This window comes from Phasianus colchicus, chromosome 1 (assembly GCF_987193195.1).
Source record: "Phasianus colchicus chromosome 1, bPhaCol1.hap1.1, whole genome shotgun sequence".
Lineage (NCBI taxonomy): Eukaryota > Metazoa > Chordata > Aves > Galliformes > Phasianidae > Phasianus > Phasianus colchicus.
In genome coordinates, this window is record NC_143436.1 from 126699719 (window position 1) to 126771807 (window position 72089).

Genomic DNA, 72089 nt, shown 5'->3' on the forward strand with positions numbered 1-72089 from the left:
TTTATTACTTTTTTCCCCATGTTAGGGAGTGCTATACATTTCCATGAGCTGTAACAAATGGTCCCATTTGCTATGGGATTTGCTCTCAGCTGGGACAGAGACTGTGCTATGTCTTCACTATCAAAAATATGTGTGTTTTAAAGCAGGGAAATCAATATGCATTGTTATTCTGCTCTAAATTCCCTGTAGTATCAAATAGAGCTTTTACTATACTTAGAGAGGACAGCACAAAACTTGACTATGAGACATAGCTTTGCTCATGCATTTTAGGATAAAGACAAGAGAGATTTGTTTCCTGGAGGATTTTAAGGGAAAAACCAACCAACCAACCAAAAAAACAAAACAAAAAACAAACCCAAATAAAAACCACAAACAAAACACAGAAAATCTCTCAATTGTCTTACAAAGCAATAGTGAAATTTAAGGTTGATCTGAAATAGAAGAAAAGATCTAAAGATCTCTCTGTTGTCTCGTGTTGTACACCATGACATCTTGGCTTTCACTCTGCACCCACTGAAGAATTCTGTTATTTTAGAATACAGCCAGCATTTCAACAAATGTACATCGCCATGAATCTCCTGCAGTCAGTGGTGTTATGGAACTTATAGTAGATGAAACCTTGACCTTTTATACTTTTGCATTTTTCATCAATATCATTGCCTTTCCCTTTTAAACTGTACGTGATTTTCCTAAGGGGATTAAATAATTATTGCTTTCATTGACATCTCCCAACAAAGCCTGAACACTCAAGATTAATTCACTCACATATAGGATTTATGAACCATCTAGAATTTCTTTATTTTATCATTAGGCCTTGATGGTGACTGGAACTTAGCCTAGGGGCCACCTGAAGCAATGCCTGTAAAATTAAAATGACAAATTCTGTAGATGGAGGCATTCCTCGTGTCACAGAAAAAGTTCTGTTTCAGTATATTTAAATCAGCTCTGCAAACCAATTTGTGTAGAAAAAAGGCATGAATTTTCCTAAAGTGACTGCATCTATATTTGGGTTTTGCTAGCTGTATCAGTTGAAGGTAAACTAGCAAGATATTTTAACATAGATTTGCCTTTTGCTTCCATCGTAAGACAAAGCCTACATGCAATTTTAAACCTGAATAAAAAGAAAGGAGACTGTAGTGATATTTGAGTTTGGTTGTCCTTATGTAAGGCAAGCAAAAATAAATTATGTCCACTCTGGGTAAACTGTGATTCAGATTGCTCACCTTTAAGTTGAAGAGCCTCTATCAGGAAATCAGTTCTGTTTTTAAGTAGAAGTGTGTGGGAGAATGACATTAACACCTTGTACTGAAGGAACTATTCTCTCAGTCCCTTTTCACAGCTGACTAAACATAAACGATATGGGTTTAACAAAGAGACACAGATGGCAGAACTGATTATAGTCCACACTGAATAAGGAGATTGATTCAACAAGGTAAATGAAGGTCAGATTAATCATGGATCACATTTCCCTTACCAACCAAATCCTTTACACTACATTATATGCTTGACTGTATTATATTTCTAACATTTTGGTCCAAAGCATGGGTTCCCCACCAGCCTCATTAGCCCTTGGAGCAGACTCTACTGTCTTTGAGGTTTCTACCAGTGTCACCTCTACTGTATGAGCGGTCAGCACAAAAATACATTAAAAGAGCAAGAGAAAAGCACAATTTTAAAGGTATCAGTATCTTTATCCAAGCTACACTGAAGAGACATATTATCCACAGCATGAAAGATTCCCATATTTAACTGGGCAGGTATGTACTTTAAAGGATCATTTATCAGTTACTTTTGCTAGATGTTCTAGCAGCTTAGATCACCTAATTTTGGCTCCAAGTTAGAGGTAAAGAATAGCATAAATTTCAAAGTTCCCTTCTCTAGTGTTGCTTTAAGATAACAGTTTTTGTTCTACTGAATTGTTTTTCAATTACTCTACAAAGTTTGACCACATTTCAGAAGACAGGGACCTCAGGAAAAACTACTGGCGTTTCAGACTTTTAGAAAAATATTTTTACTTCAGATTTTTTCTCACATCGTTAATATGAAGCATTATAACCATTTACAACGTGGCCAAGAAGACAGTGCTCAGTTACTGTTTCTGTAAGGTTGACAGGACTTCTGACTATTGTAATGATAGCATAACACTCTTCACTTAATTTTACATGGAAAAAAAATATGATGAGTGGCCACTCTGAACTCTAATTTGGGCCACTGTTTCCCAAATTCACCTGAAAATTCGTGGAAATCACAGAAATAGACTTGATAGCAAGATAAATAGTATGTATGCATTGCACAGTGCAGCATGCTGCAGGATCTCTCGCAGGGCTAAAAAGAATGACTGCTTCACAGCGATTCCTTCTGCTTCCAGAAGCCAAAATGAATTTGCATATCTTTGTATGACTCCACAGTGTTCACAGTAAATACATCTATAGGTTTTCTTGGAAGGCACTTTGTGTACATTGTGTACATTGTCCATTTAAGTCAGAATAGGAATTTAACTGCAGGGTGACTAACGCAGAGACAGTTTGAAGAAAAGTAGGTTAGAAGCCTCTAACAGGGAAATGCTTTAAAAGTATTTACTGGACTTCCTTTGGTTTGGCTTCAAACCATCCTAATTAAGTGTATCAAAAATAATCCAAGGATAACCACAATAAAGATTTATTTATTTGGAGGGGGGGGGAGGGGGAAGGGGGAGGGAAGAAAGAAAAGAAACATATAAATCTCAGGAATTCCAGTGTGCATTTTGGATCTGGTCTTTTGGAAGCATTTGCCTAGAAACAGGGGAAGGGAAGAGATAGAAGCCAGAGAAAGTGAAATATAGGGTAAACATGGCTACTTTGCAAATTAGGGTGGCTTGAGATGTATGAAGAAACAGAAGCCATGTTTGTAGCCAGGATGTTAATTACTTAAAAAATAAACTGCAGAACATAATAGCTCTCTCCAAAAGTGAATAGACAAAAAAGAGAAGGATTTGTCATAGATAAAAGCAATAGTTACAAGAAGGCTGCAAGACTGTTGTTTGGCAGAATATGCTTGGACAATTTTGATTTTCACACATCCTGTTAGTGGATGTAGGCATTTTCTGCTTTGGCTGTAGTTGACTCAGATGTGTAGTGGAAAGAGGAAAAGATATTCTTAGGATGTTAAATACAGTCTTTTGAAAAGTGTGAATAGAAGTATGCCTAAACCATGGGCAGCTTTTAAGGACCAATGGAAAACATATACATTCAGGAAATAGTATAAATTGCCTTAACTATATTTGATGGCAATATAGCCATTTACCTTTGGTAACATTTGGCTCTTTTTTGCTCATGCTGTGCTAAGACTTTTCATGCTGTCAGGGTGATTTTATTAACATAGTGTTAGCAATTTATTGAAACACACCTGGCCGGATTCAAATACTTATTCAGAGACTCTGAAAGTCCCAAGTTGACACTGCAAGTGCTGTACCATGAAGGCTTTCAGAACTGGCTGTTGCACGTTTGGCATCGTGGAAGACCAGATGCTTTGTGTTCATCTTAAATAGAATTGATGTCTTGCATTTTGTTTGATAGTTTCACATGCAATGATGTTGATGAAGTAGAGCGCAAGATTACTAATAAATTTTACGAAGAGCTGACAGTCCTAGAAGGCATTTGTGCAACAAGAGGACAGACACCTAGACTTCAGGGCAATGTAAATCTCCTTGGACAAGGACTACATTTTTCATTACTGTTTGACTAACACACTGTGTATTTAGACCTGGCTCTGTGGCAGGAACACTTACCCATTTTCACCATCTAAATAATACAGTGCAATGTGTAGGCATATATGAAAACTCTAGCCACGTTTTAAACCAGTATCTATCTTACAGCATGGAAGCAAATTCTAGTAAATGAACAGAAGTCATTTGTTTTTGAATACTGCCAAAGTAGACCCACTGAAGAAAGAGGTATTGCAAACACTCTGAGCTCTTTATTCTCAGATTGTTCCTGCAGACAGGGCATATACGGTGACAGGGATGAACACTGGAAAATCTCTATCTGTTGTTGAGACAGAACAGTCCTTCTGAGAGAAGAAACTGCAATGAGGTGGCCTCTGTCACCATAAGCCCCTGACTACACAGAGTCAATAGGAAAGTTAATTTCCCAGAGGACAAGGTTTTACCTGAGATTGCAGTATCAACTTAAAACCATATAATGATTTAAATAAAAAGCTTTTATGGCATGGAATTAATAGGGAAAAATTGAAACCTAGGTCACTTGCAGATACAAAATGGACTTATTATTAGGAACGCATAAAAAATGTCCAGCCTTGTCAATGGATTTCCTAGAGAGCAGTTCCACCTGATGGATGATCATTCCAGACACTGACAAAACATCTGTGCTAATAATGTGTGCAGATGACATAGAAATTGGCTGGGTAGTAAACAAGGAAAAAAGTTGTTGTGCTGTGCAAGCAGAATGACTCAATTAGCCTGTCACAATGAGCATTGTTCATTTTAATAAAACTAAATAGAAAAAAAAAACCACGATATGGAGCGAAATTGCAAGCTCTGGTTTGAGAATAGTAAACTGTCATGGCAAGTAGTTCCTTGGGAGTCATTTAGTAATCTGTGGTAAACACCTCAAGGTGAGGAGGAACTCCATTGGAAAGAAAGCAAACGTATCAGAGGCATCTGTGAACGTCTTGATCTTGGAGGCAAAAGATAGGGTACCAAGCAGAAAAGTGATTGTGCCAATATAGGTAACACCACATGTACAGTGCTCTGTCCAAGGGGGAGAGTTGCTCTTCAGGATGAATTCAGAAATATGAGAAAAAGATAAAAATGCATAAAGTAATGTAAAAACTGCAAGGAAATGCATTATATGCAAGAAATTAAACTTTAGAAAAGGACTATTGATAGACTTTTACACACTGAGCAGCTGTTTGATGGCTGAACCTTCTGACCTTTCCACAAAGGCATAATAAAATCCAATCGCTGTGAAGTGGAGTTTGAGAAATTGAGCTTCTGAATAAGGTATAATTAAAATGATTAACACCTAGTATGATCTTTGTACTGGATGTTCTTCTATTCTGCCGTCATGATTTAGCATCTCAAGAAAATATGAGACGTACATGTCCAGCCACAATTTCAAATTTGACTTCACTTTATGGGAGAAACTCTACATGTTCTTGTTAAACAAACACACATACATGCATACAGACAACACTTCCTACCCACCCCCCCAAAAAACAAGAAAATCAAAACAAAACATCAACAGAAATAGCTAAGGAAAATCTCTGTATGAATTAAATAGTTTTGGTTCTTATGTATTTATTGATAATGATCATACCAAACAGTGAATGTAAAGAGTCATGCAATGACAAGAATAAAAGCATTACTCTTCACATCTTTTTTTTCTTTAAAAGTGAACATAAGTGAAGCCTATAATAATATTTTACTACAAATCCATTACTGGTCTGTAGTAAAATATTCATTTAATCTTAATTTGATTAATTTAATTTTAACTTTGATGGTAAGGATGACAGAGCAGTAAACAGGTTGTGCAGAAAGGTTGTGGAGTCTCCTTCTATAGAGATTCTCAAGAACCATCTGGATGCCTACATGTGTGACCTGTTGTAGGAAACCTGCTTTAGCAAGGGGTTGGACTTGATGATTTCTTGAGGTCCCTTCTAAGCCTTATGATTCTATGATTCTGTAATTCTGTGTAATCTAATCACGTTAACTGTTTATTTTGGCTTTGTGTGTGTGTGTCTGTGTGTGTGTGTGTGTGTGTGTTAGAGCACCTCTCAAAGCACCAATGGATCCATCAGTGGTTTATATCAGATTATTCTGCCCCCTGGTTCTTTACTCACCTATAAAATCTGTTAGTCTATTATAATTTGAGGAAAAATAGATCATCGTAAATATCACATATAGTAGTGCAGACAAAACTTTTCTCATCGCTACGTGTCTTTGTTTCTTGCTGTTGAAGAGATCGTGGTTTTAGATGTATTGAAATTCCTAAAAAACCTTCAGGATGATGTCACATTGTATAAAACACTGAAATTTTGCCAGATAATTAATCTTCTTTGCTATTTAAAGGATTGACGCTCAGTAATGTTCAGAGTCACCCTTATTTCACAGCTGTATCATTACATATGAGTGTCACCATTTTGGAAGTTGTAGATTTTAAATTTAATAAACTGACAGTACAAAATTGCAGTTAACTCTGTCAAACACATAAAGGACAAGTTCATTTCATTTTATTTGCAATGTCAGTTTTTATGCCTTCCTCCTTGAGCAGGTACTCCTGAACAGAGCGGAGTCCCCCACTTTAAACAGCAGAGTGCAGGGCATGACAAACGCCTGTTCTTCTAAAAACCTCCCTAGAAATATATGAAGGATAGATTAACCTTTGTAATAGAGCTTGCAGATGCATATGAGGGTTTCTTCGTAAGGTATGACCCAGCTTGTAGGCTATTAACCCTTTTAGAAGAGCAGTCTTTGCAAAAAAAAATGTTGAGCTGATACGATAGATTCTAGTTAATGCTGTTAATTCATATGGCACAGAATGCAAGTTGTTCTTTAGCATTCACATACATCTAAGCCAGTGTGATACTTCACTCATTGCTGGGAATTGTGCTTTACTGACAGCAGCGTAGCAAATAAGTTGTACTGATGACAGCAGAGGGTTGCTTATTTCTCCATTTGTCACCCAACTCCCCTGCTAGATTTTCTCCCAATGGGAGAAGTAAGATCCACTGGGACCTAAAATCCTGCTTGTGAAATTAACGCTTCCAGAGAGAACCTTCAGCAAGACCTGAACAAAATTGGTTGACTCTTTCTCTAGCAAAATATTCCTTTAAAGTATTTGGACATTAACCTGAACTTCTACAGCTTTGGTCATGTCGCTACTGCACACCACAGGATGAGATCAGTGCCTTTGTGTGAGTTTAGCAGGGCATCACAGAGAACAGGAAACGAGATGAGGGTCCACGGAGTGACCAGCTAAGATGAAAATTACTTGAGTCAGTGATTGCTGTGCATGGCGTTATTATTATGGTTTCATAGTTGTTTTGTGTGTGTGAATGATAAAATCCTTGGAATCTGACAGAGTAAAATACCTTACAATCTGTCCCAGAAAGTTATGAATCATTAGACAAATTTAGCTTGGCAAAGAGAGTTAAAGAGAAACTAAACACCTCTGTGTGTATATGTGTGTCTGAGCATGTCTGCCTGTGTGACATGTGTGTTAGCTTTTCTAGTGGACGAGTATTTATCTAGTAAATCATAATCAGACAGATCTGGGATTTAAATGGGGCTGCGGCCAGAAGATGAGTGATCTGGACAGAAGCGTCAAATCTCAGTAAATTGCTCCAGCAAACAAATTCTAGAAGAATTTAGAATAAAAATAGGCACAATTTGTGTAGTGAGATTAATTAATCTCTGAACCTTCTTACTGATGTGTAATGGAGTTTTCAAAACTGTACATCATGATCAGAACCTACAGTGTTCTGTATGACGTATCATAGTTTAGATATGGATTATGTGCTTACAATAAAATGTATGGGGAGAGTTTGCTCTGCCTACGGGATGATCTTTTGGCCTTAAAAATGTCCAAAATAATTAAGAATGCTTTGAAATAATACTGGGCTTACTGATATATGGACCACGGCCAGTGCCTTTGCTGGGAAATGAGCGCTGCAATGCATGTATTCCCCTGACCAAACTCCGTGGACCCTCATCTCGTTTCCTGCTCTCTCTGACGCCCTGCTAAACTCACACAAAGGCACTGATCTCATCCTGTGATGTGCAGTAGCGACATGACCAAAGCTCCAGATGTTCCAGCTTAGGTCTTTTTGGAGAGGAAATTCTGCATTAGTTTCATCAAACGCATGCGTTGAGAAGGAAGAGGCTTGTTGGCGGTGCTTGCGTGAGTGGGAGGCAGGATCTGATGACCTCCATAGGTCCTTTCTTACCAACACTTTTATGATCCTCTGAGTTTCCTTGCTCAGCATCATTCAGTACATATGCTCTGTCAGGCCAGCCACTAAATCTGGGTTCAGACACTAAAGTGTGTTTTGGTTGCTTACAAAATCCATGAGTGTTGGTCCTATGAACTTACTGCTTTACACTACAATCACAAGTACGATAATTCAGACTGAGGACAAAGAGCAGCAAGTTTCCTCTACAGTTACGTGGAGATTAAAAATGGAGACTTAAAAAATTAATTTAAGTGCCTAATTCTGAACATTCAAATCATAAAATATTGATTTGAGGTGCCATGCTTGGCACTAGTTTTAAGTTTTCCTCATTAAAATTATTGTAAATGCGTTGTTGAAAACAAGAGCTAACTTTTCCTGGCTAGAAATTCAGTTATGAAAATAGGCAAAATGAATTTTTGCAATCCAAAAAGCTGGTGTAAATTTCAGTCCCTGCTTTTGCAGTGTTGTGCTCTGTACGCTCCCGGCTCAGGACAACAATGCAATGCAGTCCTTCTTTGATGGGTGCAAACAAAATGTAGGTTTTTTTTTTTTTTTTTTTAAATCACCATTGTTTAAAAAGCCACTTGTTGTAGAATGGATTAAATAACAAATCAAAGGAAAAACAGAATCTGTTGTCGCATGAAGAAACACACAGAGCATGAAGTTAGCTCTGCACAAAATAAAGACAGCCAGTCACACTTAAGAAAGAAATACAAACAGTAAGACTTTTCTGCAATTGTGAAAAAATATATATATTTTTAATATGTATGTGTATATTTAAAACTCTTGCTCTTTTAATATCTGTGAGAGAGCTGAAGGTGCCTGGGAAAATAAATCATGTGAGAATTTGAGTACTGGCTGCCTCTGAGCCCAGGGAAGGTTTGGACAATGCTTTGGAAAAGTGAAGTGTTGTGGAAAATATTACAGTGTTGTGGAAGAAGTAATAGTTTATTAAACATAAGGGCTGCAAAAATGAAATGATGTGAGGTCTGGCAAATGTTTTCTTTTTAAAGCTATGCGTCCCGCTCATCCAAAAATATGCTAGAAGAACCCAGAGCTGGTTGAGAACCGGCAGCTGTGCATGCCTGCTGAGCACACCAGTCAGAGGGAATTAGTGCAGAGCTGCCCTCAGCGCTTCCCTGATGCTGATTACAGCCATTTTTATCTGCAACAGCAGTGATAAGGAAAACATTTTCAGAGAGTTACTGTATATCTTTCAGTATTTCTTTTAGAAGCAGTTACCAGTGTTTACTTCTCTGCAAAAAGAAATTGAAACAATGTTCTTAAATGACAGCAGACATCACACCAGTGCTTTGTTTTATTACTTTGTTGCATGGTAACAGGCTGTGCCCAAACCTGGGTATATATGTGTTCTTGTTCATTGACCTCGTCTGTCTACCAGTGGGGCTGGGGCTAAAGATCCAAGGCAAAACCAGGCGCTGATGCCACTGTGAGTGACCTATGTGGCAGGCCTGGAGTACAAGCCTGCAGGAGCAGTATGTAAAGCATACCTATAGTTTTGGTTCAGCAGAGCTAGAGTGTAGCTAATTTGGGAGATAATAGATTGCAGCAGAAAAAGCAGGAAACATTCCCTATTCCTGTCATTCTTAATGAATCTGCATGACATTGGATCGCTTTGCAAGAGCTATTCTCATTTAAATACTAGTTGCTATGAATTAGTATTGGTTTGTTAAATTGAAACATTTTGTGTAATTCTCAGTTTATAATTGGATTAATTTTACCCTAAAATCCCATAAAGATAGAATGCGACTTTTTTGTTGTTTTGTTTTTAGATCTTGCAACAAGCCAGGCATTGGTTCATATGGTGTGGTAGGGCCAGGCAGTGGTCTGGGGCAACTGAATTTTGAACACATTAAGCAAATAGGAATGTGTGACAAAATGAAAGGAAAAACACATTTCTAGAGTCTAAATTTCAGAGCTAGAGCTCTTTAGGGTACCTCACCCCATAGAAAGGTAGATGTTTCTTACAGCTTGTCCTCTCCAACACTAATGGCTGTGGTAATAGCTTGAGATGAGAAAACGAGTGAGGGCAGGAGAGAACTCTTCAGTGGAAAAGCTGTTCTGCAGAATCTAGAGGAGAACCCTAAATAATTGACATAAATGGCCAATGTGTCTGAAGACAGCAGGTGTTGAGTGGGCTAGATATGTATCATTCCCTAAATAAAATGCATATCAAGAAACAAAATTAGACCCTCATCCTGGAGGTATATTCTACCACTGGTACTAAAAAGCCAGCTATATCTTTTCTGTTATCCAGATTTAATAAAAAATAGCTACATTCATGAGCAAAGTAATGATGAACACCCTAAACTTGTGGACAAACATCAACTTTATTTCTGCTTGGCAAATGCGAGTTGTTTCAAAGCTGCAGCTGTAAATGTCACGCCTGTGACTGCAGCTATGTCACTTAAATTAAGAAACATGGTAGCTGAACTGCAAATGTTAGATGTTTCTCCAGAAGTGGAAACTTTGTAAAGAAAGTGCATGTTTTTGGCATGGCTGCTGTCATTTGCTGCTGACTCCAGCTTAGGCCTGGCATTGCGAAACATCCTGAAAGAGCACAGCATTCCTTTATGGATTGCTTTGGAAAAGGAACTGCCTCTGTAGGAAGACAAAGAGAGGATTCAGCAATTTCCTTCTAGGCTTATTTCTCTCTATATCACAATAACTAATGAAGAGAGTTGAACAAAATCATCTCCAGCTGAAGTTTTGAGAGTGAAGAAAGAATGGCAAAAGCTTCTCTACACAATTTAAAAGCTTCATTTTGATTAAGTGATGCTTGAATAGCATCCACAGAACTCCAGAGGGTGGATATGCCCTCTCTATTAGCCATGGTGCTTGGTGGTCCCTGTAGGCAGCTCTGGCTGCATGCTGGACACTCCGCATGCTCACACAAGTACATGCAGCCAGCACTGTGGTGCTACTCCCTCAGGCATAGGGGTACCTCTGTGCAAAACTATCAGCACCACCTGAACCTGATACCACTATAGAATTCTGCACAGCAGTGACACCACTCCAAAACTTGTCTCTGTGGCTCCTCACAGAGGCCTCATGCTCCCGAGGCCCCTGAGGCCTGCCCCATGGCCCCCTGTGCACGGCAGGCCCAGGGCCAAGTGCAGATGACAGAAAACTTTCTTTTGCCCTTGAGTTCAGAGACATTTAAAAACTAAGCATAAGACATTCAAGTGTTGCAACAAGCAATTCTGCAATCATCAATCATTTCGGGAATGGCCTTCAAAACACAGCAAGAGGCATGTTTCAACACCAAATTATCACAACTGAGGCAAGGAAAAAGAAGGAATATGCCATGTTTCCATAAATTCCCAGTCACAGTGGTTTGGGTTATGGCCAGTTAATTCATTCAAGTATACTGTTAGAAGGATTTTTTTGGTCTCTTTTAGTGAAATTTTGATTTCCATGCATTATGAAAACATACTTTATTGTGGGACAGTGTCCTTCATTTGTCCGCTTTTCAGAGAGTTATAGTTCAGTGTATTATATCCAGCTATTCTCTGCCTTTATGATTTGTTATTTCCTGCAGTACTTTTTTTTTGTCCCAAACCTACGTGATTTGCAGTTAGTAATTAGTTAGATTTTATGTCATTTCTCTGCATTTGTACTGAGTCTTTCTTTCCATTTGCTCTACTGTGAAACAGTAAACATTTGTCATTTTACACCAATTTCAGATCTAATAAAAACAGGGAGCAACAAGGCTATTGTTATAGAATTAATGAAAAGAGATCTCCCTATAGATAGCAATGAAGTGGAAGAAATTAACATAAAACTGTTATGAAAAGAAGTACTTTACTGTATAAAACATCTATTTTACAACACCTACGATTGTAATAGCACTTCAGAGTACAAACCCAAAGAGTTTACTGTTCTATTTCAAATGCTGTGCAATTCAGAGCTTACTTCCAAGTGGAAAAGGGCTTTGAGGGATGCAGTAAGGGGATGCTCTACTCATCGATGTCCACCGGTCATCTTGCTGCAGTCAGGTTCTGTTGGAATAATTGAATTCTAGGTTGCCAATCTTTACACTGCTCTGGTACAGCAGCAGTAAAGTAGAGCACCTCAATAACATTTTGAGAGGTGAACCAGGAAACAGAGTAATGAGAAAGCAGAAATAAAAGATGAATTTTTCAGAGGTTGAGGAGAAGTTGAATATCAAATAGAAAAAGTTCCAATCCTTCAGGAGAGGAGTAGAATGGTGACATAGCAAGAACTGTACTACCAAGACCCTCTGTTCTTCTGGAAGAAATACAGCTTGAAAATAACTTTGCTAATCTCTGGACACCATGCTCCCAGACCTGCTCACAGTCACTAAAAAGAGTGGGGAGCTCATGGAGGGAGCTGTTAGGAGTGCATGACTAAGGTACAAAAATAAGGAGAGATTAGAGGGCAAACAGAGGACTGTTGGCTCAGTCAGCATTTCTGCTGATGACTAACCAGGGTTTTTGCCTATCTAAAGCTATCAGACTTCGGCCTAGTAATTTAGGGGGAAAAAAAAAGTGTAGATGAGCTCAGAATCCGCTTGCAGTTACACAGCAGTAAATTCAGACTAACTTCATTCACTGAGTTCACTGGAGTTGCTCTAGATTTATATCAACTTCAATGAGACCTTATAATGGTCTACTGAGAATTTAAACTTCGTGCTTGAATGTGCAAGAGTGAGAATTGGCTGAGCTACATAGGCTCAGCACAGACCATTGTATCCAAAGAGGAAGAGAAACTTTTTGCTGCCATCCTTATTGTGCTTCTTGCGCTATTAAATTCTTCTTCTGCTCCAAATGTAACTCTAAGAATGAAAAACTTGCAACTACAAATGGGCTACCAATTATTTATTGTTCCTGAGCTCATTCTTAGGATAATATCCAAGGACCCATAGTTATTAATTCCGCATATTGCACGAATGGGTTAGGTGACCCATTAGGCTCCTCAGTTGTCACTTTGCTCATTCCTAGAATCTATTATAGCACAGGTACAGCATATTCCTTAATTTATTATCATAACAGATTGTACTGGTGCATTAAATACCTCTTTAATAATGAGTGGGCACACCACCTCTGCTCCCATGCTTGAATATAAACCTTCCATTAGTAAGCTTCTGAAAACAAGGCTCTCTGAAGAAGAGAAGCAATGTGAGCAACCTATTTGGAATCACCTATGTTCTTCAGCCAAATGCCAGCTGAGGATGCCAGGAATTCAAAATCAAGTCCATTATTTCTGGATGTTCACATGCATGCCTGCCGCATGAGCTTTGAGCCAAGAAAGGATCATCTCGTGAGGTAGCCTTGTGAAATAAGATAGCTCCTATCTCTATAACATGTGCCTGATTTCCATATGCCTATTTTTTTCTTGTTATCTCTGATATGTAGAGGCAGCTGTAAACTGTCAAACCAGTCATCTAGAAGAAAAGTTTTTTTTGTTTCAGGCACTCCTATTTGTGCCGTAGTAAAGGTTATCCTGTAATGAAACCCCCATGGACACGAGCATTTGCTAGCTTATGACCCTCAGAATATTACTGTTACATCATATGCCAAATTTACATCTACACTTATGTATTTATTTTTGATAGGCAAGGCACCTAACAAGACAATTCAGTCAAAAGAAGTTAGGCACGGCGCCGACTGAGGCTTCCTTCTGAACTTCACTAAGCACATGTGTACCTTAAGCAATGCTGCAAATCCTTTCCCTGAACTGATCTTAGCCATTAAGGGAAAGTATGTTTACCCTAAGGAACTTAAAGGCTGTATTAATGTTCATTCCTGAAAAGGGAGAAAACGGTTGAGATTCCTTTCTACAAAGTCACTAAAATTAAGTGTGGGGCAGGGAGGAAATTCAAAGAAGTATCTTCTTATTTGATCTCTTTTTTTCCACTGTGGCTGAGCAGTTGACTTGGTTTCCCTAGTCAGCTCTGCTACAGTTACCAGCTTGCATGATATGGTATAGGCTGGCTTTAATTTTTAATAAATATTTTCTTTGAGAAAAAAACTCTTGGCTAAAGTTCTAGTCCTTTGCATTTTGAAGCAGCAATTAAGCAATTAAATTAAAGCCTGTAAAATAGCAACAGTTTCCATTATAAAACCACCAGCATCTCCACCTCTTTGAGAAGCAGTGATAAAAATGCCTCAGAAATTCTTTGAAATCAGATATCTTGCAAGTATCTGATCTTCATCTTTAAGATAGTGGAAAGAACAGAGGTTATGCAAAATCCAAGTATTCCTTCCAAACCAGAAGTGTTCCAGTTTCCCAGCTTCTTAATTACCTTTGCAATATCTTTTTAGCCTTACAGTACTTAAAGCATTGCTGATACTCCGATACTTCAGTGCTATAGACTCAGGGTTTGATCACTCAGAGAAGATAAATGTTAATTTTTCTTGTTTCATCCCATCTACTTTGTGGTCTTTGCTATCTCTTTCATTATATTCCAGATATAAGCAGATTCTAGCTACACAACTTCTCTTCTTTCAGTTTGACTTTTTTTTTTTCAAAACAGCAGTGTTTTTGGCATCAAGATGAGGATAATTACCATGTGGTCTCCATTTGCTTGTAGGTTGAAGACCCCCACCCTAGATCAAAAACAATTTCAGTTGACTGAAACAGCATTTCCCAGCAAATGGAAATGATGCATTTCTGGCAACTTTTCAGTGTAAAATGAGTCATCAAATCATACTGAGTTAAGTGTCTTCACCCTTTCTTCCCCCAGCTCTTAATTCAATAACGGGTAGGCATAGAACAAAGCTTCATCTTCAGAATGTGCACAGAATACACAGGGCCGCAAAGATAAACACTTGATTGCTAGGCAGCTATATCACAAAAAAGCATATAATTTGAGTCAGATTGGGTTGAAACTAAAATTGCAGCAAACTATTTACCACAGACTCAAACTGTGGAGAGAAAATGTACTCTTTTCCTAGTTTTTCATATTCTCTCTCCCCTTCCTTTCACTTAGTGTAGGAGTTCAGCATTGCTATTTTTTTATTTGGCTTCTAATAAGAAACAAAGTATTGAAAAGATCCACTGCCACTCATACTTCAAATTAAAAGTGAAGTTTAGAAAAGAAAATGCTGTTGATGTTACTCTAAAAATCTCAGTGGTGTAATAGAATCTGCTCTAAGCACAGAAGTCAGAGGTGGCTGTGTATCTGTGAAGTAATATTTGTGGTAATATGTGGAATCATATGGAAGGGAAGGGAAGGGAAGGGAAGGGAAGGGAAGGGAAGGGAAGGGAAGGGAAGGGAAGGGAAGGGAAGGGAAGGGAAGGGAAGGGAAGGGAAGGGAAGGGAAGGGAAGGGAAGGGAAGGGAAGGGAAGGGAAGGGAAGGGAAGGGAAGGGAAGGGAAAGGAAGGGAAGGGAAGGGAAGGGAAGGGAAGGGAAGGGAAGGGAAGGGAAGGGAAGGGAAGGGAAGGGAAGGGAAGGGAAGGGAAGGGAAGGGAAGGGAAGGGAAGGGAAGGGAAGGGAAGGGAAGGGAAGGGAAGGGAAGGGAAGGGAAGGGAAGGGAAGGGAAGGGAAGGGAAGGGAAGGGAAGGGAAGGGAAGGGAAGGGAAGGGAAGGGAAGGGAAGGGAAGGGAAGGGAAGGGAAGGGAAGGGCTGCAATGAATGCAGTAAGGGAGGAGAGCTGTTTGTCCTGGCTGATCCTTAGATCTACCAACCACAGTTACACCTATGCTCTGTTTGACTGGTGAACATGTTTTTTAAAAAACAGTTTGCAATGTCCACATCCACTTTGCATCAGAAGATTTGTGCACTGCCTTATTCCATGACTATATGAACCCATACCAGTGCCTTACGAAGGCTCAGCTGTGGAGTTTTGAGCATGTGGCGTTTTATTTTTTCTTTATATTTGACTTTTAGTATTTGACCAACATAGTAGTACAACTTACTACAATTTTGTGATAACTGTGGAAAGCAGGAGAAAGATACTACTGTATAATTTGGTCTCTGCCTTACAGCACATTGGCAAGTGTGGGTAAACTATTCATTAACAAATAGACCTTGGTATGCCACACACGTGTACATACTTCAGTATTGAACAGTGTCCACAACAGAATATGCCCAGACACCTGTGTTCATGGACAAAGGTGACCAACCAGGCTCCAGTCACTGCTATTCCATCCCCAGCATCTCCATTGGCTGCAGATCAAGGGATGCTTCTGGAGCAAGAAGTATCTGTGCAGAAGCAGCAGCAGCACAGTGCCAGCCTCAGGCTAATGCACTTGCACAGAGCCTCTTGGTGAGATCTTCAGATGGTGCTGCTGGATTGGTGCCACCTGAGGCAATGGAGCAACGCCAGCCAGAAGAGCTGGGGCCATGCCTTGAATTTTTAATGTGGTAATTTGTTTAGACCATGAGATAGGAGCTGATGATCAGCTAAATTGAGAAGCTGAGAATTTTAAAAGATGCAAGAGTGCAGAACGTGCTTCTCTACGATTTTTTAAAAAATATAGGATTGCTTTATTTTTTTCACCCCTTTTTATCATTTTTCTTTCCCAATCTGTAAACTTCTTTTCCTTTAGCAGGAAAATCTGAGTTTACAGGCACTATGATTCTCTATTTAAATGCCCCTGCTTTCTTTTAAAATTACATACATATATTTAAAAATTGTATCTTTTTTGGAAGGCATAATTTTGCCTCAGAGAACACCAGCATTTCATGTTCTCCCTTGTTATGGCTCACACTCAGCATCAGAGTCATAAAAGCTGCTACTGTTCATTCACATTTGAGGCATGAACAAAGGGAGCTTTCTGTAGCCGGTGCACCTGGAATGTGAAGCAAGAATGGCAACTTCTGCAGCCTGCTTCTACCAGGTGGCAGGCCCTTGCTAAACCAGGAAACCAGGGAAAAAAAACTGTGAAAATGTTAAGTGGTGTGCTACATTATATTTTAAGGCATTAACTTTGTTTTATGTTGATTGCATGTTTCATTTTTAGATTTAAAACCCCTCACTGTTTTGAATTGCTCAGCCATCCATCAACACAAAGCAACAGAATTGTCAGCTCCTGGAGGATTTTGCAGCAATGCTGAGCTATGCTGACTGTAAAGTTTCCGTAAAATTTTTGTTAATGTAGTGCAAAATGTAGATTGTACTTCTAACAGACAGAAAAGAAATGGGAAAACTCCCTTAATGGTTTTAGATGAAACAAATGGCTATTAAAAATGCATTTGTGTTTCTGCCAAAGCAAAACACAACAGTTACTTGTTTCCTCTAACAATAGCTTAGCATTCATCTTCTCTGGAGGACATTATGCTATTACGTAGCTATCATTCAGGCAGTACTCAGAGCAGATTAGGAAAAAGAGATACGCAGAGGTGAGTTGCCCATGCTTACCCCACCCCCAAGTAGCTCAAGGGTAAAAGATGAGGCTACAGTATTTTCAAATATGTTTACATAATGTGGTTTATATTCTCTTACAGAAGCATAGTGCATTTGAGCTGATGGTTTTGTACTACAATATTGGAAATAGCATTTAGCCCACATTTCTGTTGAATTGGTACTGAAAAGAGCTTGCATGCCAAAAAAGGCCAGAAAAACCTGCTGTGTGGTTTTAGAAAGCATGGTTGAGATCTGGCAGATGCAAAGAACTAACAACAGCTCTAGCAAAAATAATTTTACCTTTGTTCAGAGAAGACTGTTGACTACTGAAAAATTTGAAAATAAAGTGCTTGGAGAAATAGAACTTTAGCTGGTTCCCCAAGAGTTTTTTGGAACTGAAGTCAGAGAAACCTTTCCAGAATCCCCAGGATTAACATTTCATATTATGTTTATAAAGTTGTGCCAGTGACTTTTTTACCTTCACTATCTAACTGATGTTTTTAATATTCTAAATCCCCTCTGAGGCAATAAGACTCTCCCAGTAATTCAAGTGGAAGTAAGATTTGCCTAAAACTGAATACATTTCATCAGTACCTTTAACTTTTATTTCCTTCAAACCATCAGATAGATATAATCTTTCTCTGTTTACTTTCTGTACTTGAATACCTGGAGTTACTTAGAACTTCCACTGAGGCCAGATTACAGTTGCCTTTTAAAAAGAATTAGGGTTTCCCTCATCATCTACCTGACAGAGACCCATATGTGTTATTTTAGCAGCCTCTTACCCTTCTGGACATGTAAAGCCCATCTGCTCTCCTTTTTTCAGAAGCTCTAATTTGCACCTGGGCTGAAATTGTCCCTTGGGGACAATCAGGTGTCACAGGTGCCCTGTGCTTCAGCTACACCTATTCACGATTACCTTTGTCTCCAACAAGTTCACAAAGGTGGTATAATTTCTATGTATAAACATAGTGCCTCCATTAGGATGGGAAACATTCTATTAGGAAGATCTGTTTGTCTTCTTCCCCTTTTATATACCAGGAACAATGCAAGGGGTGTGAGGTCCTGCATGCAACTGGTTAATATAATCTAAAACAAGTCTGAGCAAGTTGCAGTTCCTGCCACAGTGGTTTACATAATTCCCGTCACAGGCAAGCTTATTTCTCCCTCCCCCTTTCCACCCACTTCCGTCTCTTTGAAAATGCCAATCTTCATGCTTAGTTAGTAAGATTTGTATCTTCAGTATGGTTTGGTCAAGTTTGATCAGACGTGTTCAGATCTCCTCTGCATTCACACACTTTTTTATATTTCCTGTCCTCTTGTTCCCCATGTGCAATTATAGTATCTATAAAATTCTCTCCAGTGAAATAGTTACTTCAGTTTCTTTTAAGCATTCTCCCATATGCCCATTCTCCCATATGCCCATCCACTGCCCATTTCTCCACTTAAAATTATTTCCTGTTTATCTCCTAATTTTAGCAACTTCTTTCCTGCCTTTTATTCACTTCCCTGTGACATACTCCACACTCCATAGTAGTCAAGTTCTCCTTTGTCTTAAAAACTTAAAAAGTAAAGCTCCATGAATTGGCTTACACAGCCTACAGTCAGGTACCCTTTAACAGTATAGTCTAATTTTCCTACATAGCAAAAAGATGTGGAAAAAGACACAGCCTTGCTGTAGAAAACATGGCCCATTGTGGCAACATTCTCTGGTTAGTTACAAATTTTTCTTTTTGTCAGTCTGGATTTCACCACAATTGGTTGAATATGTTTCCATGTAAGCCCAGTTGCCAGGCTTCTTATTAGTCCTATTTTGATTTTACATGCCTGGGATACTTTTGCTTGCCTCTTCCATCTACTCTGCTTTCTCTTTTGCATTCTTCTGTTTAGCAACATCCGTGTTTCATGCATTGTCCCTGAAAAGATTTTGTCTCAAGTAAAAACCTCTACCTAAGATCACAAGAAACGTAAGTACATTCATGCTCTTGCTGCTCCTTTTTACTTCACCATACCTCCAGTGTAAATCTTACTGGTTATGCAATATCTATAAATACTTTGTATAGTCTTTCTACAAAGTACTCAGCATACTTCCAGGCGCCACATAAATTGCAAATCAGAGTAAACGAGAACAAGTTAAAAAGCAATACCAAGTTGCCTTCCATTCCTCCTTGGTGATTACATCATCTTGCTTTTCTTGTCAACAGCTGCCCATTTATTTTTGCTGATCTTTTGCTCTACTATGCATAGCAGAGTCTCTCCCACTGGAAAGTGACCCTTCTAACTAATACTGGTCACAAACCATCTTAGGGATGAATATTTCATCCTCTATGTTCTGCTCTCACAGTTAACATTATTGCTTTCCAAGCTTTACACAAATCCATTGTTCATGGATGTATGCATACACTGAATGCAAACATAGTATAGATAGATGTACATATATGATAGATATATGCATGCACATACAGAGAATAGATGAATAAACAGAGTAAAATAGAAACATTGGAGGAAAGACCTGCCAGGAACCTGGCACTGAGAGACCTGGACATCTACACAGTTTCAATCCACAGGAGGTGGACCAGTACAACAAAGCACTAATGGGTAAAAGCAATGGGGAAGTAACACAAAAATTTACCTGATACTTAACACCAATTTTTAAGCTAGCTGTTGTCCAAAATGTCAAGCAATAAAAGAAGATTACAAAAAGAAATAACCACCACTTACCCCTGTTAATGCAGTCCTTCCCCCTCCTATAAAAACTGTACAACTTTAGCAGAGAAACATATTTCTTCCATGGCAAGATATACTAAATCACATGCTATTAGGCAAGTGACCACATTTACAAGCATCGCATACTTTGATCATGAAAAGCTTATGACTTATATTGACCTTGAAAAAAATTTCCAAACCAGATTAGAGAGCAAATGGATTTAATTTTTTGGTCTTTGTTTTAAAGCCAACAGAAATCAAGCTGTTTAATTTCAGGCCTACTCATGGTTTCATGAGCTAGAACAGTGGAAACCAGCATCACATTGGACAAAACTTCAGAAAATGTATTTGGAAAATAATGATATTTGTATTGATATCTTTCTTAGAAAATTATGCATTTTAACTGAGAAATGTTTTACTCTGTGGACTAGAATTATGTGATATAGAACTACTGAAAGCCTCAATCCACCAACATGACTTTTGGCAGGCTAAGGCAGAACCACAGAAAATTAGAGTGAGAGACAGAAAGTAATGATTATTTGAGCTGTAGGCTAAAGAAGCAAGAATAATAAATCAGATTCAAATATACACTATAAAGCTTCAAAAGTTTCCAACTGAATCTTAAGATTCATGGGTTATTTAAAAAAATAATAATCACATGTATTTTATAAGATTCAGTGGCTTGGAAATGGAGTGTTAATAAATAAAGACTTGCAGTAGACCAGAGGTAAACTGGGAATGAATATATTTCTTTCAATATACATTGGTCAAAGGTGTTATTAAGCAGAGCTTTTGTCACCTCCACAATTATTAAGAAATAGGAAAAACTTTCAAGGGAAGCAGAGAAAGCTGTATACTTCAAGAGTTTAAAGATGAAGTGCAGTGCACCTGACTATACATTGGTTTTCTTGTCTTAAATGCTGAAATAAAGGTCAGCTCTATGTCCTGCTCAAGGCCAGAGGATAATTTAATCATCTAAAGGCTTTCTGTATCCACAGCTCCTTTAATCTTTGCCCCAAAATTCAGTTGAATTGCATACTACCCCATTGATTTTTACATGAAGAATATTTTACCTCTGAAGTCAAACACATTCAAAACAAAGTAGAAATGCCCTCACGTTAACTACTGAACATAAATTTATCTCATTTGCAAATAACAGTATTAGATGTGAAATTTTAGGTAGGATTTATCCCATTAATAGCATGGACGTTCGGGGGGATTTATCCCATGAGCAACACGGACATTTTTTGGTGTTTACCTACTCTGTTGTGGCAACCCGAGAAGAATCCTGACTAAACTACACGTTTATGCAAAAAGTATGTATTGTCTGGAGTCATGCAATATATTATTAATAGTTTGGCTTTGTTGATAGTGTAGACTTAGGATGAAAAGATTGAGACAGTTTTCAAAGATAACATAGCCTGGTGAAGTAAAGTTGAATTGGCTTTAACTTGAATATTTCATTTAAATAAGACTTCTGAAGGGCTGCACTGAAATTTCACAAAAAGAAAAGAAGGCCAAAATAATATATCTTCCTATATTCGTTCTCAATATATAAAATAATCAGTAGGCTTGCATTTTTTAGTATAGTTTTTGTCTCTCTTTATGTGCTTCTACAACTCCTTTCTATCTAAAGTATGGGAATTTGTCTAATGGCTATGTTTTTTTATATGTTCAGATAAAAAACACTTGCATTAGCTCTGTGTGCTGACAAGGGTTTTGCTTGCTAACTTCTACTGTATCAAATGACACACCAGGAAAAGGAAATCTGAGGGATTAGATTTATATGCAAAATGCATATTCAGAAATAACCTGAGATTGAAAAGTTACCAACTGATAGCCAAGTTTAATTTAAGAGTATTTATAGACATGATCATATTGCAGATTTGAATCATAGTTTAGAAAAATGTCAGGGTTGTGAGTAAAGGAAAACAAGGACTAAGCCTGCTTATGCTTGGTGGCCAGAGACATGGCCAGGTTCTGTGGCTGTGATACGAGATGCTTCTGCCCTTCCTCCCTAGTTCCCCATGCTTTCTTTTTGGTCTTCTGCCCCAGCTAACTGCATACACATGCCCAGCATTTCTTCTTTTTCCTGACTTTTTTTTAACCCTCTTTGTGCATCCAGCTACCTGTCTTTCTGTTGAATCACTACTGGTTACCTGCCTATTTCTGTTCCTGTTACATCATCAGAGTTATTTTTTCTTCTGGCCCCACATCTTTCTTTCTCTTTGCTCTTAACTATCTGTGTCTCTCACCCTCTGCAGTTAATCAAGCAACTACTTTCGCCTTCAGTTAGTTGACAGAATCACAGAGGCATGATAAGCTCGTGAGACATCTCTTACTCTTAGTTTCAGCAGTAAGCATCACAGTAGCAGTAGTATAAAAAGATTTAAAAAACCAAATAACAGTTGCTTGGAAGGTACTTAAGCTACACTCCTCCACAATAGCCATATTCTACAGTGAATATCTATGAGTTTTCACTTAGCCACGCTGAATCAACATTTTTAATGGAATAATCAGGGATACCACAGGCCCACCTCCATGGCACATTTTAAGACACTTCTGCAGCGCATAGAGAAGTTCCCAACAGGTTAACAATGAAATCCAAGTAAGAATTCAAATTGATGTTTTTGGCAAAAATTTTAAAAAAATCTTAACATGTAAAATGATGGACATGTGTTCTGTAATAAAAGACAATGCTGGTGCTCTACGGTGCAGCGCTACACAGGTAGTTGAGTCAGCTCCCCATAGCTAGGGGTGGCAGAAACAGAACAGCCACATAAACATGTCTCTCTCCTGTAATTACACTTGTTGCTTCCTGATGTCATCACTCCCGAAGAATGAAAAAATTTTCCTCAACTAAAAATAATTTGAGTGTGAACTTTATGCAGTAAGGAACTGGACACTGTGGGTGAGATTCATTTGGCCGAAGATATGATTGGGCCACTGTATGATTTCCATTATGGTTAGAAAGATTGATTATTATTTCTAGGGTGTGAATCACCTCATCCTTGTGTAGATATTATATCACAGTCTAGAACTGCCTCTACCTGTTCACTGATGTTAAAGAAAGTCTGTGACGACTAGTTCAGGAGAGGAGATTTAGAGTTAAATGTGATAAACCTCACCTACTCTGTCCTTCCCTCTACAGCACATCACTTCAAAGTGGAAGATGACTTTTACTCTCTGTAAATGCACAGAAAACGTGAAGCCATGCTGAGGTACCACTGTATAACAAAAGTCAACTACAAGGTTCAAGCACTCAGATATCATAGACATACTTTCAAGAGACAGTCCAAAATGTGGAAGACCGGAGAGAATCACACCCTGAAATCAAGGAGCACATCAGCAAAGTCAGTGTCCCCTTGTCTTTATGTAAATTGAGCAGTGCTTCTTTACAGAGAGAAAAAAAAACACCTATTCTTTACATCATTGTCTTAGATGGTCCAACTTCAGAGGGTTTAGCTTCTAAGACCACTTCACACAGAGAAGCATTTTAGCATTAGATTCTGCATAGCTTTCAATTCTGAGTTGTGACCTTTGGGGAAGCATAGTGGGAGGAGCTTGCAATAATAACTCCTGGTATATATAATACTTTAGTTTGCTGCATTTTGTATATGAAAAAGCTATATAAAAAGAACAAATTACATTCTTATTCTGCTTCCCCTCACTGTCCTTCCTTAATGCAAAAGTGTTCCTATTGGCTCCAGTAAAAAGGTTCTCAAGTGCGTTTTAGGCAGAAGCAGGAAACTTGCTTTCCTTGTGGATCAAAAGGAGTTGGCACTAATGAAACAGCACAGGGAAAAGGAAAAAAAAAGAAAAAGAAGAAGAAGAAGAAAAAAGAAATGTTTAACACTCAGCACTAGAGGAGAGTGAAAACAGAGCACACTTTGAAGAGTTTCCTTACTGCAGCGTAGCCCTGCGTAGGAGAGTCTCCACAGTCAGACTCAAAACATTTTGAAGTTTCTCTGTTTGTTTAGTTTTCAGGTCAGGTTTTGGCACTGCGCTATAACTGACACTATATAAAAGAATAAAGGCCCAAACAAGGCAAAGGGGAAAAAAAAAAACTAACAAAAAAGCCAACACCTTAGGAAAGTGTGAGACTCAGGAAATCAAGATGTCTAAGAAGTAGGGCAGTCTGGGTGCCTTAAGGACTGGTGCAAAGTTGCATCTTAGAGCACAAGATGGTTTATCTACAGATAGGCCTCCTTCTAATAACCAAATGTCATAGCCTAGTTGGGAACTAAGAAATTATTTCCTTAAAATCAATCCTAATTATAGGATTGTGTTCTGGAGCCCTGTAAAAAAATAAGAATAGAGCTAGAATGCTAAATGGCAGAGTAAACTAGAGGAATAGTATAAACTACCATTCTGGAAGTTTGTTATTGTAATTTATTTAATAATAATTTATTTAATACGGTTATTGCCACTGCAAATGCCTCTTCTCTCAATCGTGATTCTCTGGAGAGGAAAAGAAACACAGGAAATTCAAAATCTCAATGTCTTGGTAATACAGACTCCCTTTATTACCATTTTGGACTGCACATACTCTGACAATTTGTGAATGCGTTCTACAAATTCTGAACTAGAGAGCTTACATACAGAAGCACCGGCATACATTGTAAGTGGAGCCTGATCAACAAATCAACATTGTGAGAAAAGCAGATGGGCACCAGAGATGAACGCTGTCTCCCTGCAGAGATGTTGCAGCACTTACACTAAGACACGCTGACAGGTATGGACTCATTTAAAAGCAGAGGGTCCAAATGAACACAGGAATGGGCAGAATAGCTCAGATGAAAATTTCAGAGACCAGTGAAAACAACCTACAGCATGTACCCAGGGAAGAATAAATGAACAGCCACAAATACTAATATACTTTCAATTTAAATATTTACCTCAGTAACTTCATCTTACGAGACCTGCTCCAAAAGTAATGCCTCCTGTTTTATTATGTTGGCTCACAACATCAGAGGCAGATGTTGGTGGTGCAGCAAGAGATTGAACCTTCCCACCAATATTCCTTTACATTTCGCTGCTGTGTGACAGATGGCAGCAGAGCAGCAGTCTGACAAAATGGCATCTAACACGGAAGTGCATATTAGGCAAAAGTGTGTCATTGAATTCCTCCATGGAAAAAACCAGCAGCCACTGACATCCACTGATGCTTGCTGAATATTTATGGGCACCAAACAGTGGATCTGAGCACAGTCAGGTGGTGTGTTTCCGCAGTGGTGACGGTGACAGTGTGTCACCCCCTCCGGTACAGACTGTTAGGAGTGTGGTGTGCTCTTATTTATCACTGGTGATCATGCAAAGCCAATGGTGGTGACTGTGCTGAAAAACTGTTTTGGAGGTGAGAATTTGCTCTCCCAGAAATTGCTATTTTGCACTTTGTATATGGTGTAGTTTCCATGGAAAGAAATAGGAGGCACTGTTTTGAAGCAAGGAATCAATACGCTGTAAAAACTTAGATTTTAATTTCCAGACTGAAAATACTGGAATTAATTATGACAGTATCAGAGCAATAAAAGCCTTGTGGAGTGGTTCAAAGCATTAGTAGATTCTTCTCTCAGCCAGTTCACAGAATGACTCTAGCCTATTTATGACTCAATTCAAACTTAGCTAGGAATTTGCACACAACAAGGCTGTCTTCACCAACAGGGTGATGGCTTTGTACATCTCTGTTATGTCAGCCTTGAAGAGATGACTAGCAGTGAGTAAATTCTTATCTTAAGGTGGGGTAGGTCTGGCAGATTTCCTTTTGGCAAAATAAAACTATATGGCAACACAGCTCTCACTTGGGAGGAGGTATACCAGGTAGCAGTGTGAATAGCAGGAAATGGTGAGAAAGACTCACACCTGGCTCACCTGTTTGTACTGCCTCAGTCAGTGGATGCTGCAGTCTCACGGAAGCTTACCTCCTCTTCAGGGAGATGAAGTGAGGCAAAACTATTTATTACTGTTATGATCTTCAGTGAAGAATGGCTACATAACAGCTGGACGTGTCATTCCCAATATAAAACCCATCAAACTGAACCTTCCTCAGTTTTGAGCTCTTAGTGATTCAGCAGCAAAATTCCCAGCTAAGACTGTTTTGAGAAACAGAATGTTTTGAAGGACAGGGCTGAACCCTCTTCTGCATGATCTCACACATGCATCTATAACTACAAACATCCCTCAAGCTGATTCAGCAACATCAGCATCAACAGAAAATGTATGACAATGGCAAAAACTAGAAAAATTTCTATTAAGAAAACATAACGTAGAGGTTGCAATATTTTACATTATCAATTACATTTTATTCTATATGAATTGAATGAAACAGCTTTTTAAAAATTGTATGTGTATAATAAATGATACATGCCAACCACAACTTTTCATCCACGATTAAAAAGACCAGTAACTTATTGTGAATTATAAATCTTTTACTTTTTACCTGATGACTGCTTGTGACCATACTATAGAAACAAACTGTTTTGATATTGTAATAGCTATCATATGTCCATTTGTCTTCAAATTTACTCCAACTTTTCTTTTTGACAAGAGTCAATGGAAAGTATATTCCTGAGTGTATTTTGGACTCTTGTAAGGGTTATGGCATAGTCACAGCATGGTAATGTGATCATAGCAGATATTCATTCCCTTCAAGGGCTGAATGAACATTATCTACCAGAAAGCTCATCCTCAGCCATAATTCTACAGAAATAAATAGACTGCAGTTGACATTCATGCTGCCAGAGGATTACTATTTTGCACTGCCTTACATTTCTTCCTTAAATGATCATACATAAACTCTTTAACTCCTTTTTAAGACAGGAATGAATAAGACAGAGAGGAATTATGTTTGTATGGTTGAGGTTTGATAATTTAGGCTCTAAAACAGATTATGAAGTCCAGAGAAATACAGACAGTGCAGTAGGGGATATATAGACAGGAGATCATCAAAAAAAGATGAAAGAGAAGGAATCTTTTGTCAGGTTATCTTTGCAGTTGGATTACTACAAAGCCAGTAAAAGAAGTGGTAAAAAATCTCAATATAATAGAATATGTATTTATGGTTCCTTACCTCACAGCTTAATGTACAGTCCCATAGCTACTACTTCAGGGGACTGAAGAAGGAGAAATAGCTGTGGTACCTATGAAACATTGCCAGCCTTTTTGGAGCAGCCAGCTGGAATTGGCTAAAATGCAGAATGTCACATCAAATCTCACACAGATGAGAGGTTTGCTTGCTTTCCAGTAGAGATAACAATCATGATGAGCCAGCAGAACTCAGTCTGCAGCAATATGAAAGACAGCATATGAACATTTACTAACTCTGAATAACAGGATGAGCCAACCTGTAACTGCACCACACCTTTGCAGGGTCATGGATTTATTTATTCACTTATTTTTCCTTTGTAGAATAATGTCAAGAGTTTGGCTTTTTTTCTATTCATCTCTTCTGCAACCAATTCATAGTCTGAGTCCTAACAACCATGGTTTCAGAGAATATGGTGTGCTGGCACCATGACAGCTTTTCTTTCTCTACAGCGTTGGAGAGCCTGAAAATTCTCATCATTTTTTCAAGAACAGCTAGCTTGAGTGTGAACAAAATCCTCCACAGATGGGGGACAAGCTTGGGAAACAGCAGTATAAGAGGTAATATTTTATAAAGAAAATGATGAATGATTCCAAGAAAGAAATTAGGAAGAAATCATCTCAGGCTTACGTGTAAAAGCACTGTGATGTAATGGAAAACGTATCGTGTTACGGCCGCTGGTTTCATAACAAAGGGAAAACTGTGAAGCTCATTTGTGACAATGTAAAAAAATAAAACAGTAAGAGTACGTTGATAATGAGCCCTGAGTATTCTTTCTTTTCTTTTTTTCTCCCATTCTTTCACCTTTGGTCTGCTTGGCATTCACCCAGATTAGAAGACTGACAGTCATTTCTCTTTAATAATCACGCTTGGAAACTCAAGAAGCACTCCCTTTTCAGCTCCCTCAACAGGGAATCATTAACACTGGAATATATATATATATGCATATATATGCTTAATTGTTTTTATTGAAATAAACACTCTGGGTACCTCCTGCTGTTTAATGAACATACACTGGGTTAACTACAAGGGCTGCTACCACTGCCATATTTGATTACTTGCTAGTGGCAGATGAAAGCTTAAAGCACACTTATTTTTTTGACAGCAAATATGATTTCACTTTTTTGGCTTTCACATCAACCTACCCTTTTCAAAGTAGGGCAAACTAGCAAAGGCTGTCAAAATAAGGCTAGCAAGTAAGTGGAGTAACAGCTCTCCAAAGAGCTTGATTATTCTTCTGTGAAAGAGTCTGTAAACAAAACCTTTGGGCTTTTGTCTACTAAACAGTGCTTAGAATTTTTTCCAGCCTAGCATTTTTAATATGTGGGAACATGACTGTAGTAGGATTCAAGAGCACTCAACATTTTTGAAAGGAAGGCTATTTATTCATGTAACTAAATGTGGTTTCAGTATTCAAAATGGAGGTAAAAGACCACTTTGTTTTAGAGAAGAGATGGTCTGTGTGTGTGGATCCTCTGAGCTGTGAGAAATAAGTTTTTCCTATGCCTTGGCTATACATATGCGTATATTTAGGCCTTATTTTTCACTTCCATGTTTTGTGCTGTGATAACAAACTAAACTAGTTAGTTGGAGGCCTGATGTCCCTTCATCTAACAACCAGCTCTTTGACATGACCAGGAATCTTTGGGCGCTCTGTATGCATAGACTCAATTCTATTCCCTTCCTGGGCACAAATTCTGGTGAAATATTTGATAGAGGGTTGAGGAATGCTTCTCTTCACCAGATCAATCTACCAGTTTATGAACATGGCCAAGAACTCGATGAAAATCTGCATATGCATCAATGCAGAAATGAATGTGATATTTCTAAGGCGATTTCCCTTCCATATGCCTATGCTATAAAATGTTAAACGTTCCCTCAACCATCCTTTGACTCTGTGGCCATCCTGAAACTTATATCATTAAACTTTTTTAGCCACCAAGGAGAATATCCACACCAGTATAGTCACATGGAAACGTTCTCTGTTTTTTTCAGTCCTGAACTACTGCAGAGACAGGGATGATGGACTCAAAACAAGCCAAAGACCCCTCTGACGATGTAAGAGAATAAACAGTTTAAGTTCCAGTGCCTGGGAACTTTCCCTGGCACAGCTAAAGCTATTAGTATGGATGTAGCCGTATGTGCCAATGCAATTTAAACAGCAGTTGAGCCTGGAGTTTTTTACCGCTAGCTCTGCATAAATATCAGGCTCAGATGTCTAAAAGGGAAACCGGTTGCATAACAGCTCTTCCTGAATTTAGCTCCAACTGGCTGAGTGGTGGATATCACTCCTACAAGTTTTTGGATAGGTTTTTGCTTGAGGTTGAAAAAGTTATTGCCAGTATGATTTTGGTTTTTTTCCTGCTATCTGAGATCTACTAATCACTTCACCTGCAATATACATTCTATCTATCTCTCAATCCTCTTTTAAACACATTCTTGGTGTAATTTATTAGGCAATAAACTTTTAGATATGAAATTACAGAAAGCAAGGCTTAATGAAAATCTTCAAAAAGTACTTACATTCGTCTTCTTAGAATGGACAATATTTTATAATGAGGTTGGCTTTTCTTCACGCTGGGGACTTGCTGGAAAGTACGCATTACTGCATCCTCTTAGTTTTAGTCATCAGTCCTTACATACATCGCATGCATTAGATCCACCTAGTAGAGACAGTTTTAAGTATCTCATCAAAGTGTAAATTTCAGGAAAACAATTTCGTCAGACCAGAAATGCTAGTGACAGTGACCCTCCCAAAACTTCACCCAAACTGCTTAGCTATTTCTCCCAGTCTTTTCAGTGCTGCCAGACTGCTTGTATCTTTGTAAAGGTGTAATTCCAAAGACAGACACCAGTATGATCAAAAACTTGGAAAACACAGGATGTGGAAATATGTGTGTGTTGCTCACAGCCATAGCAACACCTAAATTTTAGCTGCCTTGTCACCTAGTAGAAGTGACTTCAATCAGTGTGACTGGGTAGGAGATTACTGTGCTCACTGCCACTCACCCACATAAGCATCTGTACACAAACACATCAATTCCCCAGTGCTAGAACAGATTGACTTCTAGGAAGAAGCACAACTAATAACACACATTTACATGAAGGAAGCTTTTGAAAAGTCAAGATTAATATCAGAGATATCTTCTGATAAGTAAAACCTTAAAAAATAATAAGTAAAAACTACAGTTTTTGAAATACTCCTCATTCATAATATGATTTTGAAACCAACTTACCTAATTTCTTTTTAAATATTCAGGAAAAACATCCCAGGCATTTCATTCGAAGGACCAGTATTTTCCTTTGAGATTTTCCATGTACAAGTACCTATTGCTGTGATCTGAAAAAAAACCCAAACAACTCATGTTGATATCTAACACACGTTACCACTAGAATTGCCTGGAAACAGCTTTCTGATGCAAAATGGACTTTCACCCTAATTCAGTGATTTTTTTTTCCCCCTTTATTTTCTATTAAAAAATCAAATTGACCCAAATTTTCCTGTTTTTTTTTTTGGTTGTTTTATTTTTTTTCCCAAATTTTCCTTTTTCAATTCTTTTCAAAGCAGTTTAAGAAAATGAAGATCATATTTCAATCATACTATGAAACATTGAAATAGGCCTTAAAGATTTTTCAGTTTTTTGTGAGGGTAGCAGAAGCTCACACTTGGAAAAATAATAGCAAGACGGAGGCTGAAGCAATGTCTTTCTTTAGGAAACACTAAATACATTGCAGTAGACTCTTCCTGAGTCAAAAGAACAGCACTGCAGTTTGTGATGCTCCATGAAACAGTGCAATGTGTTGTGATTTTCCTTCTGAATGGGAAGATCTCCAGACTGAAAGAGGTATTTTCAGTGCTTGAAAATAAGTGAGACAATTCTTTCACCATTAGTGAAATGAAATAAAAGTGTTAGTAAAAGCTGTGTTGTATTAATTGGACATACTCTGTATTTAGGACTAAAACATTTTTATTGGAATGAGTAGAGAACAGCTGTATGAATGCTAAGCAGTTCCTTCCTCTCTTTCTGTCTTCTAGTAAGATCTGCATCTCAGGTACATTTCACATATAGTAGTCTTATATTCTTTGTGCTGGAGACTGCATTTATTTGAAGATTCCTTCATTGAGCATATCATTAGAGATCTAAAAACCGTCTGAAATGTTTATTGTCTTATTTTCTTGTTACAGAACATGTGATGGACCTGAACGCTATTATGAGCTGAGCTTCCTTTGTATCATGCAGACGTTTTAACCAAGAGTTTTGAAAAGGATTTCTTGTTCTTTTATTCTGTATCTGCTTTGTGTTATTTAGGCATAGCACAATTAAGAGTTACAAAGAGAGATGTACATTTTACATTTGTGGCTTCCAGCTGCAAGTCTCAGTACATAGAGGTACTCACTAACTATAAGATCATGCAACCTTTGTCTTAATTGGGTAAACAGGGTGTTTGAAGTATCACACAGCAGGACCAAGCTAATTAAATATTGTTCAGATTTCTCACTGGGGAGTTTATGCAACCACTGAACTATGAGCAGCAGTGCTGCAGCTAAGAAACCATGTAATTAAGGTAGGTATTTGGGGGAACAGCTGCCCTTCCTTTCCTCAAGAAATGTTGTAAACAACTTGTGGCATTTTGGTGAGGTGGAATAAAAATAATCTGATCTGAATAGTTTGAAGAAAACCTTGCTGCAAATATGGGTGTTTCTAGAGATGCAAGTGAACTTTTAACAAACTGAGTCCTCATACTACAGGCTTCTGAATAAGGACACTTAAAACTGTCGTCATGGGCTGAATTGTCACAGGTGAATTTATTTCACCGCTTCAATTGTAGTTCTCCACTCACTGCACTAGGAACCCCAGACCCCACACTTACACTGGTCAACTTCCAGAAGATTCACAACTGTATTACCATATATAGGAACAGACATATCCGGGCTAAATGTTCATGCAGGAGGAAAGAGACCAGAAACAAACGCAGACAACTGAGAGAGATCGACTCCATTCTACAAGAAAGAAAACAGGAAACAAGAGGGCCAACAAAACTAAGGCTTGGGGAGTGAGCACTTCTAGTGATGTGTGCTTCTTCCTCACCTCACATATGTCACTCTGCGGGTTTTTCCTGCTCTTATTACTTCGGATAAGATAACTTCAGATGGCCAAATTTTGAGATAAATGATTTTAGAAGGTGTTCATGTGTCAGAAATCTTATAAGAAGGATCATTTGAGGCCTCCTGAACATTATCATTATGTAGGCAAATCTGCTGAATGCTACACAAAGACAGTAGGAGAAAATTTAACTTATCAGCTAGAGTAGCTCTCAGATAGCTAGATATAATATCTGAAAGAAATATCTGGATTTATAGGTCTTTCCCTTGCCTTTGCATATTGGTCTCTCCAGGGACCTGTAATAGCTTGATTGGGTAGGTAAGAAAGAGAAAGGACAAGAAACAATCCATTTCATGTTTAAGCTGTCAAAGTCTTATATGGCTCTCAAGGTTAAGTCATAAAGGCTAATCCCACAACACTTGAATTCCTTGTAATATTTATTCAAATTATCTCCATGCCACAAAAATTGTGATTGTTTCATTTGGAAACACTGAAAACTGGCATTTTCTCTATTTAAGAAACAGAGACTAGAGATAGGATGCATACCTAAATATCAAGAACAGCTTCCAAGTTTTTGCATGCAGATGTCTCTCAAGAAAGTATTACTGTGAGAACTGAATGAACACTATTCTCCCCTTACCCAAGCAGACAATCAGTTGAAAAAAATGCAGTGCATGGCTGGGGAAACAGCCATGGAGTTCTCTAACATATCAATTGGACTGTTTTTTTTTTGCAGGGGAGGGCTGTTTTTCATATCATATGGCATGTATCTGCTCTTGAGTTTAGATGCGTCCCAGTGATTCTACAACTCAGTTCCTCAAGGGGCCCAGCCATGACAGTTCTCAGGTGATGGCTCTCAGGACATAGGCAGAAATAATTATTTAACAACTAAATAAACAAAAATAATAATTATTTAAGAATGACTAAGGCTTAGGAGTGAGAATCAGAAGACAACAGCGTGGGTGTGGGGATGCTTAAGGTGTTCAACAGGACATACTGAAGTCCTGAATCCTTCTAAGTTTAGGCATGTCCATAAGGGGATGAACAGATGCCAGTGTAGCATTCACAATCTCTAAGAGATTTGCCTTTGGGCCAGTTGAGATACTGCCATTTACTCAAATATAAAATTGTTTAAAAAGTGGTATGAAATACAGATTTTGGACAGCTGTTCTCTATCAGTCCTTTGGCCTACAGGACTGACAGAAAAGTCTGAATACTGTTTAAATATATATTTTTTAATCTTATTCACGTGCAGATATATGACTTCATCACTTAAATGCCAGAGCTATGGGCACTCTTCTTCTTCCCGACCAGAATAGTAATTATTATTATGGTTGTTGTTGTTGATCATGTTTTGTTCAGGTTAATAATTTCTCATCTCTTCTTCTACAAAGCAAACCTCAGTGTTATTCTAAATAGGAGACCAGAAGTCAAGTTACAATCTCAATCCAGTGCAAATCTGTTCTATTTGCCTGTGTTAGACACACTTCATGATAATTTTGAGGTAACTATGCACATGCATAAATCTGATCTGAAGCTACAATTTAAACTTTTTTTCTGTGAGATCTACAGCACCCTGTAACCCCAAAGTCCGGATCATCTGGAGAAGCTGCTTTGCCTGGCAATCCCTTGTGTACTTAGATCATTATAAAAACCTTCTCATCTCAAAAGTAAGTCAAGTTAATGCAGAGTCTGGTAGTTGAGGGAAAAATTTCCCCAGTGTATTTACTTTTAAAACACATCTGTCTGCCCATGAATCAGTTTGCTCTCTGAAGTTTCTCTTTTATCAGAATATCTGAAATGTCCTTCAGTTTTAGAAGTGTGTCCTGAACCCAGCAGAGATTTCTTAATGTACAGAATAGATGAAAGTTTGTTTCTACCAATTTGTTTCTACCTGGAGCATACCTCAACAATCCCTTGACATTTTCTGTTTTGCTGACTCAAAGCACTACGAGAAGAAATACAAGTAATTTGAGCTATTCTTGGACTCCATGGCCTAAGAGTAAGCAGTTTCTCTAACCTGGGTAAAATGTGAAAACAGAATTCAGCGTACCTCATTTCTAGAAACAGAATTATGGTTATGAAAAATACTGTAGGGATGCTAGGTATGCATTGAACAGCTGGATATCACAATGTGCTTAGCGTGAACTTTGTGGAAAATCTACATTTTTTATTTTTCCAGAATTTACAGAAATGTTTTTTAAGTTCCTACTATTTCAAATGCCATTCTGAGAGTGTGTCTACACTTCCAAGCACATTTTTCAATTGAAATCTGAGCTCCATTTACATTTTGAATGTATTTCAAAATTTTCTTTGAGCAGAGATGAAAAACAACCCAGTAAAAATAAATATAAGTGAACTCTGAAAAATGTGATGAACTTGTGTAAGTGGAATCCATTGTTATGAAAGCCAGAAAGGGTGAAAAATAGCATCAGAAGAGGTAGGAAGCTCTTATTGCTGGTAAAAAAAGTAGCAAGCAAAATGACCAAAGGAACAGTTTGCAACAAGAAATAAAAATGCAAGCAGCTGCTATCATTAAGGATAGCAACTAAGTGGGAGCCTAAATGTGATTTTCAAAGACACTTAAACTTACTTTCTACTGCAGTTCTTGGGACTTTTGCTGGTAAGGTTGGCTGCAGAGAGCCAATCTCTGGAAATCACCAGGGCTCTCTGAAATCACTCCTACCTCTCCTGTCCCTTCGTTCTGGAAAATCCATATTCATAGAAGTAAAACTTTTGAAGGACTGTGAGGCCTTATTTTGTGTGTAACTTTGCAATAACAACTACAGTGATGCAAGACTGGGTTTCTTCAGACCTCAGCTGCACAGGGCATTCACTCCAACAGACAGATAGATTAATTTTTGTTTCAGCCAAATCCTGTGAGCAGAGGCAGTCAGCCTGATATTCTACACTGGCACAGAGTTGTTCGTCTTTGACAGAACATATGTGCAGCTGAGTTGAATCTGTGAATTGAGTTCAATTTTCTCATTCCTCTGCCTCTCAGAGCTAGTTGTGACCTGACCTCAGTCCCCTTAGAGTGCCTGGCAGTTTCTGCTTTTTCGCTTTGGCCATATAATAGTCAAGCAGAGAGGCAGTCATATATTACCTCATGCTATCCCCTTGTATAATTACTGGTGTGTGTCATTAGTGCTCAATGTACCCCTCAGTGTGAGAAAACAAATGGAGGGTGCCAGAGATGAGGATCCACGAGAGGCAGTAGCGCTGAGTATAGGAATGAAATTCTTGATTAGGTTTATGAACACTGTAGAGAAGCTTGATTAAAATATGCATCAGTTGCGCGGAACAGTGGGGGAGTAACTTGGCCACCTTAAGCAGTTGTGGCAATGGGCACATTGTTTCCCAGATCGTGGGAGCTCTGAAGCAGAATGCCATTAGGCACTGCTCTCTGCACAACAGCAACCCTCAGCCCATTCATCTCCAGCAGATCTCCTTGTGAACCTCAGTTTTAATTTCCCTCTGAGTAGGATTGTGCCAATGCGATGCAATCAGGTGTCCTGCTCCCTGCTTCAGCACAGGTGGGCACTGTTCAGAGAAGGACCCTTTTGCTCTGCAATGACAGGAGGAAAAGGTCTCCTGATGCTCCTTCTCTGAATGAATTTGAGTGGCAGAAAGCCAAGGAATAAAACAACATGCGCACCTATGCAAACTTCTGCTGAGGGATATAATCTTCACAGCAGCCCTTTCCACCAGCCTTAGAGACTGTAGCCCAGCAATTGGTAACAGTGTATTCTCAAATATTCAGGGCATAAATCTATGCAGTCTACCTTCAAGCTCAAACTCACAAAAATGGTAATAGTACAGACCTTTCCATTTTACAATTTTTTTTTCTTCTTTTTTTTCAAAGAGTGACACACAATTTTGTTCTGGTAATGTGATTTTTTTTCTTTTCTTTCTTTCTTTTTTTTTCTTTTTTTTCTTTTTCTTTTTTTTTTTTTTTTCACACCAGTACTTCTGAAATTGCGGTTAGCAACAGCATAATTTCACATTCAATACTTCTCACTTATGGTTTCCTTTTACTGCCTATGTCATGAATTAATCCTTTTTTCTCCATTTTTGAAGAGCAGAAAGCATTTTTAAGGGGAGAGCTCAAAACTGAATACAAAAACCTGCCTTATTTCCTACTGCTGAAATCTAACAGTGAAAATGTAATCTATTCCAAGTGCAAGAAGTAACTGTGACAATGCCACTAAGAATGCTCATATTGCATAAAATTATAGGTACACTATTAGAAAAGAAACAATTATAAAATCCTCTCAGACTCGCAGACTTGTATGTTGTAGATTTAGGGTTCCCCTCTTCCCCCCGGAAAACAAAATCCTGATTTAAATCTGAGATTCCTATTCGGAAAATAAGCACCTTTTGTCTGGATAGATGCCATGAATACAGGAGAAGCTGCACCAAGAAATCAAGAAATCGACTGTGCCATTACAGAATAAATGTGTATGCTTAAAATCAGAGTTTCTTAAGCTTATTGCTTTAAAGATCAGAGTTGGGAACAAAAGCAAATCAATTGAAAGGTATCAAATATAATAAGCTACCACTGCTGGAAGTAACAAATTGACTCTGACTTGTGCAACCAGTTCACACCATATGCCTTTCTATTCTAATGTTTCAGTGAATTGCTTGAGTAAATAAATTAATTGCACCGTCATGAGGAAACACACATGGAATTTGCTTTACTACAGGCAGAATGTAACTCAGTAGGTGACCCAAACAGATGAGCAGCAGAGCTGTGGGGAGCTTCAGCAGCATTCTTGGAAAGCCACCATTTTTGCTGCAGCAGCAATTATACAAGAGCTGGCCAGGACTCATGGAGATGCAGCTTTAAATAAAACTTGGTATTTACTGAAATGCTTCAGAGAACGGTTAATGTTCTTTGCTCAATATCCTTCATTGTTCCTGCAGCCCTAAAAGAGGAGTTGCAAGAACTCTGGAAAAGTTCCCATAGCAACAGTTGAGAGGACAGACCATTTTCCTTCCAGTTGAGGATGAGCAGCAGTGACACTGATTCTGGTAAATTGCCCTTCTTGTGCCCAGCTGAGCTACACTGCGTTACCACTGCATACAGACGGGCACTATTTTTACTGCCTCCTGAAGAGAGATGACTGCCTCTCCTGTTAAAATTATTATATTCTTTTCACTGCAAGTAGGACAATACCTCTTTTCAAACTCAGGAATGAGAACAGTGAGAATACAGCCAGCTCTCAGACATCCTGGTCTGTAAATAAGGCCAACAGTGGGACTTGGTGACCGAGGCACTCATTTAGGATTTGATCACTGCCTTGTGGAAATTCTCTCAAATCAACTCGGGGTCTGTATGCTCCTGGGTCACAGCTCTGCTCCCAACCCTTGGTCGGTCCCAAGGGCCTCCATGTCTCTGCAGCCAATGGTGTGCCCTACAGTAGCTCTGCTGCTTGCTGTCAGTAGCATGCCACTTCCCCAGAACATTCCCACCAAGCACGCTTTCTCTTTTATACAGAAATAGAGACAGCCAGAGGCTGCAGATGAGCCTGCCCAAAGTTTTCAGCCACCCTCAGAAATGTAATGGCTAATTGCAGGATCTGAATGCTTTGTCAGAATGGTCCTGAGGCTGGCACACTTTTCTGGGCACGTTTATCTGTATTTATGGGGAATGTTTTATCTGTAACAACCTTTTGTGCACAAATGTGCCATACTTTCTAATGCAATGCGTCATAACAACAAAAAGCAGATATCAACAATTTGTGTATCCATACTATGAAAAAGTTACTAAGAAATCTAGTCGCTATTATTTCAGGATCTCCTACTACAGATAAAATATTCAGTTTCTTTTTAAGAACAAACTTATCTAAAACCAGAAATATATGTATTACAATTCATACTGTATGTATGAGCTGCATCTACACTAAGTCTTAGAGGAATCTTTAAAATTCTAATGTAATTATATATTTTCTATTGCATGTTCAAGTTTAGCTAAAAGATTCTCAGCTTCAGCAACTTTTTAATTATCTAAGCATGGTTTCTGCTTACTTGACTTCGTTTCTAGCAGTAATTCCTTCATTCAGTCAGTCCCCTTCATCAAAAGGGAAAAAGCAGTATTTCAGAACTGTGTTTGCAATACCAGTATAGAACCACAGAATGACAGAATCATAGAATCATTCAGGTTAGAAAAGTTCTCTACAACCAACAAGTACAACCGTCAACTCATCACTACAATGCCCATTAACCATGTCCCTCAGTGTCACATCTACATGTTTTTTGAACACTTCCAGGGATGGTGACTCCAACAACTCACTGGGCAGCCTGTTACAAAACCTCATTACTCTTTCAAAGAAGAAATTTTTCCCAGTATTTATCCTGAATCTCTCCTGGCACAAATTAAGGTCATTACCTCTAGTCCTATTGCAGTTACCTGGGAGAAGAGACCAACTCCCACCTCACTACAACCTCCTTTCAGGCAGTTGTAGAGAGGGATAATATCTTCCCAAAGCATCCTCTTCTCTGGACTGAAGAGTCCCAATTCCCTCAGCCGCTCCCCAAAAGACTTGTACTCCAGACCCTTCATCATCTTCATTGCCTTTTGCTTTGGACATGCTCTGGGGCCTCCATGTCTTTCTTGTAGTGAGGGCCCAAAACTGAACACAGTACTCGAAGTGTGGCCTCACCAGAGCTGAGTTCAGAGGGATGATCACTTCCCTGTTCCTGCTGGCAACACTATTTCTGATACAAGCCAGGTTGCCATTGGTCTTCTTGGCCAGCTGGGCACACTACTGGCTCACGTTCAGTTGTCAACTAACGCACCTGAGATCCTTTTCTGCCACACAGCTTTCCAGCCACTCTGCCCAAAGCCTTTAGTATTGTATAGGGTTGCTGTGCCAAATTGCAGGACAAACTCTTATCAGTGTAAAAGTAAGGAATTTTTAGTGCCTGGTATGCCCATATTGCATTCAGTGTGACAGACTGGTGCATTCTAGCCTATTTTGATTGTAAGGTTTAAGTATGTTTCACAAAGCCTTTTTGCTAACATAAGAGGATGGTTTGAAGGCATTTTACCCCATGCTAACCAGCACAACTGGTAGATCAGGCCCCGGCCCAAGTATGTGCAATGGCGAAGTGATGCCTGGCGGTTTCCCTGTCCCTCGCACTCCCCCTGTTGTTCTGCCGAGGTGTGTCCCTGTGGGAAACCCGCACAAAGGGATGACCATGAGCAGGTGGGGGGAGCTGGCAGTGCCAAGGAGCTGTGGTAGGGCAGGTGTGGAAACATTTGGGTTTCATTCCCAGTATTTCCTGCCAAAATGGAAAAATAACAAAGATTTAGATGGGCCAACAAAACATGCTTATACAGAAGCCTTTCAAAGAAGCTGTAGTACCTGTGACTACCAGACAGCCACTGATACATCAAAATATTTTACATACAGGGAAACGCTTGCTCTCACACACCCTCACTTCAAAAACCAGCACTGACTTCATTCCTGGGTGGAGCTGCAGTGGTGTTTTGTGCAAGCAGAGAGCCAGGCCTGTACTTCTGATCCTCATTGCAGGTGACAACATTACAGCTTAGAAACTACCGAAAACTGAGGAGGATAACCTCACAACTGATGGATGAGTTTTGAGGAAGCTCACTCGAGGCTGCAAAGCCTTCCTCCTCCTCCTGCCTGTCGTTTTGTGCTCAGGAGGCTCCAGCATTGCCTCCCCTCCCCCAAACCCATAAAGCTAGGACTACAGTCCTGGAGGGGCAGCAATCCCCATAAAAAAAGGCTGCTCTAAAACCCTGGATAAGTTTATGTGGCTGCTATTCAGGCAAGGGCAGAGTTTTGATTGTTCTCCCCGACCTTTTCACCCGCCTTCCATTGCGGCAGAGGTCGGGGGGCAGGAATAAGCCCAGCCAGGGTGTACAGGCCTGGTGAGTTTGCAGTGTGAGGGCAGGGGAGATGGTGTTTATTTAATAAGTCACTGTGCCTGGAAAAAGGAGAAAGTGGGAGGGCTCCTTCTTGCAGGCAAAGCTGGCAATTGGGAGCAGGGCGTCTGGTGCATCTGAGGTGTTTCCTTCCCATGCCCATGGGGAAATGAGGCGGGACACTGCTGCTCAGGAAGGCAGGGGGACACGGCCCTTCATCACATTCGCATTCCCCTCCAGGAGCCAGAAACAATGCAGTTGTTGACATATGGAAGCACCCTCAGCTGAGCTGCCAGCCCCGGCACCCCACCGTGAGGGCGTGATGCAGCCACTAAGCCTGCTCTAGGACCGCTCCAGCACTGGGTACAAAATGGAGACTCCACCGGCCCTCAGCCGTGTGTTCACACTAACGGCCAGGCCCGCTCAAGCCCCACGCGCAGCACCCAGCGAGTGCGCGTCTCTTCGAAGGTTGTCGGTAACCGCCCGGCGCGGCGGCAGCCGGCGTTGACCCCGCAACAAAGAGCAGGTTCGCGCCCCTCCCCCACCCTGCGGGCGGGAGGAGGGGCGGGGTGGTGGTGGGGGGAGGTGCGGGGCACGTGACCTCGAGAGGCCGCGCGGCGCGGGGGTGGGGGACGGAGAGGGGGAAGGGAAGAGCGAGGTGGGGGAGGGGCGCGGTGTGGAGGCGAGTGGGGGTGTGCTTGCTCGCCTGTGTAACGGCGGAGTTTCTTTTTCACGGCCGAAATAGAAAAGGAATAAAATTTAAGTAAAATACAATAAAGTGAAATAAAATAAAATAATACAAATAACCGTCTCAGGGACGGGTTGAAGTGGCCGGAGGGGTGTTGTCCGCCATGTTCTGTGGCATAGCTCACCGGGCGCTGGCGCTGAGCGTTGTGCCACCCCTGCCCTCCCTCGTCCTGCAGTCCCTTTGCCTCCCGCAGCTCCCAAATGGAAGAAGAAACGTGTGTTTCTGTGCCTGGGGGTAGCATCTCTCTGCATCTCAATAGTCGCTCTCTTAGACTGCAAAAAAAAAAAAATGGCCCTGGGTGTCTCTTTGAAACCAAGAAAGGTACACATTAGATAGGTTTAATTTTCACCCTGCTTGAGTGTTGTGGTATTTCCGTCTTAAGTCTTTGGGAGTAGGAGAGGAGGAGGTGGGAGAAAGGGAAGGTGCTGTAGCAATCTGAATTTGAGGCGCAGAAGGCCATGTGTGAATGCCCTTCCGGCTCAGAATGCAGGGGTGCATAGATATGGGGGAATTCTCTCATGGGACAGCCCCTCCTGTGCTATCTGGGGATTTTAGTAGCGGGCCCCATGCTTCCTTCACCAGGTGACACAAGGCCTGTAGCCCAGGTGGCTTTTTGGGCACACAGCTGTGGACATGTCATCTCTGCCTCCTTTGGCCAGCTGCACAGTGAGGCGCCGGCACCTTTGAACCCTGCTCCAGCTTGTCTGTATCATGAGCTTCACATAATCACAGAAGGGCCTGGCAGAACAAACCGTGTGCTGAGCCTACCTGGATGTCCTTCCTTGAGGGCAATAGAACTGCTGTGACTGCAGCAAAAACAAACAGGCAAAAGGGATATCACTTCTTTGCGTCACCTCTTTCCTGAAACTCTCCTAAATGTTCACTAAATGAAATAAAAATGCTAAAAAAAAAATCCACCAAAAAAACCCCAATCAAAAACTGAAGTCTCTCAAATGCTGACTGGAATCAACAGAATTCAGGCAGGTCTCCTGGGAGATGCTGGAACAGATGATACAGTGAAGTAAACAACAGTGTGAAATGGCACTGCAAGAGTGTGCTGGGAAGCTCATTCTAAGGGTAAAAGTCAGGCTGATGTGAGGGATGTGGTATTTCTTGGAGATGTAAAATTAGAAATGTTACCCACAGCAGAAGGCCAGTTTCTGTGCTGACCTAATCTGATGCCATTCCAGCAATCTCAGAAAATCACACTGATTAATACAAGAACTGATTCTAATCCTGGAACAATGAGAGATGTCTTTCAGCAAAACTATAAAAAAATAAAATAAGGGGACTGTAAAATTCAGGCTTGGTGTAAACTGGTTGTTATTTAAACAATAATCACGCCCATAATTAACACAGGGTCACTTTAGCATGTTTGAATTTATCAATGTCATTTAAAAGCTTTTGGAATTTGCTTTGAATGTAGAGTGGCACCCGTAGAAGAACATTAATGTTTCTCCCCTCTTTAAATCTTGCTATGCAGCTTTAACAGTGAGTCACATCACAGTTGTATTTGGCAAGTTAGCTTTTGTTGGACTGGTTTAACATACTTAAGGAATCCCAAATATAATTCTCTCTGGTGTATCAACCTTTTAAAAGAAGAAAACAAAGAAAAGCAAAGCTTTTTTTGTTTGTGTGCTGAAGAAAACTGAAGTGGCCATCATTAGTCTGTCATTCATTTTATATGCTCTGATAAATAATCTTTTAAGGAAAAAAAACATTAAAACATATTTTTATTTTTATAGACTGTTTGATTTATTTTGCTGCTGGAGGTATGTTGCCCAGTCTGTTATCTGAACGAAGCTCATGATAAAATGGGCAAACTGACAGGAAAATAAGACCTAATAATGGAGAAAATCCAAATGGAAAGCATGTTGTAATTTGACGAGGATCTACCAGAATCACTGGACACCTCTAATGCTTGCAATCTCAACCAGAGTAATAAAATACTTTTTTAAACAGCTATTGAAAATTCATTGTACAGCCTAAACAAAATGCAGTTTTCCATCCTGCACTGCTTGACATTTTATTATTCAGTTTGCCTCAGTAATGCATGTGCAGTCTTGTTTATCTAAGCTCAAATGTAAGTAAGCTTTATGTTTTGCCCTGCATCTTTCTGAGTGGATACTGCGCAGAGGAGGAAAGTGGGGAGGCCAGAACAACAGAGTCCTAGAAGTTCTCTCTCTTCTTCAACAAAATATTCTTGGTAGCTTATCAGAAAAAGTAAAATGAAAAGTATGTGGTGGCATCAGTTACGGATCAAACTGTGTTTGTGTGCATGCATATGCAAGTTTGAGCTGATGTTCTAACATGTTCAGTTCTGTAAAAGAACATTACTGCTATGTCATAACAGGTAAATGCTTCACATTTGATACTGGAAGTTGCCTGACAGAAGAAAACAGAAACCTCAGATCACTACTTTTAAGTATAGATCAGTTGAAATTCCTGTTAAGTGATAAATACGTGCACTGTAGGGAAAATACAGGTTCTTTTAGTTGCTGGGCTTAGTACCATAAAACACGTAGTGTCCTTGGTGGACATTTAATCCAATGGAAGCCAAAAAATGTGATCGTTATTTTCCCTTTGGGTATTGCTGTGTTGATGTAAGCATCCGTTCTGGGTTGTTATGATGGGATACGCTGAATCATCAGATCCTTTGGCCACTTTGCTGTCTCTCTTCTGAAGTAGCACCTTGTTTGTAAGGCTATCCTAGCCCATCTTTCCCATTTCCTCTTTACTTGTCCACTTGTATTCACACTGAGACAGAGTAATGAAAAGTTGGGGTGCAGCTGGCTCTTGATGTGAACGCCCTGTCACGTGCTGTGGTGCCTGACTTCTTGCCATATACCAAAATCTCACGTACAAGAAGTAAAAAGAATGTTTCTTTCTGTTCGCAACTGAAATTAAATCCTGCACATTTTCAACAAGCATTACTCATTTCTTCTTTTCAAAGCTGTAAGGATTGTTGACCTACTTTCAGGTGGAAAAAGAGACACAGAGGCAGCAATCTGTTCTGTAGCGTGCTGTAAAATGAGTCTCCTCCACCAGTACATGAAACAGTTATTTGCATTCAAATCTGAGTATCTCCTTTGATTCCTATTGTGGTGCTTTTTAAAATGAGTGGTCACAGATTTAGGGGGATTTTCTCTTTTAAAATGGACCTTATCATGCATTTTTTTTCTCCTTATATAAATCAGATATGTTGTTTTTCCAGACTCATGTTTGGAAGAGTTCAGACAAGGGCTTGGAGATGTATGTGATCCTTCAGCCTTCAGGCCAGGATGAATTTAGCCATGGTGCATTTATGAGACCTGTGGGTGTGATCAAGGAGCAGGTTTTCAGAATCAATTAGAGGCAGCTTGGTGTCCTGGAGAGGGAGGCAGGGGAGCTGAACCCAGCGTATCTCCTCACGTCTGATACCAATTGGAAAAGGTCTCAGCCTGGGAGGATCAGCAGCCTGTCAATTGCTGCCTCCCACTTCAGTTTCACCCCATCAGTAGAAAAGTCGGTCTGGAATGCAAAAGCTCCTTTCTCAGATTTCCCCCTGACATCCAGTACTGAATGTACCTCCTGTGCCTGAACTGAAAATTTCATCACCTTTTTTATTCCTCTGATTTTACTCTTCCCCTTTGATTCCTTACACAAAGCAGAAAACACGTGCAAGGAAAAGCAGCCAGAAGGACCCTCAGTTGATGGGAGCTGGGATGTTATTCAAGACAATTACTCTGGGAGACTGTGTAGCTATGCAATAGCAATGCCAGAGAGGAGCCCTGGGGAATTACATCAGCTTTTTTTTTTTTTCTCCTTAGGGGAAAAATCCTGAGTAGTGTTATGAGTTGTGTAATTCTAATCAGCACTGTCCTAGCTCATAGCAAAGCACACAGAGTGAACCAAGCGCAGAGCACACACAGTTTCTGCCACGCAGTTTTGAGAAAGCAAGGCATATAATTTCCTGTGAAGCCCTGAAGTATGGAACAGATAATAGGAAACACAGGCTTTTTCCTGGTAATCCTCTGTGTGTATAATCTATTTCACCTCCAGTCTCCTTTGTCTCCTTGCTGTCATTCATGACTCAGCACTGCCTTTCATAAAGCCCAGTGCCTCTCTCCTTCAAGGTGCCGGTCCTCTTGCAGGGCTGCAGATTTGCTTCCTTTGTCTGCCCACTGAACATGACTCATCTCTTCGTGGACACTGGCCTTTGCCACTTGTTTTCTGATGGTACAAAATATCACACTGAGGCCAAAAGAGAAAAAATAAATCCAACTTTAGGAATTTACTGCTGTACTCAGCTAATTGCAATGCCAGCTGAGCAGCAGGTTTTGGCCACAATGGGAGCAGGTACCTCCCAGGGCTCTGGATGAAGGCTGCACGGTGCTTTTTCCTCACCGAAGGAAAAGCTTAGTTTTGCTTCCTCCTCTTCCCACGGGGACCAGCAGTTTGCAACCCGCACAGCTGGACATGAAAGCCAAGAAACCTTTCACCTTTCCCACTATGTGACAACACCCACTGCCAGTTCTTGCTTTTGCTTCCACGTCTCTTGGAGTGTTGTCTCTGCAGGACAGGCATTTTGCTTTCCTTTGCGACAATAATTCAAGGTTTAAACATTTGCCAGGCTAATGGTTCTGACATGCAGACAAAATGAAATAACTCAGAGTGGAGCTGGCAACTGGGGAACTCCAGAAACAAATTGATCTGGCAAGGAGTTTTCATTATGCTTCAGGGAACAGGTTGATCTGACAGAAATAGAAGTTGGCAAATAGATTACCTCTTGGAAAATGGCACACTGATGAGGGGTGGCGTCTGATCTGGCTCAGAGAGGTGGGGTTGGCTGGCTCTGTGGAAACGAGGAGAATGAGCCCTCGTTGGAACTGAGATTTTGTCATTTGAGTGTTTCATAACGTGCTCTGCAGGCTCACAGCTTTCTTCTGAGGCACCCGTCACCATCAGGAGGCTCTGCCAGAGCACATCAGCCACGACTTTCTGCATCTCCTTTTGCTTAGGCTTCACACCCTTGTGGTCTGCTTCTGGCCTTTCCTTCCCTGGTCTCCTGGGTCTCTGATCCTCCTCAGCCTCTATTTTGTGAGCATGGCCAGGGAGGGTGAAGGGTTGTAGAGATTTTGCCCAAATTGCCCAACTGTGGGAGCTGCTATCACAAGCACCATATGGCTTTATACCTGCAGAGCATCCAGGCACTCAGTGCCAGGAGAGAAGAAACTGTCTGTAACCTAATTTATAAGCCTTCTGTATGGCTGATGGGGACATCAAGCCTCCAAAGCAGTTAAAATGTTTGCACTGTGTACAAAAGTCTTTTGTCATCAGTTTCAAACACGCAAACTATTCATTCTTTTAAAAAACCAAAAAGATTCCCTTTACATTTCTAGTAATTAAAAATAAATTCTCTGTCTCTATTTGTAAATATAATCTTCTAAAAGGTTGTCTGTTCTTTCTATAAATTCTTCCTGTTAGCTCTGCTATGTGGTTTTGTTTTTTTTTAATGATTCATCTTTCAGCGACTCACTGTTACCTTATATGTTCTCACTATACATCTGAGTTTTTTCTTAATGAATGGTTTTCTTCTTCATAACCTATTTTGATGGTTGATAAGAATAATGACTTCTTACTGTTATTTTATAACAGTATAGAAAATTTTAGCAAGTATGCTAATTTTCCATAGAATTAGTACCTTCAACAAAATGCTTTATCTGAACTGTATACAAAAAATAAATCTGTGCCTCCAAAGTTGTTCAGATGTCCTTAATTATACTTTGGGAACAATGGTAAGTTCTTACATCATGGTACACACAAACATTTTCTTAAGGTGGACAAGTAGAAAATGAAATAATTATTAAAGAAATACGGTCGTAGGGATGCATCTCAGTTCACTCAGCTAGCGCACAGTAACAGCCATCATAATAAAAATTAGAGCACGTTACAGCAAATACATTGCACAATTCCTGTGTTCATAACTTTGAAATCTCTAAGGGTCCTTATACTTGCCTGATTGAATAGCAGTATGCTTGTCTGGGAGAATAAGTATTCACAAGAATAGCGGAAGTGTAGTATAGTAGATCAAACATAGAGTATATGTAGGAACTTGTGCTATTTTTTGTTTTCATCTTTTCTTACTGTCTTTCTGACAATTTCCTGCTAACAATCTATCTGTTGCGCTTTAAGTTAAGGTAACATATACATCTTGCAGTAGTTATGAAAGAAATTATGACAGAAGGTTTTTTTTTTTTTCTTTTTTTTTTTAAAAACCTTAAAAAGTAGTTTGGAAACATACATAAATAAAAATGCCTAACAGATAACTATGACATTCTATTGTAACAAGAAACACAACCCCATTGTTCTACCAGGAAGGTATCTCAAATGTATTTCAGTTGTGTGCAACTGTGGTAATGAATTATCCGTGTCAGTGACATCTTGATTTTTGTGTTATTGTAATTAGTATGCAATCCAGTCATGATTCCAAGTATTTAAACATTTTTTTTTTTAAATTCACATTATCTTTCTCTAGTCTACAGCGTCACATATCACATTTTTACCCAAACCATATTTTCTAGAATTCCTCACAAATTTGGGATTGATGAATTTAAATGGTTTTGTTTGATTTTGGGGGGAAAAATGCCACATTTTTCTTTTGTTTAAAAATGCCATCTTATTCTTTATTTTAGTCTTTTATTCAGACCAAGCTGAATCACATGGAACAGGTTGCCCAAGGAAGTTGTGGATGCCCCATCCCTGGAGGCATTCAAGGCCAGGCTGGATGTGGCTCTGGGCAGCCTGGTCTGGTGGTTGGTGACCCTGCACATAGTAGGAGGTTGAAACTACATGATCTTTGATGTCCTTTTCAACCCAGGCCGTTCTATGATTCTATGATTCAATGAATCCCTTATAACTGATATATTAATTGCATTTTAGAGTTTTGTCACAGAGAGTCTTCTAGGTCTTGACATTGTTATTGTATGCCACAGTTTAAAGTCAAGGTTTATTACCCAGCAAGTGAAAACAGAAGAAGTTACTATGAAAATTGTTGATTCATCATCAACTTTCATGGGTAACTTGAGAACACTGATATACTCTGTCTCATCTTAAACTAGGCTAGATATCTCATGAAAAATGCTATATGAACATAAATTACTATGGGTGATGAGGACTGCAATATTACTTAGAGTTTAAAATACATTGCAAAAGCTTGGTGAACAGACATTTCATGTGATAGCTTTGCCTTGTTTTCTATTGCCTTTAAGGCCAATCTGAAGAATCATCTAATCATAAAATGGAGTTCTTCATTTTCTCACTTCCATTCCTTCCTCTTTTCTCCATGTCCCTTCCACTTCCCTTTCCTATTTCCCATTTCCATTTTCCTTCACCAAAAGTGAAACAAGCTGCTTTTTATATAAGAAGCAGATCTTTCTTCCATTCTGACTGGTAAAAGGTTATCTGAATTAGCTTCTATAATATTAGTAGAAACACGATAGTATTAGAGGATAGAGAGCGAACGGGCAAGGGGAAAGTACAGGATAAGGAAGAGCTATATGTATTATCCACATAAAGCCATTCCTGCAGTGAACTCCACCTAGTCAGAACAGAGTAAGCAGGGAATTCTTTCAATTCTTAAAATATCTTTTCTGAGGGGAAGGAAAAAAAAAAAACCCAAACCAAATTGAAAAAAAGTGTACAGTTTAAGCAGATACGCGTATTTTAAAATAATTATTGTTCATTACCCAGATCTCTCTGAGATAAAAAGAGAGTTTCATCACTAACTTCTCACTTCTGAAAGCTTTTACTTAGAGATCTTTGTAATATCGTTCTCATTTTAATGTAACTTGTGAAAACATCATCTACCTTTGCTCCAAAATTTTAAGGTTTATTTTTTTGAAGCAGGAATTTGTGTTCTGTTACAGGGCAAAAAAAAGCTTGAAATACTGTGCTTCTATGAAAATGTGAACAAAATATATATTTTTCATTTTGATTCTCCTGAGATTTCTCAGGAAAATCTCATTGTGTGATTACTGCTACTAACAAAGGATTGAAGCAGTGTGGAAAGAATAATGCAACAAGGGAGGAAAGGAAGAGGAGGAAGTCGATTATGAATGTGAAAGCTTTATTTACACATACAAGTACAATCAGCAGCTTTGAAATAGGAATGCAGAAAAAGGCACACACATTTTTTTACATTTCTTTATACTTACTGGTGCTCTGAAAGAATCAACTAATTTGGTAATTTTAATCCATGGAGAATTTGTTACGCTTGGAAAGAAGCAGTATTTTGAATGCCTTTTTTTTTTTTTTTTTTTTTTTTTCCTTAGCGGTCATAAGATTAAGTTCACAAAAATGAAGTTTTTTCATTCAGTCATTCAGCACTCAGTAATTTTGAGAGAAGACACAGGACTGCTACCTATTTTTCCACAAAGCATCAGCAGGTTATTTGTAAGGTAGATTGAGCATGATTGCACTGATGGATCTCAACATAAACCATAAGGAGGAGTGAGCAGAGGTAGAAGTAAAGCAACACATTGTGCTGTTATTGAGCTGTTGGGAGTATGTCATTTCTCATGGATCAGTTGCTACCTCCTTGTCATCCCATGGACGTAAGTTTGGAGACTGGTCCTCTGTGTTGTGGCAGTGGCCTTTGTCATATTTAACAGCTGGTGTCCTCCCCTTGTCTCTTAGAGATGCTATGCTCTAAAGTGGGTTTCACTAAGCAGAGACAGTTGAATGCTGGGCAATGAGCATCCATATAACAGCATATTAAAAGCATTAATAGGAGGTGATGAAGATAAGAATTGTGTCTTTTTCTTTCTTTTTTTTCTTTTTTATTTTTTTTCTGAAGAAACTTCATGCTTTTGCCAGCTTTGATGCTGCTTTGTCACTAAAAGTGGCAAGTGGATGGTTTAGGCTGGTGCAGGCTTTTTAAACATAAAATTGTCAAGACTGTGTCCATGTCAGCCACACAATTGCAATGAAGAGCCCTAGCACAGGCACTACACATCAGTGGATCAACGCTTTCAGTCTCCATATTAAATACAAGCTGAAGGAAGATGATGATTGAGAAGAAGAGTTAAAAAAAGTCTCTATTCTCCATTTGTCCCGCTATGCTGGGGGAAAAACCTCCTTGAAAAGACTTCCAAAGAATGCCCTCGTGAATATATGTATATGCACCCGCATGTCAGTGCGCAGGTGCAAGCATGCAAAAAGGCAAAACTGTCTGCTACAGATTCTTGCTTCCTTGCTTTTGGATTGGAAGCTGGGGGAGACAAGATGATAGTTGCGTCTGGGAAAGATCATTCCTCAAGCTGCTCTGAATCCAGTCAAAAGGTCTCAGCAGGCCTAAGAGCCTGGCTTTCTGAAATTTCTGCTAGGGAAAGATAAGAGGAATAGAGGTGTGTGTGTGTGCTCTGAACAGCATTTCTTGAGATGAAATTTCTCACTTGTGATAGGCTTACCTCTGTTCAACCTATTTGCTTTAATCTTTATTTGCAGTGTGGACCAGAGGATCTACACATGTGTAGTGAAGAGCAGGTAAGTGTTTTTTAGGGCACGACATACCTTTAATTTGGTGGGCATCCATGTACGGGCATGGATAGATTTCTTTTGTGTTTGTTTGCTTATGGTAAGGTCTTGACATAGGTGCAAAGCAGCACATAACCTTTGTTCCCAATTACAGGACCTTGTTTCAGATCATCAAAGGTGGGCCATAATTCTTTCATGTCAAACACTTCACTTGGCTTTTAGGTGATCCCAGGGCACACTGAGATGTTACTTTTTGATGGCCAGTGCAAAAGTTTTTTCTTCCCACAGTTCTTGTGCAAAATGAAACCAAAAGTCTTTTACCAGTAAGTACTGGCTGCACTGCATCCCTGTTTTTACTCAATCTTGTAAGAAATTGTATTTATTTGGTAACATTAGATGTTATCAAATATACAGCATATTTATTAATTACTGCAACAGTGTGCATAATTAAGAAGTATGTGGTTAAAATAAAATGAGTTAGCATTTGCCGTTGTGTAAAATTGCAGCATTGCCATTTGAGATGCAATTGGAGTTGCTTGCATCTCCAGCAGGAATTTAACCTTTTGTTTAAATATGCTTTGTGCACAATATTTTTTGACTTTAAACTCCTCTCTACCCATTTATCTGCAATGTTAAAAACAGTATGATGCTGTGAAAGATGCAAAGAGAGATCTTAATTTTGAAGCTTTCTATGTTATGGTGAAGACACATGGTGTTCTTGTGGTATGTAAGACAAGAAATATGCATTGTGCAATTTATGTTGCAAAATTTGGACACAAAAAATACTCTGAATTTTCTATTGTAATTCCTGTTATGATAAAACATCTCTCTTATTGACGAGATTTGGATAAATATTTAAAGTGGAAGCATTTTCTAGGAAAGATGCAGATTCAGTGAAACAAAAATAATTCATGGACTTTGTTGAGAGACTTTGTTAAATTTCATTTTTACAAAAAAAAAAAAAAAAAATTCTAGAAGATGCCAAAATAATCTGAATATCTTGCTTTGATGTTCAAAACATAACTTTCAGTTTTTTAAATTCACATGGATGGATTTTCTGCCTAGAATTCGACTTTCATTAAAAAAAAAACCAAACAACTCTGCATAGAAATGATGTGTGCAGTGCTGACAGGAATTTCAATTCACTGTCAACTGCTTTTTCTGTCCTCATTCCCTTCTCCTCCTATAGCATTTTTTTCAGAATTGCCATTGACTAAAAATATCCATGATATTTGTCGGTCTGTGTCTGACAACTGTGATTTCCATATCTTTCCCTTCATGTTGTGTCACTTCCACAGTTATCCCACGCTTTTTGAACGCTGATTTTCACAATATCTCTGACTGCCAGTTGTCTGTCTTGCTTCCACCACATGGGTGGAGGCACCTTTTCTCTATGCCTTACATTCAGTGGCAGAGTTGGAGAAAACTCAGTGGGAGAAACATATTTCCACCAGATCCTTTAAGTTTTTCTTCCCAAGACCCTGGGTTTTGGATAGTGTGAACTGTGCTTTTTTTGGCAAGTTGTCATTGTGAGGTACAGCTTCACAACCAACATCAGTTTCTGTGGTGTAGAGGTAGGACTGGTCACTCCTTAAGCAGGAAAGTTTTGTTTTGTTTTGTTTTGTTTTTTTAACATCAGTGTAAGCCATGTTGTGATAGCCTTTTCCTCTCAGACACATCCCAGGTGCTGAGAACTAAGCAATGGCAGTGCCAGACTGGCTTCATTTGGAGTTTCCTTTAGAAATAGTGCTTCTTGAAGCTTTTACATGAGAATTGGCTACTTGAGAGCCGCCATGTTGGGCCACAAGACTGGCCTGTGCTCTGCAGGGGCTGCCATCAGGGACCTTCAACATGGGGCCTGTCTGCAGCTAGCCCTGGCACCCGGCTACCAACCCAGGTGGCCCTGGGGGTGGCATGGGGTCCTGGGCAGTGGAATAGGTTGGGGGAACTGCAAGAGTTGGGTGGGGTCTTGGGCCATGGACAGGGCTGGGAACCCCAAGAGTGGTGGTCTCCTCAGGTACACAAAGAAAGGCTGGCAGGTGGATGGATGTGGTTCAGTCCTGTGTGTACGTTGGTGAAAAATTTATAGCATCAAGCAGAAAAGGCAAATAGCACATCTCAGAAAGCTTGTAATATGTAAGAGCTTAGTCATGTTAGTTAAATCATTTATTTACATAAACTGAAATTTAGCCCCTTACATATAATGCTTTGGTCTGGAGCATGATGTACTGTGCAGAGTACAGGCTCCCGCACAGGACTGTTCCTGTTCCAAGGTTTGTTGGGCTTCCCTCAGCTGCCTCTGACATTCCTCTGCTGGATGGATTATGTGCTTTACTTCTCATTCCTAACAGTGAAATATAAACCTTGTGCTTAGGCATTTCCCACCAACCTCAGACTCTCTTCAGCTTAGTGTTGAATGCTGATTTAGTGCTCATGTGTGAACAAACAGATTCCCCAGAAATGTGCTGTTCTGACAGTGGTATCGCATCCGGGCAATGTGCAGTTGAGGTCACTCAATGCCTGGCCAGTTCTGTCTTCAGGCCTTCTGCTGAAAAAGAGCCCCAAACAGCATGGAACAGGAAAGGGAGGAATGCATGCAGGACTTAGCAAGGTGGTTTTAATTAGGATAAAAATCTTGACCATTGAAAGCTGGGGGATTTGTAATGTGTTACTCAACAACAGTGCTTTCAAAATACTTCCTCACCTGCCTGAAGAGAGAGCCTGCAGTCCTGTAGATGTCTACTAGTGTGCAGAAGACAGGAAAATACATCAAAGTAAATGTGTTAATTAGGAAAACACATGTGAAAATGCAAATAGAAATGCATTATCATTATCACTCTATAATGGGCCATTCAATCCCATTCTGAAAAACAAAATGGGTTTTGTGAATTTTTTGAGTGATACTATGAGAAAATCCTCAAGACCCTGCTGCAGGACCTAGGCTAAAGTCTGAATCTCGACAAGCTTTATGCATTTTGATGCAAAAGAATATGTCAATATATGAACATACAAAACTTAATGTTTTAATATAAAGCTGTTAATGCATTGAACATTTTATGCATCTTTATGTAGTAGTTTTTTTACACAGGATGGTTGTATAATTATGCTAAACATTTTTATCTACCCTGAAGCTTTGGGAACAAACTCACTGAACTGTGGTTCAGTGAATTTTTGAACTCTCCTAAGGCAGAATATGATAAATTATTAGTAAAAAAGGAAATACTTTTGTGATGTTAATGCCACCGGCAATCTGGGAAGCTTCACCTTCTAGGGCATCCCAACTGAAAAAGGAGATGAGATATTTTATCTCCATCTCTCCTTCTCCAGTTTTGAACCCAAACAAAAGTAAAATTACCTGTAAAGCTGAATAAGAATAGTTTCCCTGGAGCCAAAGGAACAAAAACTATATAAACAATAATATAAAAAAGAGTTAATATTTTACTAGATCATAAGTGGAAGAAAAAATGAGAAAACCCACTGAAAAAGATTTAGACATTCTACATTAAAAGAAAAGCTGAAGGAAAAAATCCCAAAGAGTCTGCCAGCATATCAAGTCACATCACACAATGCTCTGTGTGTGAGACTGGTGTTATGAAAGGATTTTTTTGTGCTGTTGTCAATAAAAAGCTAAATTAAGCAGCAAACTCTTCCCTTTTTTACCGGGGGAGAGAAACTAATCTTCAAACAGATGAGCAGTCTTATATATGAATTCTGACCTCAAACTCATTCAGTTTTACAGGCCAGAAGTTTCTTAAAAGAGGCTATATTACATTAGAGACAGATTTGATATGTCAGGTTTAATCCAAATGCTGTGAAACCTGGGATCCTGGGGCATGTAGAATGCAAAGCCAAGGAGGAGAAATATTTTCAGGATATCATTGTTCCCATGGCCTTACACTTAAATAATTTCCAAAGAGCAGCAATTGTCAATTATGAATGATGTTCTGTCAGGTAAAGCACAGGAAGGAAAATCCACCATTTCTTGTGAATACACTGGCCTTCATGAGAGTGTTAGTGGTTTCATTTTTGCAGGATGGATACCTGGTCATAACAAAAGCGAATGCAAGAGCTGATAGATTGATGACTGGAGCACTGTAATATAATATGAAAAATTATGATTCTTACCTTCTGATTATTCTGGGCTTCTCTTTCTTGCTTTTGTATAAAAAATTATGAGAAATCTCCATTTAACTGCATAGGGAAATGTAAATATTTTGTAATGCTGTTATTTTACCTGAAATCTTTTGTTACCACTTTTTAATTACACAGACTGTCAAATCAGATACTATTTGTTCTCTCATTAAAATATTGAAAATGTATTATAAGGATGATCTTAGTAAATAAATTTTACATTTCATGGTCAGATATTTTGCTCTGTCTGAATTGTTACCTCCCATATTTATTCACAGTAATGCATAAAGTTGTTTCTTGGAGAGTTAGGAGTCAGCAGAGCTATGGAGAATAAGCATGTTTAATTTAGATCATGGCTCCATGTACATTAATCCTGGATATGTGCCCTGTCAGACTTGACAGCAAATATAAATTAATCTGGATGAGGTGTGAGCATGCCATCATATTTTTGCTAAATTATCCAACACAATCACAAGCAACACTGTGCTTATGCCACAATTAGGCTTCATTTTGATGCAGGGAAGGCAGCATGTATCTGGTCTGTCATTATTCTGCCAGGACAAATTTCTTCATGAAAAAAAAATATCTGAACAAACATGAACTTTGACTTCAGCAAAGCCTGTGCCTTGGCCTACCATGATATCCTTCTAGCTGAACTGCTGAGCAATGAACTGTCGAAGTGGACAAGATGGCAGGGTGGAAAGCTGGTTATACTGTCAAGCCAAAAGAGTAGCAATAGTGATAGCAATAAAAAAAAACCAACTAGCTGTCAGTTCCTAATGGTGCCTTATAAGGATTGATGCTGGAACCAGTACTATTTAGCACTGTTATTATGAACTGAATGATGGGACAGAATGCAGTCAGCTGAGTTTCCATTGACTCCAAATTGAAAGAGAGTCGCTTCTGCACTGGAGGGTCATTCAGAGAGACTATGATGGACTGGAGAAATGGTTTCAGAGGAACTGAATAAAGTTTGAGAAAGCCTAGAGGAAGCTCATATATCTGTAATGGAGTATGAGAACATGCATGAGAACAATTGGGAACTGACTGTCTGGAAAGAAGTTTTGCAATAAAAAAACTGGTGGTACTTGTTAATGAAGCTTGCAGCAAAGGTGGTCATTCCCAAGTTAGGCCGAAGGAGCTGAAGAAGCTTAGCCAGCCGGTAAAGTGATTCTTCCCATTTATCCAGCACTTGTGAAACTGCACTGTGTTTGTGTTTGGGCTTTCCACACAGGAGATGCTGACATACTGTATTGGGGTCAGTGAAGAGTGACCAAGCTGGTCAGGGGCTTGGACACTTGCCATACAAGGAGAGGCTGAAAGGATTGGGTCAATTCAGCCTTAAGAAAAGAAAGCTAGCAGGATCCTATTGCTGTCAAAAACTACCTTTGTAGACAGTGATAACATGCTGGAGGGAAGGGGTACCATCCATAGAGACCTTAACAGGCTTGAGAGATGGGCCCATGCAAACCTCATAAAATTAAAAAAGGCCAAGGACAATGTCCCGCATCTGGGCTGAGGCAATTCCTAACACGAATACAGGCTGAGTGGAGAATAGATTAAGAGCAGCCTTGAGAAGAAGGACTTGGGGGAGTTGTTATGAAAAACATTATAACCCAGCAGTGTGCACTTGGAACCCAGGAAGCCAGACATACCCTGCCCTGGGCTGCATCAGAAGTAGTATGAACAGCAAGGCAAAGGAGGCAACTCTCCACTTTCTGATCCACTATCATGAGACCCCACATGGAGTACTGCATCCAGGTCTGGGGATCCCTGGAAATGAAGGACAAGAAGCTGTTGGAGTGAGTCCAGAGGAAGGCCAGAAGATCGAGAGATGTGAAGCACCTGTCCTTTCAGGAGAGGCTGAGAGAGTTGGAGTTGTACAACCTGGAGAAGGAAGACTTCAGAGGGAACTTACAGGAGCCTTCCAGTACCTAAAGGGGCCTACAGGAAAGCTGGAGAGGGACTCTTTGTCAGGAAGTGTCGTGATAGGGTTATTGGCTTTAAAGTAAAAGGGTAGATACAGAAGAGAAGAAATTCTTCCCTGTGGTGGTAGTGAGGCACTGGAACAGGTTACCCAGAGAAGCTATGGATGTCCCATCTCTGAAGAGTGTTCAAGATCAGGTTGTATGGGGCTTTGAGCAACCTGAAGCGTCCCTGCCCATGGCAGGGAGTTATAACTGGATGATTTTAAGGTCCTTTCCAATCCAACCATTCCTTGATTCTATAATATATGATTATAGTATACAGAAACAATAGAACCAAACATTTCTGAAAGTACACACCAATTGAATCAGAAGCAACACATGCAAGTTGGAACATGTGAAATTTAGATTCAACGTAAGAAATATTTTTGCCATGAGAGTCATCAACCGCAGCAATAGGTGCTCTGAGAGACTGTTGAATATCCATCCTTGGAGATACTCCAAATCTGATGGATGTGGACTTGACCAACTGGTTTAACTGTCTGTGCTTCAAGTGGGTTTGCATCAGGTGGCTTCCAACCTGGCATGAAGTACAACTCTGTCTATCAGAGCTTGCTGTAGTTCAGCACTTTGTGTTACTTGTGTGCATCTCCTTACACTGGATTTGCTATTTTACAGATCCATGTTTCATTTTCTTTAGCTATTTTGCGATGATATTTTCCCCAGAGTTTTACAGGAAGTGCAAATTCTGTGAATTTGTGTATGTAATCTCTGCTGGCTGGAGGATTTATTGCAACCTGCAGAATGTGCTGCCTTTCATTTCTGAGCTGAAGACCAAATATGCATGAACACGTACACACATATTTTCTGGAGAGCGTAGAATAAATATATATCTGTGATTGAAGGGGATTCAAGAAGAGGTAACACTGACTTCAAGGCAAGCTAAGAAAAGTATTTAAAAATGACAAAGGAAATCTTGATATTATAATTTTATGCGTTATTACCTTTTAGATGTAGCACATTATCTTATAAACTGTTATGGATTTTAGAAATGTTGTATCGCACAGAAATGCAGTGTACCAAATACAGACACTGTTCATACATGGCTGTTGTTTTGTAAGGAGCTGTTAAATGCTACCATTGACATTCTTTCAAAATTATACAAGGAAGTATCTCCCACAGACTTTGGAGTAACTAGCTGAACAGATGAATATCTTGTTTTGTAGCTGTACTTTTCTTCAAGGTGATGAAGTTATTTGTATTGTCTTTTCTACATGCAATTGTGGAGACAGTTTTCCGTATCATGTGTATGCATTCTCTGCAGATGAGAGTTGTTTTTGACAATATGAAAGTTCAATTTCCTTTTTCATTCAGTTGTCATGCATTGTCTGACAATGTTTCTTCTTGTTTACTCCTTATTATGCAGTTTTGGACTTGCCCTCAGGAATTGGGCTGTGTCAAAGATTGACAGATAAACCAACACACATCAGCCAGATATACATTCAGAACTTTTTAAGTCTGCTTATAATATAGCTCAGAAATTCCCTCTTTTATGCACTGCTTTTTCTTCTTTTAATAATTCTGTCAGAAAAAATATAATCCTATCTTTTCTATAAACATAACTTCAAATTTAGATTTTCTTGAGAGAAAATTGAAATCCAGAGGTCGATCAGGAGTTTGAAATGTGAATGCTTTATTCTGTGATGAGTCTATGTGCACTAACAGGATTTTTTTAGTAAAATAAGCCCATGTGCCTTTTACTATGACAGAAAACATCATAGTATTTTAAGCATTTCTGAAGGATTTTTATATCCAAACAAGGATAAAAACATTCGTTTTCTTTGCAACGCATTTATTATGAGCTCACTGAATGTTCAAAACTCTACTGGTATACAAATATAAAGAATTACTCAAGGGATTAAATCAAGTATTTTTATATAATTCCTTGGAATGTTATGACTGCTGCATGAGATATTTTTAGAAACAATCAAGGCATCCTATCATTTGGAAAAGCTTCCTTCTGAGTCATGAAGTCCACGCTCCTGTGCTGTGGCAGAGCTGGATAATGAAGTAAATTTGGTCCTACCCCTGTGTTATCATCCCAGCAGTGCACAGCAGTGGTCTCTGCACACGCTGTGAATGGTTAGGAAAGATAACTCTGCTCATGTTAACCCATTAAGTCCCTCACCTACCTAACTTTTAGCAGTTCAGTCCCAATAGCTTAACTTGTGGTGTAAAGATTTCAGTGGGAAAAGTAGTCTCCTTGTTGTTTTTTTTTTTTTTAAATGCAAATCCATTAAGGTATTTGCTTGGTTTATGTTGAGCTACTGAATAAGTGTGAGTGAATTATTATGAGAAGAGGAGGAGGACACAAATCTATTCTTGGTCTTAAGGAAACTAATTAATTTATTCTGGTATGGTTCCTCCTGACAAACTTGTACTGACTACCATTTTGCATCACTTCATCAAAACATTAGGAACTTGCCTCCTGGCTAGCTAAGCTGTTCAAGCTTTAATGATGAAATTCCATTTTAGTGTGTGCTATTAGAAAGGGCATATTGATATAAATAGTGATAAGCAGCAGTTTTAGCAAGTTTTAGTCTTCCAGGGTGTTTGCAAAACTCTCATGCTGGATAGTATGGTCAGGATGGAGTTCTGTTGGTATACGGAAATATTTGCAATAGGAAATGCAAAGTAGTTAAAATATTTGTCATTTATCCACTGATGTGGAGGTAGTTCCTATTAAAAATCCTAAGGAGATGTGATGCATTTTCAAAATCATGAGATGGTTTTAATCTGCATGGGCAACAACTTCCTCATCAGCTCTTTCATGCTGCAGAGATAACAGCTTTGTTAGGCTGACAGCAGTATGTCAGTCATTGCTCCAGGAATTTGGAACACAGCAGTTTACCAATAACCTCACAGGCTATACAGGGATCATTGTGCTTCTTCTGTATTATGTACAGCTTCACACCAGTGGGCTGCCACATTTGTACCAGATTCCTTTGGTCTCTACTATGGTAAAGAAATTGGAATGACATCAGTGATTATTTCCTAGTAATATACTAAAACTGCACGCTGGAAGAGGAAACTTTTATTGCAAGCACAGCTCAAGTAAGGAACTGTTTTTGGAAGATGTTCAGACTTTGAGAACTGGCTTCAGAATAAGTGTAGAGAGACTGATTAATCTTCTGACAGTGGAGAACATTGAATAGGTCTATGAATTAACAGTTTCTTTGTGCTGAGATTGTTTATTGCTTTGGAGAATGAATACCAAACCTATCTCTGTAACAGGGTCTAACATTTTTTTCTCCTATGTTGGATTGTTTGTTTTTCACTTTGACTGTTTCTGTCTGAACTGATTCATCTGGAAATTGAGTTGCAATATTGTTTAGTACCTTGGAGATTTTATTGTGAGACAAAAAATTTACCTTGTAACAAGGAGACATGGAGATAAGGAAACACGATGAAATTCTGAATGTTCTTGTGATGGATTTAATTAGGAGTTTTCTTTAAGGAACCGCATAGTAAGATAATTATGGGATAGAAAAACTCTTAGCTTACTTTTTTTTAAACTGAGTTCATTTTGATTTGATTGATTTTGGATGAATATCCTTTTGCAGGAGGCTTTCATACAGTTTAGACTTGGCTTTCAAAAATGATTTGGGAAGGATTTTTTCCCCTCAGAATATAGCAAGTCCATTATGTATTTATTTGGGCTAACTTCTTTCCATATTTTTATCTTCTTTATTGACCGCTGTTTTTGCAGTCTGCAGATTCATGTTAGAAGACCTGTATGTATGGGCATTTGTATACACATATGTGGTTGTGTCCTTCTTGCTAAGCAGATGTAACTAGGGGTTCATGTGAACCAGAACTGTAAATGAAGTTATATCTTTTTCTGCAACACAGTCCACAAAGTTTCATGTTGTTTTGGGCTTAGCATAAAAAATTACTGTTGCACTTGTAAGTACTTTCTTTAGGTTCATCTGCGTGTAATAACTGCTACCTCTGTGTACTTGCAGTTCTGGTTCTTGCCTTACTTAGTGTGGGTGATTTATTTGCAAGAATATAACAGAGAACTGGGCGTTGCTAAAGACTGCCAGGAAAAAGCAGGTTCCCAATGAAGTATTAGATGGATTAATGATCCATGTATTGAAAGATTCAAGCTTAGCAACAACTTAAATAGAATGAATTAGAACAAATAAAAAATGGTTCCCCTCAGCCCTGATAAGCACAACAGAACCACTTGGTGTCATTCTGTTAGTTGTTATTGCAGACAATGTAAGTACTGAAACCAGGTAAAGATACCTGGCCAACCTCTCAGGAAAGTAAAGGGGCAATGAACAGTGAGAGGAAAGAGAAGAGACAGAGATCAGAACACGAATGGCAAGGAGCTGAAAGACATGTTTGTCGGGCTACTGCTCCATCTGTTGCAAGTATTAGAAAGTGTGATATGGATGAGACAGGAAACTGAAAAAAGATAAAGATTTCTGTATTTTTGGCAGGACAGGTGAATGTCACCAAAGAGCTGAAATCTAGTGTTTCTAGAACAGAATTCTAAACGTGTCACTTCAGCCTACTTTCATTCTTTGATAAATCTATCTGGCAAATGTCTTCAGTAAGACTACTGATACTATCCAGAGCGATTTTTTTTTTTTTTTTTTTTTTTTGGTGATTTTATGAAATTTTGTTTTGAAGAGACAGTCTATGGCTAGAAAAACCGTACTGCTTGGTTATGAAAGTTTCATTGAAAATACGAAAAGATGCTTCACATGAGGTCTTGACAGGATTTGCTCTAGACTATGTTATTTATGTATGATAAAAGAGAATTCACTTTTTTTAAAATGTGGAAACTCATTAAGGTAAATTATAAGCTTAGAGGAAAGACCAGAATTTAAACCCTGTTTGGAAATTAGGAAAGGTGGCCCAAATCGTCATGATGGAATTTGGAAAGGAAAGGTCCCTATTTCTCTGTTTAGGAAGATGACATTAAATTGTATGTACACAATGAGTTGATCATATAGCAACCAAGTCACAACAAATTGTCACAATTTCAGAGACTCTTAGAGAGTCTGGAGAAGAACTTGGTTGGCACTAAATTGGTTGTAACTATCTGTGAGTCTCCTGCAGGGAAATTCTCTCTTGGTGTGCAAATTCTTAAGCTATTGCAAGCAGAAAGCCAGAAGCAGTTTAGAAGTGGAGTAGGGAAGGTTAGAAATTGGGTTGTGTGGGTTTAACGGAAGAGATCTACAGAAACTGTAGATTCCATGTTTAGAAGTATCTCTTTGATGGAAACATGATTGCATCCATCCTTGTCAGTTTTCATCAGATGTTGGTCCTTTGCTAATATCCATTGGCTGGAATGAACAGAGATACTTTCACTATAATTATTTCACAGTGTACAATTCACTGCAGTCATGAGCAAAGCTGCACAAGCAGCTCCCTCACCTCCATAAAATTAAGAACAGCCCAGTGTATACATCTTCTGGCTCATGTCTGTTCTCTGGAAGAGAAGAAGGAAAGGGAGAGTGTTTGTCATGAGAACTGTTATTGAAGTTTTTCTTAGTCCTTCTTTTCCTTGAGATCTGAGAAGATTGTTGATGGAAGCATGATGGGATGCTGTGGAAGCAGTGCTGTGTACACAGCTGAGCAAGTGTATTATTGGAAAAAAAATGCAAACTTGATGGGCCTTCCCGTTTGGCTTGATACAATTTATAAGACACAGGCTATAGTTTATACACCAAGCTATAGTTTTCAGTCCTGGGAAACTAATCTCATGATTTTCTTATTAGAACAGTTCTTTCCAATTAAGCTGGGCAAATGCCATTAGACTTGTTCTGTGAAATGTATCTTGGGGTGCAAATCCATCTGTGATATCGGACATATCGTTGAACAACTGAAAAGCCATCTCTGGCTTACTAACAAGCCAAAAAAACTTTATTTAAAATTAAGTTAAAGCATATCTATAAAAAATTCAGTGACTGCATTTTGGGCAGAGAAAATGGTTGGATTTTTTGCAGACTTAAAGCCAAAGACTTACGCTTTTCTGGAATTCTCTGAAAATATAAAGCAAATATATGCAGTATACTTGGAAATACGTGCAACGTAGCCAGCTAAATCTTTCTTGGCTCCCTTTCCCTAAGCAAGTCTATGTAGACAGGAAAAAAAAATACATGTAATTTTTTTTCTTCTTCTGTGGATATTGTTTGCAGAGATGTTGCTCCCCAGTGGAGTTATAAACAAAATAAATAGAGGTAGAGGGCCATTTTGCTTTTTTTCCTCATAACTTCAGAAGGCAGAAGAATTTCTGTATTTGCAAGGAGAAAGTTATCTTGACTGGATTTCAGCTGTTACAAACACTCATCAAAACTTACAGCTTCCTTTTTCGTTTACTCTGTGCTTGGAGTTTTATGAGAGTATTCTCTCACATTTCCCCTAACACTCTGCAGTGCACTCCCACAGACTGTGACTTAGTGGTACAGCACTAGACAAGAATGGGGCTTAACATTAGCACTGACATTGTATTATCTTCAAAATGTGGTCTTTCTATCTTCCACTTGAGATATTAATAGACTTCAAAAGCTACTTTCAATCTAAAATAAAAAGCTCCAGGGATATCCTTAACTGTGCTGGTGCCGCTGCTGCATCTTGATGATTATCTTATCATACAAAGGTAGAAAAAAAGCAGCTGATCTATAAAACATGTGCAACGCAAGCCACTGCAATTTCAAATTACAGATATCTTGGTATTGACCCATGGATCATTTCAATTACTTGCTTTTGTAGATATGCATAATCTACCTCTAGCCTACCACAGTTTGGTTCAGATAGCAGATAGGCAAGCTGCGAAAAATGTTTCCTTTAAACTGTTGACATGCTGTCTGATAAGTAAATGCTTAAATGATGTCATGTTGACTTGCTGTGATGTGATGGAAAGTAACAGTATGAACTGTGTATGCGAGAGAAGAAAAGGCAAGGATATTTTTGTGATATCGTAATGCCCTCAGCAGGAAGTGTCGGCACAGCAAAGCTGAGTCATCAGTGCTGGAGTTCATCCATCAACATTCTGGGGGGAGAAAGGGGACAGGCATTGAATGAAACTAATTTGCAGAATTTGTGCACCTACATTTCTGTGAGACTGTAGAGGAAATTCAATAGAAAGAAGAATGACCATGTGTTTAAATAATTAGACTCACTTTGGGAAATAATTAGACTTTTGGGGGAAATTGTAAGTGACTGATTTTGCCTTAATTCAAGGCTGTGTTTTAAGGCATGGTGCAACTGTGATGTGATGAAAATGAAAATGAAGATAAAATAAGGAATTTTCTTTAAAAATTTTGATTGAAGTTGTCTACTTATTTGAAGAAAAATTCTTCATTTACTTTCAAATGGTCTATGCACCATTTATGGTTAAAGACACGATTTATGGTTAAAAATTCTGTCGCTTCAAATATCATAGCTAAAGGTTCAGGCTGGTGCTGACAACAGTTTATCTTAAACACTGATAAATTTTCCAGTGGCCATTCCTACTTCAGCTGATTGGAATTAACTCGTGTTTCACTTTGGCCCTAATTAAGTAAGGCCTTCCAAAGGTTCAATCCAATTTATAATCGCAGTAAAAACCCAATCAATGGCAATACAAAAGACAGTACATGATTTCAGAGATGTAAAAAAATACCTCACAGAATTGCAACAAAAATGTTCAAAATGTATAGAGCAAATTCATAGATATATTTAGAATGGTGCTTGTACATACACATATAAATACAGCCCCCTCTGCCTATATGCATTTGTATAATGAAACCCTTTATGTCTTCCTCCTTCCAGTTCAGCTGAGCCAGTTGCTGAAATGGGGCTGTTTCCAAGTGCAGACAGGGCTGAGGCATGTATTATGTACTAAAATGCTCCGTGCTGATCTCCTGGGGCATATAAGCATTTCAAAACCATTCATAACAGAGCCCAATCCTGTGCTGCAGGGCAAATGACTCTGCATCAAATAGCCAGCACAAAGCAGCCAGCCACAGCACATCATATTACCTCCAGCTGCTCCTCCCCTGTGCTGCTTGTGGAGGAAGTGTGGTCCAAAATCTTGTGTGCAGAATCAGACCGTGGAAAACTTGGCACTTTTATATCTTGATCTATGTTACATGCTCCTTAGCTATAGTGAAAGATTTGGTCAAAAATAGATGATCAGTCAATTCAGAAAAGTGCCTGGAAACAGCTCGTGTGTTTTTGTATAAATTTCCTCTTGATCTGCCCTCCCCCAAAAGAGAGGTTTATAGGAAATCCTCATAAAGCCGTAATTGTAATCATACACAAATGGCTCTCTCCAATGCTGACCTCTTTCTCTAGAACTCTCCTAAATGTTAATGTCCAGGCTAAAGATCTATATTAGGCACTGTGACAGCAGGAAGAAATCTGGCAGTCTTACAGTGTCATTCTGTGGAAAATACATTGGAGGTGCTTCTGGAATAAATTTACATGAGAGCAAAGAGGAATTAAATAGAGACGAAAGCACAGATTTGCTTGTGATGATGTGGATGAGGAAAGCAATTGCACAGAATGTTTAGCTGCATGTCTCCCTTCTGTTATTGTGCTTCTGAGCGATCAGCAGATGTCACTGCTGATGGGTGACGTGAAGCCTGTTTCCTTTCTCCAGATCAGAAAAGAAATGTGACAGCATCTCTATTCCTTGATGGCTTGGGAGGGAGGCAGCGAAATGCCAGAAGTTTCACTGCAAATGGCCACGTATATTCAGCTAATGACAAGAACTTATGTAGCTAGTGCACTGGAAGATTGATACCTCATAAGCTGATCTTCCTGTATTAAAACTGTCCCTAGAATATCTAAGTAGACCCTGTGCAAATATATATATACATATATACACACACACACACACATATATATATATATACACATAAGTTTATAGATGAATGCCCCAGTTCTGGGAAACAGAGGGTCTGTGTGTGCATCTCAACATGGCATCCTACTGCTGCTTATAAGCTTCTCTTTCTGCTGCCATACATCCTCTGAAATGTTCCAGGCTGGCTTAGACATGCTGAACTCCAACTGCAGAATAGAAAAGATAACTTTTGACTTCTAAAATAAAATAAAATTAAAAAATAATAAAAAAAAAAAAATAGAAAAAAGAGGATGCAATTGCTGTCTGGAAAAATAATTTTGTTATCTTTTTGACAAAAATCCAAATACTTGGTGTCATAGTTGATTAAAGCAAATCTGAAAATGTCTGGTGCACATCGAGGAACTTTACTTTCCTGTATCATGGAAGAAAAACTTCCACGAGTCTGATTCTGAAGAAACTAAAAGCCAGGTAAACCTATAGGCTATGGAAAAAAAAAAAAAAAAAAAAGGGTTAAAACTTAAACATGAATGTAACTTTCCAGAAATCATGGAAAGCCAGGTAGCCAGAGGCTTCACGTCAGAAGTGTGAGAGGAAAAAAGTCTTTGCAAGTAGAAGCTTTTCAAACCAACTCTCCTCTGGCTATATAACTGCTCTGCTGATCATACAAAATACAAGGAAACATCTAAATTATGCCAGGCATTAAACTCCCATTTCTGAAAATTTTGTGTATTGCAACGTGAAGGGATTTAGAGTATTACCATCTCATGTAACACTCCTTGCAATGCACTAACATTATCTCAGCTTTAAACATTTTGCAATACCTTAAAATATAGAGGGCAAAACGTTTTTCTTCCGATCAGTCTGCAGCAGTGTGTGTAAGATGACAGACTTTACAGAGACAGCTCTCAATGTACTGTTTGAGGAATACTTACAAAGATCTTGGCTTATTGCTGTTGTTTGTTTATTTCTGCATTTCCTAGCAGGTCTGTAGCTGAGCAGAGACAGACCACCATGAAAATTCAGCAAACACGAGAAGCGATTTTTGAATCTGTGACAAATGCTTGTTACACACATAACCTGTAGTTTTGGGGATTCTTAGGATTTGGGACAAAAAAAATCCACAAAAACCAAACAACCCACAGCAACAAAAAACCTGACCAAACAAAAAAAAACAACCCCTTAAGTTGAGTAGTCTGTAATAAAGAGTAAGTGCCCAGTATTTCAGGGGCCTGTGTTGTTGTGGATCAATAACCTCTGGATCTGAACAATAATCACCTAACAGAATTTGAGTTTGCTCACATTAAGGATTAGAAAGCACAGATAACTAGGTTTTTGTTTTTTTGTTTTTTGTTTTTTTACTAATGCCTTTGAGACTGCTGCCTGCTTTGTTTGGAAACAATTATGTAGCTAGAGAGAGACAAGGAACTTAAGGCAAAAATCTGAAATTAGCTGTGCCTTAAATCAGTCCTTTAAATAGGCAACAGTCTATTATTACTGATAATGCTTTTACAGCCCTGGAAAATTTATGTGTATGTAACACAGCTGTGCCGAAGTCCTTTCAAGGAGAGGATACATCGTTGTTTGAGGCAGACAGCTCAGAAAATGCGATGATCTAAGCCATAGCAATTAAAGACTGTTCCAGGCCCTTTGTCCAAGTTTTAAGGTGCAGGCTGGTGGGTCCAAAGAAGAATATTTCTGATCCCTTAGAGGCAAAGATGAAGAGAGATCTGTTGGCTAGAAGCTGCCACAGCAAGTTTAGATGTCAGATTTTTTAAGCTCTTGTAGCCATTGTTCACAGGCTTTCGCACCTTGCCTGAATGTGATAAAAAAAGCAATTCCATTATGGCAATGAAAAAGTGACACTTCGCTTGCGCATTTTTTGCACTAGGATTACTGGGGAGCAAAAGCACAATACCCTAAAATCAGAAGATGCTTCTAAAATCACACGAAAGTGCTATCAAATCTATAAAAAACGAGGGCGCAACAAGTCAGCTTGACAAAGCTTTTAAGCAACCTGCAACTTTCTTTTCAGGTCTTACTGCCCTTGGTTTCTGAAGCACTGGAATTCTCGCTTTCTGTCACGCTGTAAGAAAACCAAAATCTGATGATAAGTTCTGTTACGTTATGCTATGTTTTTGGGCATTGCTTCAGTTCACTGTAAAAATCCAGACGTCCAAATATGCAGAACTCAAGAACAATAAAACAGCTTGTATTGGCTGAATGTGAATACTCAGACAACCATGCACACTATACAGAGGAATGCGTTTCTCAGTCAACCCAAATAAACATCCAGGCTATGCTAAATTTGGGAAAATGTAAGTTCTCCTTAAAAAAAAGAAAAAAGGAAAAAATAAAAAAAAAGAAAAGAAGAAATGTAGTGCAAATAGTTTCTAAAAATCAGTCAGGTTCTGCATTGAAGAAAAATGCAGTAATATATTAATGATTTCCAGTTTTCCAGATGTGCTTTGTCACTAAAGACTTAACCATTATTTTAGTTAGGGCTCTTTTGAAGCTTCTTTCACAGAATCATGGAATCTTTCAGCACGCAAAGAATCTCTGAATATTAACTAGTCCCACCCCCTCTCCAAAGTAATACCATCTTCAGGACTCCCCTTCTTTTTCTTGAACTGGAGAGTTCAGTATTACCTTTCTCAAATTCATTTCTAGCTGTCCTAAAACTTTGCTTCTGTTATTTTCTTTTTCTGTATGTAGTACTTACTAGATGTCTGCAAATAACATGATTTTTATGTACTGTTCCTCAGCATAGCCTTAGATTATTTATTTATTTATTTATTTATTTATTGTGCTATCTAAACCTGGACTCCTTCTTTTGTCATAAAGTGGAAGATATGAAGAATCTTGTTGCATATTCTCACCTGGATTCATTCTTTTCTGGAGAACAAGGGCATCAGGGGATTTGGCATGGATCCATGGCTTCTTGTAACACAATGAATTGTACCTTCGTGACCTTCGTGATTGTGAATCTTAAGAGAAAGCCTGTAGGGACAGTAGAAACCTTGTCTTTTCTTTAACGATCTTACTCCTCTACTTCACCTTTTGTTCCTTAAACCCAATGATATTTAGAGAGCCTTTCTTACTATTACTCTTCCACCATAAGGTCTGACAAATAAGGAGCAGAAAGTTCTTTTCTGGGGAAAATGTGCACTAAAATTGGTGTAGCTTTATTTTTCTGAGTCAGACACTTCTACCACACTCATTACTGTAGTATATGTATGTTTTCCAGTAGCATTTTAAAGAACATGAGTAACATCTGTCACACACTCATCTGCTTCTTGGGTGGGGCAGAGAACCATTCTGGTAAAATTTCTGGTGTTTTTTTTTTTTTTTTTAACACATATGTTAAGAATTACAATTAGTGAGGGCAAGGTCAAAAAAGTATGCCTTGCATTTGGGGGGTGCTCAGGTTGTGGATGTTCTTAGTTTATTAGGAATCCACTTCACAACTGTATGTCAGCTGCTGGAGTACTTTTTGCCCTCTTTGTAGAGCACAGCTACTAAATATATTTTTACAAATAATTAATTACTGAGTTGTTTTTTTTTTTTTTTTAATTGAGTTATGTTGAGTAATTTTCATGAGAATCACAGATCAGGAACTGGTAGATTCTCTCTGCCTTCACAGAGATAGCATTTTTGTCTGAGACTAGGGAGTATTTCTTGCCAGCAGCAAGGGAAATGGTGAGTAATACAAGTTTTGCCACAGGAGCATGAGGTTATCAAATACATGGGATCATTACAAGAAAACCAGTGTTACAAATTGGGAGTTATGTGCCTCTACTACAGATAGTTCTTCTATGGCAAAGAAGCCTTTTTTGAATCATTATCCTGAAAATTTAGATGATTTTTCTGATTCTATGCAAGCCAGAAAATCCTTACAATAACAACCACAAAGATTATATAAATCCAAATCATAGAAATATAGAATATCCAGAGTTGGAAGGGACTGACAAGGATCATAGAGTGCAACTCTCGGCTCTACTCAGCACCACCTGAAATTCAAACTTGGAGAGCGTTCTCCAAACACTTTTGAACTCTGTCAGCTTGGGGAGCCCATTCCATGCCCTACCACCCTTTGGGTGAAGCACTTTTTCCTAACACCCAGTTTGACCCTCTGCTGATGCAGCTCCATGCTGTTCTAAAAAGATGACATCCAATGGCTTTTCTCAGTCAACTAAGGAAATTAAGTTCATTAAACAGGACTAAATATTCTAGAAAGCTAAAATAGACAAAGGAGATGACGTACTGTATGCTTGTAGTGAGATAAGTGCTTGAAGACGTGTTTCAGCACTTTGTTTCAAATGGTATTCCATAGGCACTGGTGTTTCATGCAGGGTTACAATATGAATTGCTGTATTTCAAAAGATATGCAGCAAAAATAAACACTGAACTATTGCAATTGCATCACCCACCAGACAGAGCTAGAGTTTTCTTGCCAACTTGTGTGTTTTGAACCTGGCAATACCACACTCTTCAGTATTAGTAAGAAACCGTGAATTAATCAAATACAGTTGTCTAAATGTTGTATGTCTTATCCTGAGCTAATCATTTATGTTGTTTTTATATAACTATGAAGAGAGTTAAAACATCACCATACAGAGATTTTCTGACTTACACATGAAATGAGTTGCTTTTAGGGGGTGATAATCTCTCTCTGTTGACTATGTAAAGGGAACACAGATTGACACTCCTATGCTTAGATAACTGTCATTCCTGTGCTTATCTTAGCGTAGATAAATCCTATTCTATTTGTTTATTAACTAACCATTGAACACTTGAAAAAAAAATTCAGAATGTGTTTTTGTTGTTGTTTTTTTTTTGTTTGTTTGTTTGTTTTTCATTAAGACTCATTTTCAGCTATCTGATTTACTCATGAAGCACTTCACCTCACTTTATACATAAAGATGTGGAAGGTGGCTCTCTGTGTCATTACAAATTCTTGGCATTTACATTATTATCATCTAAATAGCCCCTACAATGGATAGTAGAGAACAGCTCATGATATGGTACACCAAAATAATAGATACCAGATGAAAGTGAGGTTTCCCCACCATGTTTTGGTGGCATCACTCCAGAAGGACTCAAAACATTTTAGTAAATTACCTTTTACTCCTGTCATCTCTTTTAGCAGATTTCTCATAATTTCCATAAGACCATGTAGCTCTCAGTCAAATGCTGCAGATAAGCCCAGATGAGAAACCATCTTCTGTGTTCACTCTGTGGATAGAGGATCATCTGTGCTGCTAAAAAGGCTCAGTTCTGTCTTCTGGCATGATTACAGACTGTTCCAAGTTTAGATTATGAGCATCAATTTGACAAGGTTGCAGTTGGCCTTTGCTTAGTTCTGCTACAGGCTTATTTGGGAATGGTAAGGGAGGTTGGAGGAGAGAGAGATAATGTCCAAAAGTAGTTTCACTAGGGTTGAAGTATGCAGTTTGACATTATTCCAAGCCATCTTTAACAGATTAGGAAATGCGTAGATTGAGATTAATTTTAGAGCTAGACCGTCTTATGGTGAATGAATGCTGTAGAATTTGGTAATAACATAAATTTAAGTGGAGGTGTATAGAAACAAATATAAACTTTCCAGAGCAGCAAAGATATCATGATTATTTTTTGCATATAAAACAGACTTGGAAAATCTGCTATGCTTCTTTTTGACTCTGTCAGCTCTTTCAAATATTGTTGGTCTTTTAGTGACCAGACTTCTTCCTTCACAAGTATGAGAAAACCAAAAAATACATGGTTAGTAAGAAGGAACTGTCTTTTTGTTAGCCAAAATGCAAGCATTCAGTGGAAACAAATCATGATTGCCTTCACCTTCATCCTGGAGATGGCATAGCATTGACTTTTAGTATTCTTTGTGTGGAATTTGTTGGAGGGCAAGAATTTCAGTCAAGGGAAGAACCTGTATGTTTATGTATCTAAGATCTGGAAGATGCGATTACTGTAATGTATATTGTGAAAATTATGCCACTTTGGTCTTTAAATCTAGGTGATGTCTATGCTATGGATAACCTTCACTTGTATTTTCTTGCAAAGCTTTTGTGACCTTCCCAATGAATTAGTGAAATCTTCAAAATTGATACCTCTGAGTTATTTCACAGTAGACACTGACAACGTACTATGAGACCATTGAGATATGATAGTGATTTATAAAACACCATGAACTTTGTGAAAGTTAATCTTGTTTTTATCATTGGCAAATTATTTGAGCTGCTTTTGAGCAGTGCCAACAAAAGAGCATTAAAAATCATACCAAAGTAGCTGTTTTAGGCATGACAGGGCCATAATTATAGCAGGGTTCAATTTCTGGCACATTTTTTTCTTAAACAGTCAGACTTTGTCCTCATGGTATCGGGAATTTGCAGAAGCAACGATTCAACTTAAATTATGCTTTGTCATTCAAAATGTATTTTATCAGTTTGACATTGTCTTCCAGAAGTAGACATCCTGGTTTTGTCATTGTTGTTTCCCTTTCCCTACCTCTCCCCCAGAGAAATCTCTTCTAAGGACTCATTTACAGGACTGTGGAAGATGTCCAACAAAATCTGAAATACTTATTACCCAGATCACACTTCTGAACAGGATACTGCTCAGCAGAACTCATTTCTGCTAGTGCTGTCACCTCACTGGAAATTTAAAAATGACTGTGAATCAATAACATGAATGAATGCATTTCTTTTTATTTCCTCCTGTGAGATGTTTTCTTATGTTTTGAACCAAATTAGTTTCTATTGATATTGTTCCTTTGTTTTTATGAGGCACTTTGCTACACAAACCACAAGCAATTATTTAACGTTTCCTTTG

The 72089-nt window shown here is 38.9% G+C and overlaps 1 long non-coding RNA gene across 4 annotated transcripts; it reads right to left on the reverse strand.

The window, feature by feature from the left end:
- Nucleotides 1-10292: 10292 nt before the first annotated feature.
- Nucleotides 10293-45188, reverse strand: LOC116230764 (uncharacterized). 4 transcript variants are annotated; one of them, XR_016460248.1, is made up of 6 exons: nt 41595-41682; nt 40951-41098; nt 30313-30416; nt 29600-29739; nt 11887-11972; nt 10293-10572 (listed from the first exon to the last, which is right to left on the reverse strand). It is a non-coding gene; the product is annotated as an uncharacterized LOC116230764 (long non-coding RNA). The 4 variants fall into 4 exon arrangements; XR_016460249.1 differs by lacking the exon at nt 40951-41098 and having other exon boundaries at nt 41595-45188; XR_016460246.1 differs by lacking the exon at nt 41595-41682 and having other exon boundaries at nt 40951-41415.
- Between the last annotated feature and the right edge of the window lie 26901 nt (nt 45189-72089).